This window comes from Trachinotus anak, unplaced genomic scaffold (genome assembly GCF_046630095.1).
Source record: "Trachinotus anak isolate AG129_WGS33_773 ecotype Australia unplaced genomic scaffold, CSIRO_AGI_Tana_v1 ptg000021l, whole genome shotgun sequence".
NCBI lineage: Eukaryota > Metazoa > Chordata > Actinopteri > Carangiformes > Carangidae > Trachinotus > Trachinotus anak.
This window is the reverse complement of record NW_027273872.1, coordinates 10,053,771-10,125,859: the sequence shown is the minus strand read 5'-3', so window position 1 is coordinate 10,125,859 and position 72,089 is coordinate 10,053,771. Positions and strand designations below refer to the sequence as shown.

Here is a 72,089-nt window from a genome sequence, read left to right as displayed (position 1 = left end):
TGAGATCTGTTAAAACACTGAGATTTATTAGTGATTTATTAATATGAATTAATATTTTTATTATTTTACTCTGACGGGTTGCATAATCAAACTGTTTTCCATCTGTAATCTCACTTAACACAACAAATATCTCCATCATTAAAGGACCCCTGTATCAGTAGTGGAGATCGTTCATATCCTTGTCACATGTTCATGCAAGGGTTACAGTAAGGATGTGATCAGGATCTGATCACTATTAAATGAACTTCACCAACAGCACCAGTGTGTAAACACCAAATCCACCCTGGAAAAGGAAAATTAATACCTGTCTCTGTTCACACACGGTGTATTGGCAATGCAAAAAGGTCAAATGTCCTGAGACTTCACTTTTAAACTCAAATCATTCTTTGTAATTGAGCCATGACAACGTATAATAGGCAATGAAAGACATCACAGAAAACAGAAGTGTAGCCATTTGTGCCACTGGGCTCAGTGACAGAAAATAATGACAGGAGAGAAATCGACCTCGGGGCTATTGTTTTCTCGGAGCTCCTGTTTGAAGTTGGCGGGCGCTTCCTGCCCAGAGTCCTGAATGAACCATTTGTTTATGTTCTCCTGGTCTGTAAATCACTTAGCGCATCAAAGAGCTCCATTCTGCCCCCATACAACAATAGGAGGTTATGCCAATGTGCAAACATGACAAGGATACAGAGCAAGAAAATGTTTTTCTTTCCTGAGGTGATGACAATTGTTCCAAGATTTATGCAATGCTGACATTCGTAAGAGAGAGTCTGGAACTCATAAAAGGTAATTTGCAGTTTTGTTTTTTTTTCAGTGAAATGTGAAAGGGAAAAGTCTGTAATTAATATTGATTTTTTTTTTTTTGTTTTGTTTTGTAGAATACTTTTAGTGCTGTCTGCTGTCTGTGAGGAAAGTTTTCTCCATGTGTTGGTTTGAAACAGGTCAATTCATCATCTTGTGACTTCAAGTTCCCTCTCTCTATTGATTCTTCTCATGCAAGCATTGCGTCTTTCTTCTTTATGTAATGTTCGTGCTGTTGTTAAGAATTCATGTCAATAAAAACGAAGGACGTAAATGTTACTAAGTGATTTACATTTCACTTCTGGGCCAATAAAATAAAAGTTATCAGTTTTATTATTGCCATGGCTGTTGCAGGATGGAGCACAGAATTTATTTGGCCTTGTAGTCTTTCAGAAGGAAGCAAATGGCTCATAGTCTCCCTCTGTAAACAGACAGCCCTGAGTCATACTGTCGGAAAAGCAGCCAATTCATTTTCGCCTATTTCTCAGCTCTCAACACGTCACGCGAACCAAACACATCGCTGACGTCAAGAAGGGATTTTCTCGCCTCCTGTGAATATTCTTTCACAGTGGCCAGGTCCCTGGTGTCTTGTAGGTCTAAAAGCCATGCGAACAGGAAACCACAAGAGTAGACTACCAACTACCGCCCCCCTCTTTACTCCAAAAGCCCTGGAAGACTGTAGCGTGGTGAGACCCAAGGCCAACAATGTGCCCACGGCCCATGTTCACATCCTCTCTGGAAGCGCTGCCTTTCCCCAGTCCCTTGCAATATCTCGGGCGGAAAAGGTCTCAGTTATACGAGGACCAGCAGACCATTGTGTGGCTGTGATTCATGTGAAGCTGTATGAACAGTTAAATAGTTATGGCTGCAGACAGAGCCAAGTTATTCCCCATAGGTTCAGATGAATGAGCAGTAGTTGATATTTGGCTTAATTCTGGGGATGGATGCGAGACAAGTATAGACTTTGAAAAGAAAAAGGTACAGCAACAGATTGAAGAACACTGTGAATACTACATAATGAAATTAGAAAAATACATAACATCTAGTCAACATGAATTATTACCTCCTCCATTTACAACATTGTATTGAATTTAAGCACAAAACCACAATAATTACCTTTAACCAAATCTCTTGTTCCACCACATTCTCTTGAGTAATTACATGCACAAATGCAAAAATATTGGAAAGGTCATACTGTACTGTAGCATGCTAAATTAAGGATGAAGCTCTAATGAGTCCTGAAATGCTACCATTGATTGGTGGTGGTGATTAATTTGAGATCAATGATTAGCCTCCAATTACCCTAAAAATAATCATTACATTTTATTCAAAAGCAAAGAAGTGAATAAATAAAAGGTTAAATCTGTCAAAAAATACACGTCCTGCAAATATTTAAACAATGCACAAACATAATAGTATTCTTTAGATGCACTGTTCATACCCAGCTACAGCCACTTTGTACAGGCTAACGTTTTATAGTTGCATTGTGTTTAATGACCAAAGTTATAACTCCTATCTCAAATTGAAAAACAAAGCTGGTGAATACAGAATTCCAGCACTGAAGCTAATTTCATATCCAACACTTGACAGTTTAATCAGCCTTTTAGTTACAACCTCCTCCTACATTTACATAGATCATAAAATGCATGAGGAGATTAGATAATTCCTTACAGAGCCCCCTCCATATTAATAGCAACGTTCACAATGTTATGGCACTTGCATTAATTTGTGTGGGCAATGACATTAGCCTCGATTGCCTTGCATTTCAGGCCAATTCACTTGGGCGGTAGACCGGATCGGCAGCCACCCTCGCCCCCACCCCATCTCTCACCCCCCTCCCCTCGCCAACTAATGAAAAAGACATCAGCAGGCGTTGAGAAGGTCGCCTGTCCCGTTTGCCGTGACCTCGCCGCGTCTCTGTTCTCTCTCTGACAGGTTTTGATGCATCAGGGGTGGCTGGTTTCCCGGCCAGGCGCTGAGGATGGGCAGGACGGACCTTTCTTACAGCATCGCTTCACTTGCAGCCCCAGGCGACAGCCATCTTTTCCTCCACCTACCCCTCACTACGTGCTCCTCATCCTCCCTTCCCTTTCTCTCTACTCAATAATCGCAATAATAACCTTTATCTGTGCAATACTTGGTAAGGATACAGTTTCTAAATGTGGTCAAAGAACTGTCATAAGACAATGAAATACAGACTAAAATGCGATAATCAGTAAAATCCCAGAGATCAGGTAAATAAATACTAAAAGGTGACACAACAGCCTCAGTAAATACAGGGAATAAAACTGATATTCATCAACTGCAGTAACACACCTCTGACTGGGGATGGGCTCCAGCCCCTGAGAGCCTGAACAGAATTAACAGATATTTTCTTTTAACTGTGCACAAACTACAAAATGCAGCTTTTGTTCTGTGACAGTTACCATAAATGAGAATAGCAAGGATTAGACAAACCAGCGTCACCTGCATGTTAACTGAAAACCATGGTAAAGAGAAATTTTACTTTTAATACCAAACTCCTGCCTATTTTGAGTCTTATCTCTCTCACATTGATTTTTAATTAGTTCTTCTGAAAACACTTGATTGATCTTTTAATTGCTTCTTTCACGCAGCATTCATGCTGTAGATGGGACGGTAAAACCATAATAATCAAACACTTTAATGTTGGTTAGTAAATGCTTGAGTTGCTAGCAGTTTTTTTCACAGACTAATATTCCTGAAGCCACCGATCAGGTCTTCACACCCAACACATCAGTTTGTGACTATTGACTATAGCCACAATATTTATTAAAACTCAATACCTGCTTAATATTAATGTGCATTCAGATTGAATTAAACACTTTTTGCTCTGTGTTCTTCATGTAAATTTGAATTTCAAATTTGGCTTTTGTGGTTTTGCAGTCCACGTTTATTCCCCGGAGCAGTTCATGAAGAGGAGTCATGAGGCCAAGTCATGAAAGTATTAAGATGAATTTGAACTTGCTTGGATGCGTCTTTGGCTTCCCAGAGGAAAATTGTACTGCTCAAAGACGGCACTTCTACAGCTCAGGAAACAAAAATGTGATTCTCGTTTCAGCCTAATTTTAGTTGCTATTTTGTCTGATATGTTTCTCATTTTTCTCCTAAAATTCATTAGAAGAAATAGGTGATCTGCATCAGTTCACATTTACATCCATTTACATGTTTGTGAATTAATTTGTTACTTGTCGTGTCACATCTAAAATTTGCCTCATATTCAGTCTTAGTGCACTGTAACAGTTGTCTGAGACCTCAGGAAGACCACAGCTGTTTTCATATATGAACTCATATATGATAATGTCGGAGAATGTCCATGAGAGAGGTGTTCTTACCTACTAGTTTGGCTTAGGTGAGGGGTGACTTCTGGGTTGAGCGTGCAGGAGAAACAATACAAATGTCATCAACATGCCCACTCGCTCGCCGTGAATTCTTCAGATAACGACCTGCTCTATTCACACATGAGCTTAATCACATGTTACACAGACTTTATGCTAGGGAGCTGGCAGGGTCAAGTCCGTCTATTGTCCAGTTCAACTGATTTGGACATTAGTGTTCTCACACACAGCTCCTCTGGGTAATGTCTAGAAAAGTTCAGGGTTGCAGAGAAGTGTGTGAAAGCAGCTTAAGACATTCCTGACCAAGGAGCTCTGTAGATACAGCCCAGCCTGTAAAGTATTAAAAGATTTGAGATGGAGCTCAGAGCTTGACTTGTCACCGTCACATCCAGTGTTGAAGGCCACCACCTTGCTCTCCAAGCAAGGTGATGAAGGCTCCCTGAGCCCTCACCAGGTGTTCCCGTGTCCGATTAATGAAACACAAAGGGCAGTCGGTTGTGACGAAAAGAGCCAAATTGAATCGGGGGCCTCTGCTTTTGTGTGATGCATTAACAACTCAATTAAATGCCAGCAAGCATCTGCCGCTATGCCAGTCTGGCATGAATACCTTGCCGGCTCTATAGTTCTCTCGCTTTTCACACTAAGAGGGGGCAAGACACAAAACATAGAGAGAGAGGAAAGAAGAGAGAGAGGATAATGTGCAGCTACTCTAATCCTTCTCACTGACATACTTATTAATCCTTAAGGTGAGATGTGCTCAGTGAATACAAGAACGCAGAGAGATAGCAAGATATAGCAGATATTGGGCTGTATGAATAAAAATGACTGACAGAATAAAACATAAATAAAAATTGTAGCGTAAGCATGTTTGTGTTTAGCAAATAAAGGATGCAGAAACACAGCATAATGACAGAAAAACACCATTAATCTATAAAAATGTAAAAAATTATTTGTAAAATGCAAATAGTTGATGATGATTAATAATACAGGAACAATAATATATATAAAAGTTCATAAAGGTTACTACAAAGCATCAGGCTCAAAGTTGCACTAATTTAGCTCATCAAGCTCCTAATAAGAACAAAAAATCCTGTTATGTGTTGTCAAGGACCATCTTTCACATCCTCTCACAGCAACATTAAAGGTATTAAAGCTCTGTGTGTAACATTGCTGGAGGTTGCGGTGAAACAGAGAGAGGAGAACACAGGGGAGAAAGGGAGGAGAGAGGAGAGAGAGCGGGAGGAAGGAGAGACTGCTCATCCCAGACAGGGAGTTCATCCATCATTGGAATCAGTGTGTGCTGTAATTACTGTGTCAAATAGATGGGATGATGCCTGGGAGGAAAGAGAGAGTGTGTGTGTGTGTGTGTGTGTGTGTGTGTGTGCGTGCTGTGTGTTTGTACGTATCTAGGTCTGAATGCTGGTATGTCTACGTGTGCTTGAGAGGTTTGCACGAGCTAATGTCTTGGCTGTGGTGATGTGATTGTTTGTGGTGTGTGTGTGTGTGTTTGGAGGAGGGGTGCGGGTGTGTAAAGATCTCCCATGGACACCTTATCTTCATAATCACCACCCTCACCCCCTCCCCACACAAACACACACCAAACCGCTCCCTCCTCCACTGTCATCTGTCATCCATAGCCGGCGCTGTCAACTGGCGCTGTCATGCATTGCCAACATCAGGCCGTCAGGAGAGGAAGCCTTAACTCTTTCAGTGGCGGAGCCCTTTGAGGGTTCGGGAGGATGCAGCTATTTAAGGAATGCGTGGCTTAAAGGATGGATGAAGCAACTGAAACATGGGAAGCGTTGATAATGTGAAGTATTGGCAGTGCTCACGGTTTTTGCTATGGTTGTTTTTTTTGTTGTTTTTTTTTTTTCAGTGAATGTGCTCTACAGCATACAATATCATAAAACAGAGAATAATAGTGTGACCGATGGGTTTTTTTTGAAAAGCTGATTAAGAAACTATTTATATATTAAATACAATTAAATATTTTACAGAGAAAAATTTGGATACAGCTTCTGGGTATGCAAAAATTTTGAATGCACAAAAATGCGCTACGGTAAAGGTTTGTCAGCTTTATTTTAGCTTTAAATGTGAGTATGTTCAGCTAGCAAGCTAGCAGAGAAGTTGAAAAGGCTAAAAGTTATGGAAAATAGTTTAAATAAATCATAATGTTGATGGAGTACTTGGGTTAATCTGAAATGGCAGTCATACAAAAAGGTTGGAAACCCCCGCACTCAATCTAATCCTCATACAGGAAATTACCATGAGGAAAAGCCATTAAAAGCTATATTTACTCATTTTATTGTTTTTCTGTCAATGAAGCCTGAAGCATTTTGAAAAATGCTGCAGTGAAAGTTTACTCAACTGAGTGAAATTTTGTGTGATTAAAAACTAAATTCCCATCAGTTTTGCTTTCAACCTTCATTTCACTTAAAAAATCAGCTCAAAAGAAGCTAAGCTAATAACAACTGCTCCTCCAAACCATGCACATGGGGGAGTGGAGTGGGTGGATGAGAGTGAGAGTGGGCCGGGTGTGCATCTTTCTAGTGTTTGTGTCCTGTTCTCTCGCTTGAGAAGTTATCTGAAAAATGGGGAGCGCGTCCGTGAGCCATATGGCTCGGCGAGAGCGGCGACGAGGAGAGCAGCGGAGCACATAAAGAGGTGGAAATGGCGTTAGCCGCTTGGCTGCTCATTGTTGGCAATCAAAGTCCTGGTGAACCGGTGAAAGATGAAAGCGGCAGAGGGGTTCATGAGTCTGGTCACTCTATTTGGAGACGTGACAGATCTGCCCTGATGGTGGAACCGTTTGATCTGTTGAGCGTGCAGACTTTTCAATGGATTTCCAATAAGGGGAGTCAGTTGACCAGGAGAAGAATAACCCTCTTAACAAGTCGTTTACACTTGTAGTGTCTCTTTCTGTTGAAACAAATGTTAATATTTGTCAGTAATGTTAATAACTGTCCTTGTTTAAGATATATTTTAATTTAGAAACAGACAAAATATCTTGAAATCAAGTGTCAGCATCCAGAAATGGTAATATCATTCAAATATAGAAGGAAATTTATGAATATGCAGATTTGTATCACTGAATAACATGAAATTAACACATCATTTTGTTACATTTTTTCAACATAAGAAGAAAAAAAACAACTTTCTACTCAATTTGAACGTGAGTGATTGGGTTTCTCATCGTAAATACAAAAAACATACATTCATTAGATTATTAATTTACTTAAACTTGACTATAATTATATAATGGTTTCACCAAAACAGCAGGTCTGTACACCTGATCAACACACAAAGAATTCTCATGACAGGTCAACAAACATGCTCTGCATAAGCCAGTAGCAGATGCCACACACTGCTGCCATGTCCTTGAGCAAGGCAGCGCTCCACCACGGTGGAGTCTACTCTTGTGCTGCCGGTGAGAAAGATTATAATTAATTATACAGAGAAGTGTGACTTCACTTCCTCACTTGTCTCTAATTTGTGAAAACAGCTCCAAGCTCTGCAGAAACTCATATGAGCTCATGATGTCGGCATAATGAAGTGACAGCTCTCAGCTCGACTGTTGAGCCTTCGATATCACCACTGTCTCAATGCAACCTTCCCCTCTTTCTTTTTAATGGCAGCGCTGCTACTCTCAGGGGCTATTAGGGAAATGTAACATTTGGTGCCATATGCTAGCAGGTTGTTTGGGAATAGTGATGTGGCCATATCATGACACGCTGTAGCTTACATTTTGCCAGTTAATTACCATCATGACATCAGAACTGGAAGCAAACTGCAGATGCCGTGTTGGTAAAAAGCTCTCAGGGAGGGAGGGAGAGGAGAGAAGGCTTCAGGGCAAGATCATTAAAAAATAGTCTTCATTATCAATGGTGAGGTAACTTGTTCAAAGTTGTTAAACATCATATTAATTGTAGTCAACTTGATAAATTAAACTAAAATCAAATGGTGTGCTATAATTAGCAGCGAATGTCTCTCTGATCTTCTAAAAATTCAAAAAATATACATATTTCATGTAATTGAATATATAAAAAATTCTGTAGTCCTTCATTGTTGTCATTAGTTAGCCAAATTTCTGACATCTGGACCAAGCTAGCTGCTTAAAAGGTTCAACCATGTTTAATTTGTTAGCATTCAAGCATACTGTGGCTCCAGTTACATTTTTGTAGCATTTTCCTGCAGTGTTGTTATGCCCTCATCAAGTATACACACCCACACTCTCAGACAACTTTTCAGTTGAAATCTCTGCTGTCTAAAAACATTTACACCATTCACTCCTCCCTGTTCATTCTCAGAGTTAGCCACTGGATCAGCCTCAGTCTTTCAAGATGATGATGTTTGGGCTTGTGGGTAATGGTGGTCAAATTATATAGCTTTTTCATTATGATTTCTAAATAGGCAAATGTGTCAAATGTAATGGACCAGCCCAGAAATTACATGCATATTGGACGATTCTGCACCACAATAGTTACATCCACTGCCAGCGTCGAGCGCCAGTGCAGGACCTACATGTATATGTAGCCAGGTGGAAAATAAAGGTGTGGATGTAGTAGCTGCACATCTGACCAAGACTGGAGTTGCCATGCACAGATACAAGGTGCGGATTTTAAGATTTATACAATGTTGTGGTCAGGCAGCTGGGTTGAATGAATTGTGTTACAAACAATGCTGGTAATGTTAAAAGTGAGTCAAAAATGAGTACAGAGCTCTACTTGTTATATATGGAGCTCATTACATGTGTGCACACAGGAAAACGTATGTGTACATATACATATGTGTGTGTGTGCAAATGTGTGTGCAAATGTGTGTGTGTGTATGCATTTAATATCCCCTTGTGATGAAGAAAGCAAACCTTGGTCCAGAAAGCCCAGGGGCTATTTATAGTGGGCAGCAGGCTGAGTGGCAGACTTCTCTTAATCAGCATGCTACTACGAGAGGTAATTTAAAGACGCCTTGCCGCTGACAAGAATTAAATTGTGTTTTGATTTTCTCATTAGCCTAATCTCTAGTGAGCCTCGTTATTGTGTAATTTTCCTGCCTTGACACGACATCTTGTTTTGGGCGATGACAGCCGTATGCCGCTGTTTTGGGGACAGGGGCAAGGGTGGCAGTGGTGGGGGTTATTCCGTGGTGACAGCTCGAAGTTATTTGGTTGGCTGTTCCTTCTAGTGCACCTCCCACCCCCCTCCCAACACTCGCACACATAAACGCACACATACACATACAGCCACCACTTCCCACCACGACTGATGGGAGGATAGTTGACGTAAGATAGCTGCAGGGAGTGTTGAGGAGGTCCATGTGTGTGTCTGTGTGTGTGCGTTCAGTTAGCACACAGTGTGCAAATGAATCTTTCAATGTCACTTTGTGGTTGAAGACAATTCTGTATCAGTCTGTAATCTGCTTCATGAGATTCATTAGTGCTCATTATTATTCATAACGGTTAAAGGCAGTTTTCTTGGAGTTTACTGTGTGCGCTGGGGTAACAGTGCACTTTAATCTGAGAAATCAAATTAGGACTTTCATTATTTTCAGTATTAAAGGGAAGACCTTTATCCCTGGTCAGCTTGGATGTCTGTCAGATGTCACACCACTTCTTGTCCTCGTCTTCAGTGTCCACATTTTTACATTTCACACCTTTCTGTACCTTTTTTTCCCACCACCCCATTGTAAAACTCTGTTAGAAAGGTGAATAAGTTAATTTACTAATAATGTTAATCTTTATTTATTGTAACTGAAGGTGTCAGATAAGTTCCACGTTAACAAAGTCACATTTTTTCTTTCAAATCTGTAATGAAAGTGTTCTATTCAGTAAATGGTAAAACTGGATATTTATGGCTTTTGTTGGCATTTGTGAGTGTCTGTGTAATAAAGTATGAAAAAGCTCAGTACAGCCTGACACTCCGTGGACACACTGGGATTAAAATACTGACAACAGACTGTGTTTTCTAACCCCACTGGCTGTTTTTCATACAGTCGTGGCAGAATTCTGGCAGAGGGGATAAATCACATCCTTTAGTATCCTGGATTCTTTTCTTGCTGCAGGTTTCTTGTCGCCAGTCTTTAGCAAGCCAAATGTGAAAGCTATGACCCCGCCGCTGCTCCCTACACCTGTTGTGGTGAATCTCGCCACAAGTCAAAGTGTTAGGCAAAGAGAGGGCACAAAGACGACACTGACGGAAAGATAGTGGGTTTATTATGCTTAGGAAGTGAAGCAGTGATTCTTGTATTGTATCAGCAATAAGCCTAAAATGCTGCCTGCAATTTTTTTTGATCCATTTATTGTTCATGTAAAAAAAAAAAGGAAGTGTTTATATAATGGATAAAAGATGTTCCTTGTTTTGACCACTGTGCTTAAAGTTCATTCAATATGTAATAAGCTAAATTTGTCCTTCACTCCTGTTGTTGCTTTGATTATAGTATAATATAAGGACAAATCAGTGGAAAACATGCTAATGAGCCACAGTTCTCAACTGTAAGCTGAAGATCGATCCATCAATATAGTTTACATCCGTAGTTGTATTTTCAAATTCAGTTTTCAGCGTCTGACAAGGAAGCCATCAAGAGAAAACAGTAAAATATCCCCAGTTTGTTTTCACACTTTCATACATCAAAGTCACAAAAGGAAGCCAAAGTCCGAAGAGGTCACAACCACCTGAACGATTTATCAAAGTGAACAATGGTGTGACTTCATCGAACCGTCCGATGCCACATTTTCTGTCATCGCCGCAGCCTTGGTTCCCACACCTCCCTGAAGAGGCAGAGAAGAAAAATGAGTCCTTTGACACATTTTACAGAAAGAGTGGGCCAACTTTACAGAAGTCCTCATCCTTCTTTAAGCATATCCTGTTTGGGTGAGGGGGGTCGAGCGCACTTTGACCCTTTTTGAGCTCTCGGGGTTCCTGTCAAGGCTCCTGTCAGGAACTGAGCAGCGACAGGAGGCATCCCTGTCTTGTGCCTCATTTTAAACCCATGCCTGCTTTGGATTACAGCATCGCTCGTCTTATTTTAGTTTGTATGGGGAAGGGACGCCTCTAAAGCACTCCAATTAGTCCCCACATGCAGCGAGGATAAAACACAACATTATAACCCCATTTATCACAGAAAGCTCTTCTTTAACATTTCTCCTCTAATTAAGACGAAAGAATTATCAACTCTAGTTTACCAGACCTTAAATTACGAGCATTTAATTTGCAGAACACGCAACGTAAAGCGAAACTATGATACTGTAAATTACCTGCAAGCTTCTGTGGGCATCATCTCGTCCATTTCACAGTTTCCAAGTATCCCTCGCTCGGCTGCAATTTGCATAAAAATGAGCCTGCCTCCTGCAAGAGTGATACAACATCTGTGCTGATCAGAATTAATTGAAATCTGTAATGTTGTGCAGCAGTGCTAATTCGCCGTGTTACTTGCAGCATATAAAGAAGCATTGTGCTATTTAGGGACGTCTATTCACTACCCCTGATTGAGACATGAGCTAAACACTTAACTGTGCTGCAGCAGTGAAGGTAGCATCCTTTGTAGGGTTTATAGTGTCAGATACCAATAGTGAATATATATTTAAGGCATTTAGACAAAGCAGTTGTCTGCTAGATCACCCTGTAAAGTAATCTGATTACTCTTAGTAATTTAGTCAGTTACCTAAAGCAATGCAAAATAATTGAGGTAAACAAACAATTTATCCTTATTCACAGATTGTAATTTTGTTGCTGAAGTTACTTCACCTATAATCAATATAAGCAAAATGCTTTCACCTTTCATTTTAACAGTATGAATGCCTATTTTTAGGTATATATAGAGTGTTTTTACTCTTCCCTATTTGTCATTATGTATATAATAGACAATATGCATGTTATCTAACACTGCCTACTCTGCTGTATACGGTCTTTGATAACAGATTAACACTGGTGTAAATAATAGTTTACTTGCATAAAACAGTCAGACAGGCACTCATGTATAATGTATAATGAAAATAAACCTGTCTATCTTTCTCCCTGGGTCATGTGAGAGTTAGGGTAAGTGTGTGTGTGTGTGTGTGTGTTGTCGTCACAGGTTCAGAGTTTTTTCATTAGTCTGTCTGCTACGAGTGTATTAAGTATTCCACTCTCACTAACACGAAGTGGTGTCTCTCACAACAACACCACCTTTACCTGAGTGTAACGTGTACATTACAGACACTGGCTTGCAGAGCCTGGCTGGATGAAGCTCCTGCCTTGTAGTGTGTCAGTGCGTCTGGGCTAAATTAACTGGAGATTTATGTCAGAATATGCAGCATTAAATCACAGCATCAACTACTTTCAAACACTGAGGTCCTGTCTTACCACAAAGCAAATGGTAGAGAGTATGTTCACCAGACAACAGCTGGGGCAAGAGTTTCTTTTTCACTTTGGTGAACCAACACAATTAATGTTAATTAGAAACAAAAACTTTCGCTAAAAACTGGAAGCCTCTGACGTTAATCTCCTCTAAATTGTTCCTTACAAATAAAATATAGAACAATTTTAAGAGGCTCTCATAGCTTAATTAATCTTTTTAAAGATTTTTTTAAAGTTTAACTAACTTGGAATCAGACCCAAAGAGGAAGTGGCCTTACCTGTGTTTTAAAGGCTTTTCTTCACTGACAACAGAAATTTTCACAATTAACATTTCACTTTTTAGACATAAAGCAAAACTAATCTTCAAAATCATCAGCTATCAACCTTAGTTCATGAAGACAAGACTGCTGGTAACTGCTGGTGTTTCAAGCAGCACACTGAGGGACGCACACCACAGCAGCCGTACCTGTGACACCGTAACACAGTGGGGTCAACGGGACAATTGCAGCCATTTATTCCGGCTTAATCGGGAAGAAAAGCAAGTGAGAGATGAAGGGAGGTAGGGGGGGAGCTGGGGAAGGTTTGGTTCCCGTGCAACTAACGGGATTTGACTCTTAACCCACGCGTGCATTAGGTGGGCGATGATCTGTAAAGCCGTGCTCCACTGGGGTACGCTAGCGAGTCTCTTTTACGCCGTGATCTATTGCCCCGCTTTAGCTCCGACGATCTATCACACGGAACTGGCAGTAACGGATGAGAATGATCTGCTGGAAAAACTCTCTCATTTGTCTCTGTCGCAGCCAGTGAACTAGAGGAGACGCTAATACAGGGAGACGGCCCGGGGAGGGGATATAATTATGTCTCGGCACTCTTCTGCTCGCTGGCTGAGTATGGAAGGCATATTAGGATATAATAAAGCCAGGCCTCGCTTCCCTTCTCTCTGCTTTTTTTCTCCCCCCTCCTTGATTTCTTTTTTTTTTCCCCCCACTATACTTTCTCTTGCACTCGCTATCTCTCAGCCTCTGTCTCTTTATGTGTCTCTTGTCATCCACCTCTTATTGTGACTGGTTCTCCTTTCCTGTAATCTCTCCTTCTGCCACGAGCACCACCCCCACCTCTTACCCCTTGCGCCAGCATAAATGGTTTGCCAGTTTTGCTTTTTTTAGTTTCTGTCAACAGGAAACCTTCACTCTACCCACTGGTAATATACAGAAAAACAAAAGCTGCAGTGATTCAGGTTATCTTATTTGGCCATAACAGTTTTTTTTTTTGTTTGATAGCAGAACAAGATGTGTTCACATTTGTATGCTTGTATATTCTCAACCTCACCTATGTAAAAATGGGACCTCTTACAGAATACGAACGTGGACCTCTTGAATTGTCCAGTTTGCTTACAGACTAAAATCATGATAAATAATCCTTTTTTTCGACAGATGTTTGGCAGACAGAATCATTTTTTGATAATTTCAGGATTAAAAAAAGCCTGAAACAAATGCAGCACTGACGCAGGAAGCTTGAAAATACACAGAAATACACACTTCAAGCAGGAATTTCAATGAATTCTTGGCTCACAACTCAAAACCTGGAGCACTAAGGCAGCTTAGATAAAGATAACCTCAGACCTTGGTAACATAAAATTGTCTAAACTGTGTGCAGTCATTGAATCTTATGTCAGGAAAGTCATGCAAATGTAATTCTCCTCAAATATGACTGAACAGCATTATCTTTTGATAATCACAGTGATAAATTATCTATAGTATTAACCATTTGCGTGTGATTTTACTGATGGACTGATGCAACACATATACACTATGTGCATGAATGAAAGCACTTTCCTATGATTTATATATTCAAGGCCTTCATTATTCCAATTCTGCAACTGCATGAATTTCTTTTATTGGAAGATATGAATAGATAAAGAAGAAAAAGAAATAAAGGTCAAAAAGGAAACTGCAGCTGAGAGTCTGAGCTCTGCTCAGATCAGGATTATGACTGAAGGTCTGTTATCACTTAAACACAGGATGTAATTTACAATGGAATTTTTATTTTACAAATTCCAGACATGACAGTTTCACACATGTAATAAATAGATGACAATCATGAGGCATTTATTTGCGAATCACTGAGCGTCTCCAGGTGATCTCGCTGCATTGCAAGCGAGGTTTGAGTCAAAAGGCTTTTTTTTTTTTTTTTTGGAGGGAGGAACAAACACACAGGACTTGCAGCCAGCTCTCCTCTGTGTCTGGCCATCTAGCATGAATTGCATTTCTCTCTGGGTTCCAGTTTGGATTTGGTGATAACTGCTGAGGCCAGGCAGCACTTGGACTCGGACTGCAGGCTGAGGACTGAGCCAGAACTGTTGCCTCCCATCTGGGTTGGGGTAGACAAGGTTACAGGCGTCTCCTCAAACCCATAGACCAGGCAGAGGCCAAACACAGGGTTCTTTTTTTATAATCTAAACAAATTGAAATGATATGTGAAATATTTTTAAAATTCATAATTTTAGTGGGAAACTGACCTAACATTTTTCCAGGAAGGTTTTTAAATGTGGTGTTCTGGGGAGATTTTGTCAGGCTGGTCTTCCTCAGGTCCAGGAAGTGATGCATTTCAAAGAAGAACGAGGTGGTTTGTGTGAGATCAAAGAGCTCCTGTGTCAACACAGACAAAGACAGGACATAAAAATCCCAATAAAGTGATGATCACTAAGAAGCGCAGAAGCTCTACAGGAAAGACCATCAAAGATACCGCCACAAGAAAAGTTTGCAGGTATGGGTAGAAAAACACTAATGAGTGGTTGGAGTTTTTGATGCAATTTATTCAGTGTGGTTATTGCCGCTGTATGTGATATCACCACATTACATACTGTGAGAGAACTTATTGAGGACTTGCATTTTTCATGGATACAGAGAAAAACATGCAGTCATAAGAAACATAATCTGATAAATATCCTTTTTTTACCAACGCACAGTCACAGCAAGAGCTGCCTCTTAACCTTCAAACAGACTAAGTGCCTATTGTAAGTGTCATGTTGGAGGGAAGACATCCGCAGCCTGCCTGGTGAGTCAGCTGCCCTGTCGCCTATTAAAGCTCCTGTAGGCAGGAAACAACCACTGTGTTATGGGTATAGTTCCTTCCTAAAGCATGGCACAGAGGCACACAGGAGATCTGCAGGATGTGTGTGTGCGAGTATGAAAGTGTGCATGCATTTGTGCCTCGACCATTTGCACTCATATCTATCTATGTATGTGTGTGTGTGTGTGTGTGTGTGTGTGTGTGTGTGTGTGTTTCCATGCATGTGTGTGTTTGTATTTATGTTTACTTCTTTAGCTTCATAGTCACGTACTTATTTAAAAATGATTGTTTTAGGATTTAATGTGCGTTTGCTTGTATTTACTCTGTTGGTCTTTGTGTGGGTGTTTTTGCAACCTTTCTAAAAACTGTGTATGTGCTTCTGCAGCATTTTATTTCAATGCTGTTTTAGCAAATCGGTCACTCTTTTTGACTCAGGAGTTGAAGATGAGACCACCAGCGGTGAAGACAAACATTTAGCTGTATCACTCATGTGACAGTCTGGTGACTTCCATGTTTGGCTCTGATTTGGAAATTAGTTTCCTGTAAACCTTCTTGGGCAGCTCTTCTTCCAAATCCTAATTGTTATAGAAACAAGAAACAAACCCACAGCTCATCTGTGCGAGCAGCTTACTATGACCCATCGTCACATTTCAGGGTTGGGTGACCTCTAACAGCCACAGCAAAGGAAGAAGTCACATTCTGCAGGGGCACCACACTATAAGTTAGCTTACTTGTCAATTATTAAGCTAATTTCCTGTACAATAGTTTCCACATGCAGCGGCTACATAACAACATACAGAAAGGATGAATTAGGGAAACATCAGGTAATATATTTGGCACAAAAGTAAAAGTGTCAAAAAGAGAAAGACGTAACATGATATTTGAGGCAGGAAAACAACAAAAGGATCCATTTATTGAGAGTAAAAGTGAGATGAAATGAAAAACAGCATAAAGAGAGATGAGGTTAGAGTGTGGAGGATCAACCACAGGATTTTTTTCGTGAGCAGCAGTATTGTGTGACAGTTGGTCTGTGGAGTTATAAACATGCTGTGGTGGCGATGATGATGGCAGTGGCGTGCTGGTGGTTTAGAGTGGAGGCTGGACCGCAGAGTGACCGTCCTGCCTGGAGGCACACAATCAAGCACACCATCCACTGGTTTTTACCGTCTTGTTGTGCGTCATGTTCCATCATTTATCCACGTCTCACTTCTTCCACACACCCCACTTCCTGGGCACGCCAGCAGATTGACCTGGTTCATTTATCTGAGAAGCTCTGTATGATTCAGTTTTCATAAAGGTCTTCAGGATGTTTTCAAAGTTACTCAATGCTGGGAATGTCAGTACCGAGGACGTTCGAGGAAGTTGCTAATCAAACTTTTTGCATGTGTTTGATCAAAGATTAAACCCAGCAGACCAGTGATAGAGAAACACAGAGGTCCTGCAAGGTTTTTATAACAACAAACAGATTTGTATGAAGTGTTAAGTAGAGGTCTCTGGCAGCCGATGCCTGAGAGTCAGAGAGCTATGCTTATTACTTGAAGGTTGCCGGCTCAAACGCTGGACACTCATCCTATTTTCAGCAAGGCGCTTGAATGTTGAGATCTTGTACTGCTGTATTTATCTACATTCCTTAAAAAAAAGAAAAAAAGGTTTGAAGAGGCAAGAAGCAGTCAGATGATCGTGTGGGTTGTAAACAAACCAGGTTAGTCATAAACAAGAGAAAGTTAAGAGGAATTGTAAAATTATTACTCCCTGTTACTATTAATTTTACTAGTAATGTTTCACATGGACTCACTTTCATTTTTACTGTTGGCTTGTTCACAACTGTGTGACCATCTGACTTCTTGTATTCCCTGCCCTGCTGGATCTATTTTTAGTGATGTTGCTATGTTTCGAGAGCTCAGCTATTACTTTGGGGTGTACAATGTTATCATAACCGACAGAAGCAAGGGTCAGAGCTACAAAACTAACAAAAAACAATGTGTGTTGTTATAACCCTTGTATCTTTAAGGGCACAAACAAAATGTGATAGATGAAATTGTTTTTTGTAAAATATCTTCATTAGAGATGCAGCGCAGTTGTTCAGTCATTCCCAGGATCAGGGCAGTGGATTGGTTGTATTCTCATATCTGTGTGTTTCCTCCTTTACACTCCAGTTTCCTTCGGAGGCTGCATTTGAAGACTACGTCACAGCGGCGTGACTTTACTGTCCATTCCAAAGGCTCCTTCAAATGAGCCCAAGAAAATCATCCTTCTTTTCCTGGGCAATGAAGGCTCCAACGGGTGGAAACTTTGTGGCCCAACCTATCCCAAGATTCATTGCGCGCCGCTAACGAAGATAATATGGCAGCAAACAACACCAACAGAAAGACAGAGGATTATACTTTTAAATGTAAGTATTGGGTTTCAGATCAGTTCAAACCACAGATTAAAACCACAAGCCTTAAATCCTCAAGTTTTTGTGGTAAAAAAGTAACACGTTGTCAAGGTTGCTAGTCGACAGGATCTGCACTTTGTGAAGTCTTGGTTCGGCCTTTACAGTCTATGATTGCTACATCAACAAGGACACAGTTAATGCGTTAACCCTGAGCTTGACTGGGAAACCTGTGTGTATCCTGCCTCTTGTCCACACTGGGCTTAAGCTCCCGTCACCTGCACCCTGCACAAGATAAGCAAGTAGAAATAATGAATGGATGGATGTGACAATTTTTTAGATTTTGTAAGTAACCAGAAAAAAAAATCAGATTTCTATAACAAGATCACTTGGCAGTTTAAATTTACAGGTCATACAGAAAATGTTATCACATTAAAGATCAGAAACTAGTTGAGTTCAGCTTTAACAGTGTCTGTATTTCTGTTTATTGACTGAACTCTGCCAGACTCTCACTTAGATGGCTGCAGGTTACAGGGGAGCTTTCATTTAAGGAGATCAGTTTTCCTCTGGGTCTACATTTCCACCCCAGTTTCAGTTCAACATTGTTGCTGAAGTGGCATCAATTCTGAGGTAACACTGATCCCCAAACCCCATCTCCACGCCTTGCACTTGACCTGAATGTGTCCTCAGAGATCAACAGTCAATTAAGTGCCCCCTTCAAATTTTTTTTTTTTCTTTCAGTTGTTTCACCCTCAGAGTAGAGAGGAGCTCAGTTTAGCCTTCTGCACTGCTACTCCGCTAATTGGAACCAGGATCTGTAAAAATGGGAACTTAAGTAAAACATGCCATAAAATTCTGAAGGCTAACCATAAACTAACCAATTTCTTTCATTCTTTTAAAGGGAACTCTAACTGAAACCTCCACGTAAACTTTTACGAGGATCCCTGGGGTCACCCGTAAACCCGTTAATAGAGATGAGATATGAGCGGGGCGCTTGGGCCTCCCATTTCGTTTGCATTTCTTTCTCTCTCTTTTTTTTTTTTTTCATCCTCCTGTTCCATTGCATTCTTGGAAGAGGTCAAATGCTGTTCGGAGGCAAACACTGCCAAGACTCAGCTGTCGTTTTTATCAAAGAGCAAAATGAAAATTCGATCCACGTGGACAGATTGGAGCGCATAAGTGTCGGCACGTTCGAGCTCTTGGTCCATTTTGCGCTGCTTGTGCTCTTTGCACCCCTGCTCACTTTGACTGAGGCGAGATTGGTGGGGAGGTGTGAAAAGGTGAAGCTCACACTGTTTTAGTGGCCGTCGTGCAGTGAGGTTCCTCTTTCATGTTCAGCTTGAGACAATTCATTAGCTTCACTTGCCACATGATTGAATGTGCTCAGATACTTATTTAAATGGAAAAAATTCTCATCCTCAGTCTGCGAACGCTGAAACTCTACTTGCAAATATAAGAAGAAAAAGCTGAAATGCAGAACAGACGGGCTGGTTCTCAAATTAAAATTTGCTCAAAAGCTCAAATGGTGGTTTGATTTTTAACCAGCTCTCATTCACCAAAATGAGACCCTGAGACAGTAATAAAAAAAAAAGGAAAAAAATGATCTGTCTGAGGCTTCTGGTCAGTCTGTAATCCTGCTAAAATACTCCCAGTGTTTCTAGACTGTCTTCTAGCTTTTGTTGAGTTCATGCTGTAATATCAAACCTGTGGTAATACAGTGGTTTGTAGTATTGTTATTAAACACTGCAACTGTTAATTACCTTGACATTTAATTTCCTGATTAGTACTCCATTAAAGATAATAAACTCATTACCTTGTGGTCTTACTGACCTTACAAAATCTCTATCCAAGTAAAACATATAAGAGGAAAAAAAAGAAGGAAAATAAAAGAGGTCTGGACCGGTCTTAGTGCAGTGGTGGGAATCATCATCTGTTTAAACGCCGCAGCCTCGGCCTCTTTGTTGCTCTACTCAAAGCATGAGCTGTGTTTCATATCCCGTTGAGACTAATGAGAACAGTCTTGGGATCTGTTGCGGTTATTTTGACAAATTGAGCCTGTAGTTGTTTTTCCTCTTACGCCCCCATATATTGCAATCTAAATCACTACTCTTACTGTAACAGAGATGATTTGGATCTTTAGTTTTGTGCTTTCTGGGACCGACTTATAATACAGAGAATTGTAACCACATATCCTGGGAGTGAAGTAAGTGGTTACTTACTCACAGCAAATCTATTAGCACAGGAATGATGGCGCTGCTGAAAAATCTGACAAAACAATTGGTTAATTTTACAAATGATAATGATTTTTTTAGAGTCAGATGGCCCCTCCGGGCAACCAAAATATAGGCCTTGGTAAAACGTCATGTCACAAGAGTTCATAAGTCTGTGATGCCTTTGGTCGACAGGACAGCCGCCCACATTTTTTAGAGCGACGCTAATGTCTCAGGTTACGCTGTAGCCCGAGCCAAGCAACGGCCTGAGACCACCCTTCAATTAATCTTACCCTTGTAGCGGCTTATAATTTGCCATTACAAAAGCCATTAAACCTGGGGGCCTGATTCTGAGCTCTGAGGACTGCTTTGGGAGGGGAGGGGGAACGGGGATCGGACAGACCTCCAGTTGGCCCCTTGGACCCTGGACGAGCCCCCTTCTAGAAAAGAGACAGGTACTTAAAAACAGGGTGAAAAGATCACCTTAAAGAAAACAAGGATGATTAATGGGGAAAAATGAGGGCCCTTTAGGTTGCTTTCATCTGGGTCTGATTCAGACCTTCAGTGAGCCATTAACCCAAAGGACGACTGTCCACCACCAGCGTGAGAAATGAAGTCCACCTACGTCCGCTCAGACAAATGTTGAACCGGCGCAAAAGTTGAGTCACTGCTGAAAATATGGAGTCGGGGGTGGTGGGGGGGTGAGTGAGTGAACGTGGTTATGTTTCCTTTGAAATTCACTGATCAACTGTGATTCAGTAAACAGATGCTGATAACGCTTAACAAAGATGACGTTCCCATCCTGTATGAGAACACATCCTGCATAAATCTGATGACTAATACAGAGATTTTATATACAGTAAATAATGGAACTCATTTTCATGGAACCATAGCAAAAGAAAAGGTCAAGTAGGATAGAGTCAAAATTAATCTGAGTCAAGGCATAGCTCAGAGTGTGTGATGTCTTCAAATGATGCAAAATTTGACTTAAAAAAAGGTAAACATTTCGAGGATAACCGGCCGCCTGGGAATTGAGCCGGTAGTCCCCATGGTTGGTCCACCTGCGCTCTGGTCTCATCTCTTTATTTGTTTGAGGCCTTTTTTAGACCAAAATGTGGTGTCTTCAGTGGAGGATACAGCATACTGCACTGTGCCATCTCACCTGTGGGCGGTCCCTGTGAGTTAATAAATGTGGGGAGGGCAAACAGTTTGACAAGAGGGATTCACATGCACTAATATGCACTAAGTTCATGCACTAACCCACAAGTGCTACCAGACCTTACAACACAGACAGAGGAGGTGTGACTTCATTCTCTGCTAAGGACACCATTACTCCACTACATCTTCACATAGAAAATAGCTGTTTGCTGTCATTTTATGTTTTAAAAATCTTTAAAAATCTTGTTTATAGAATCACTTACTGTATCTGACACAACATGGTTTCATGTTGTGTCAGTCATCAATAAATACTATTTTACCTAAATGGAAGTGGCAGGTATGCATTGTTAAAAAAAAAAAAAAAAGAGAGAGAGAGAGATAAAGTTCTAAGGAAGTTCAACAGTGACAAAACTAGAGCGAGCACAAAAGAGATTTGAAGGGCTTCATTTGCTGGTTTGTAATCTACAGATGAGAAACTGAGAGCAGTGGCACAAACAACAGATTTGACCTCACAGTATCATCCTGAATGATCATCCTGTTAGACCTGCATAATATCAGGCTACTACTTCATACTGCATGTCCACAGACTTCACTGTGGAATAAATTTAGTTAGCATGTGTCTCTCATGTTCTGAAGTGCTTACAATCTGCCAAGACAGCTGGACAAACTGATGAAAAAAACAGATTTCAACATGAGTGAATCCAAAAACAGCCTTGAAATGTGTTTTTATACTTACAAAATTGTAAGACAAAATTGTGACTGTATACGCTCAACGCTTGACATAAAGAATTTTTTTTTTTTTTGTTCTGCTAGCTCATTAATTTTTTCAATATGAGTCAAAGGAATGCCTGAATTATCTGTGGCATGAAGACAAACGCCTAGATACCGTTGCTATTCAGGCATCAAGTTTTGCAGGAAGTGGTGTGGTGGACATCTCTACCTGTCCACTTCTGATTTAGGTGTTAGCAATTACGTCGTCACCTGGCCCTCGAAGGTGGGTATAAATAATACGCCGCTGGATGGGAAGGCCGGTGCGCCTGTACGGTTCGTGGCAAGTACAAAGCCCACACCTGGCCCAGGAATGAAATCAAATCTATCCTGAACTCTGTCTCTCCTCTCATTTCGCTTCGCCAGTTTTCCGTGAGCGCGGTTCTGGGTCAGGAGTCAGGAGGAGAGATTTGAGTTCAGGTCACACACACAGACAGTTTCATACAATAATGTGTTTCAAAGCTGTTGCATCACTGGGATAAAAATGAACCATACTGAAATGTTTAAAATTTTTTTTTTTTTTTTTTGACAGTTTTAAACAAATAAATAAAATGTCCTGTTAATCCGCCATTTTTTTCCATGCAGGGCATCTTATAAGTCATTTACAGTTACACAGGCTGGACCTTCACTGATAATATGCAGTAATTACTGACCATTAAACCACTTTCTATGGATTAACACCCACTGAATCCTCTAAAAGTCAGTGTGTTTTTTTTAAGGGGATCAATAAACCAATTCCTCTTGGTTATGTTTTCCTTGTCTGCCGCAATCAGTTCACTGTTGATTAAATCACAGCAAATTATCTCCTTGGGATTTATCTTGCCTAAATTGAGTTTCTTTCACCCTCCTGGCCACGGGAGAGCGGGCAAAGCCTGCTGGGAGAGAGAAATAATCATTCATTAACCTCTGACCTGGAAGGAGTGTCAACTGAGTCACCCAACTGTGCTTCCCCCACCACCACCCCCCTACACCCCCTTGAGTGCCCAGCCAAGGCAAATTGACAATTTTACGCGCTCCAGCCCAAACTTTATTAACCTGCGCCGCGGTTTGATGCAGTCACTTGATCAGCTGGTAAAGCAAGGCGCAGAGATCACCTCGGACCTGGATTATATTTGTTAAAGGAGGGAATTGATTGTGCATGTTTTCTCCTTTTTGATTTTTCAGGGTGATCTGGGAACAGACCGAAGGGAAACAGTGGGTGAGAGGAGGGATCGCATGTGAAAACATAATTTGAGTTTAATTTATGGGGTGTGACGATCTCAAAGGAATGAACATGTACATCATTCCATCTGTCATCGTGGTTCCTTGCTGTCTTTTCTCTCTTTTTGAACATCACATAGCTGCTGACCCAGTGTGGAGTTTGATGTCTTCACATGCTCACAGTAGGAGTGATAAATTGCACAAGACCTTTTAGTTCTCTGTTCACCACATGGATGTCTTCATGTGAAGGCGTGCGTCTGATTTTTAAACATGTTCCTGGCTTCAAAAGTGTCCAAACACAAATCACTCGGAATCAATTTTGTCACAGCAAGAGGCACAATAATAAGCTAGTGTTGTGCAGAACCAACTTTTCAACACCTTCTGTTTCTACTCTTTGCAAAACAAGAGAAAAGCAGAGCAGACCACCAAATAGCTGGAATGCTTAAATACATACGGTTTTGAATAAGACTGCAGAGCTTTAATGCCAATTTATATGCACTGAGCGACACAGGAACACCACATATTTCATCGCCAGCGCAGCAATCATCATGCACGAGACAGAAAAGCAGAAATCTAACCCAGGAAAGGTATTTTCTCCGACTTTAAAAGCGTTACCTTGGCTATCGATTGTGTTGTCGATGGTAGTCTTGTGATATGAGTCATAACGCTGTTTCTGTCCCTGCACGGTAGCAATAAACACAACCAAGCTGCCCCGAGATCTTTCCCTCTGACATTATTAGGAGCTACAACTGTGTGAGACTCAACACGGTGTAAAAACAAACCAAATGTCAGCGCTGCTGCCCAAGTGCCTCTGCTATAGCCAACAGCAAATGTAATGAAAGCTTGGAAGGGTCTGTTAGTACGCCGCTGACCTTTTATATATTTATTGTTCTCCTGACATTTCTCCAAGATGGACGAGGTGAAAAACAGAATGAGGTGCTAAAGCAGAAATCAGGATTTTCAACTTCCACCCGCCCCTCCCCTCCCTCCACGTTAGGGAATGACTTTCATCGATCCAAACTCTTGGACTTTACTGAGGGTCGATGCTCTGTGATTGCCGACACTAACTAACTTGCTGCTGCTCTCTCTGTAGACATGATACAGTTTTATTAGCTTTCGTGTCACTTTAGTGTTACAGGAAAGTGAAAAGGGGAGAATACGGTTCTGCCCACTGGCCTCTTTCACTTTTTCCTCTCGAAACAAAACAGTGAACAATAAATTGGTTGGTGGTTTTCTAGAGTTTACATTCCACTGACAACCACTTTGTGTAAAATGCCTGGTGACAGAAGCTATGAAGTGAAGATTTGTGAAATTCTGCATTCTCAGTTTGCTTAGCCTATTCTTTCGTTAGAGTTTAAATTAAAATACATTTTTAGAGTTCGAGCTCTGGAGACTGATATCCCTCTTGCTTACTGAAAGAATATATGTAGGTTTTTGGGCTGACCTTTTCCATAAAAAAACTGACATGTATTAGCAAGTGCTACAGGGTAGGGATGACTATGTTCTTTTCTCATTCTCACATCAACATTTATGCTATTGTGCATCCATTATGCTCCACATGAAGAACCTTTAGCTCCAGTATTTAGTGGTTTTAATTTACCACAGCTATCTGTTATCTTTTAGTCCTGCACCCTGCATATCACTGACAACCTCTACCCCAGGACAACAGATGAAAATGAGCTTTTAGCTGTATCTGGTCCAATAAATGTGAAGTGTATTGTTTCTGTTAAATAAACAATTACGCTCCCATGTCCTGACTGACATTAAGCCTCAGTATAGAGGTGAGCTAGCTGTCTTACGTTGGAGACACACTGGATGCATGGCGTGTCGCTGCTGCTGTTTCTGCAGAAAAACATGCGTGTGTGTTCACACCGGCTGCATGTCTGCTCCGTCACTGCTACTGCAGCTGTTTCTGTTTACATGGAGTTTGCAGGATACTTGAATGTTGGATTTCTCTTCATTTTAAAAAAAATTAATTTCTGATTTATTTTTGACATAAAATGCCTCTTTCTCAGTTGCCTATAACAGCCTGTGGACTGAATTCTATGGAAAGGACCCAGGATGAATTTTCTGGGAAAATCAAAAGCATGTGATGTTTATACTTGCAAGTGCCTTTGCCACGATGTCTCTCTTCAGCTGCCATACAGCACCAACAGTGTGCAACATTAGCTAACGTTAGCTTAGAAATGGAGTCCGCTAAAAACAAAACTACCAGTACAACACAGACTCCAACACAAAAGCAGAAAAACAAAGAAGAAAAAAAGTCTTATCCAGTGAAGCCTGTCTAGCCAAAAAGGATAGTGAATGATGTCGGAGGAAAACTAGGCTCAACATCAGCTGATAACAATGTTATTCTTTGTAGTTATTAAAAAAAAAAAACAATAGTCAAATTATAGTCTTGCCTAGCCAGACTTATCTCCATGCTTTGTTTTAGCACTGTGTCAGCGCTGCAGAGTTAAATATATTCTAAAATATAGTTAATATTGAAACTATAATAAAAGTGTAACTTTAATTACTTCATCTGTCAACATGATGCAAGTCAATCACATTCAATCTTGTGTAGTCATCTGGCACGTCACTGTTTTGGCCGATGACCAGGATGCTGACTGCAGTTCACATAACAGCCACCAGTGTCGTTAATAACAAGGGTTCACTGAATGTTACGTATCGACCATATGTAATGTTACCTCTTTGGCTCTGTCAGCTGATCTTTAGATGCCTAAAGCAGTGTTATGTATTTGCCCACAAACCCATTTTTTAAACCAATTTTATGAATTTATGATTCACAAATGTGTGAAAATGGGCATATGAAAAAAATAAAATTTGATGTGTGAAACACTGGTTAGAATCACCATTTTTTTTCACAATAAAAGTAAATGAAGAAATAAAAGGTGATCAAATTTTTGCAATTAGTCCATCTATTAGAAATGACAAAAAATGTGCAATTAAAATGATAATATTAGAATGTATGGTGCTGTCTCTGAATTTCTGCCACATCGGTAACCCACTTGTGTAATTTTCAAGCATACATGCAGAAGAGTCACAGTATGTTTGAAAAAACCTTATGCCTGTCTGCCAGTGCTGGGCAGTCGGGCTCTGAGAGGAAGTGATCTAGAAAGAAGGGGGAAACAGCTGCTTAATAATTCAGGATGCTGAGATTAAAAAGTGAATTTTCCGGGCGCGTTATTAAAAGGCGGCGTAATTACTTCAGAACTCCATGTCACCGCTTCAATAAGAGGAGCCTAATTTGGTTACTGCCACCTCACGTGTAATTGCTGAAGATGAACAATGCCCTGCACACAAAAACAGGCCCAACTGCATGAAGGCCCCCCCCCCACACCAGACTCAATAAGAAGAAACCTCAGATAATGATAACTGGGATTCGTTCGAGACAATAGTCTAATTGTGGACGCGCTGTGCAGATTGAAGTGTTTGTGAGCATTTATCTGTACATGCCTCTCTTATCGAAGGGGATGCATATCAAAGGGAGCTTCTTGCGCTGATATCTTTCTTAAGGAAGTGGTGACCTCATTCTGGTGATGTATAAGTCTCTTATAGGAAAAATGCACTCTGGCAAAAAGCACAAAATGAAAACAAAACACAGTTGTTAAAGGATAAGGTTCACAGGACAAGTCATAATTCAAGGACACCACAGGATTAATTTAATTTTCAGGGCAATTAAGGTAATTTTTAACAAACTGGTGTATAATATTTTGGAAATGAGCTCATCAGAAGTGCATCGCTCAGTTCGGCTGCTTTCCTTTTGCTTTACCCTGTCAAATCAACAGTGTACGTGTGTATGTATGCATCCATATTGGGACTGGACTCCTTCCCTCCGCAGGCACTCCATCACAAAACAGAGGGAGTTGCTACCAGATGGTTAAACAAACACATCACCCAACTGCCCATAACTCAAATCCACTTAGCACCCTCTTGTCAACATGTCTCTCACTCGTTCACTACCTCTCTCGTCTTCAGCGTATGCAGAGGAGAGGCGAGAGAGAGGAAGGAAGGAGGGGGGGGGGGGGGGGAGAAAATAATGCGGAAATAATGAGAATCGGCAAGAAATTCCTGGGGGGTGTGTTTAATTTTAATCACCAAGACTATCCATCCTCAGTAGCTCTCATCTCTCCTCCTCTTCCCCTCCTCTCCCCTACGGTGCATTGAAATGAAGGGGAACAGCGAGAACCTGGAGTGACAGCACGTGTAAAGGTCACAGAGACAAAGTCCAAATGTGATGTTTGACTCAGGCTTTTTTGAGAGCTCTCGGGGAGGCGCCCAGGACTTAGGCCAGGGGTTAAGAGTTTGTAGGTCGTCGGGTCACACGATTTTCCCTTTTCCCTTGGCCTCATCGCTGTGCTTAAAACCTCAACGGTGTACTTGAGAGGGTAATTTATTATCCTGAGTGCTGTCCAGCTTGGACAAGGAGTCTGGGCGCAGAGAATTAGGCTTCCCACTTCTGAGGACATATCGTCTTCTCTCTCCTTTTTCATGAGACGTAACCATTACATTTTTGTCTAGCCTAGATTTTTGGCTATGTGCACGTAGCCTGACTTAGAGTATACTGTTCACAAATTCATTTAGTTGTTTTCTCTTGTCAAACACTGGACTGTAAATGTATTACCTTACGCCGTCCCTGTTGGTCAAGGATTTATCTTTGCTTGATTATTTTCCTTGATTTCAGGATTCTTCGTAATGTTTTGTTTGACACGTTTATCGTGAAGGCTTTCTGCCAGAATGCATTACTCTGCTCCATTAACAGTGTATTTTTAGAGCCAAAGAGATTAGCTGAATTTCTTACTTCTCTATGCCGTTTTAATGCAGCAAAGATTTGTTTTTGTTAATGATTTATCTCGTGAGTGCCTTTCCAACGTCCTGTATGGTATCTTTATGTCAATAGTGCGGGTCTTGCAGTGTTTCAGCGCAGGTGAAAAGGTGAAAAGATAAGCATTATCTCGGACACATAATTGTCAAAGGCATGGATAATTGACATGCATGCCACCGATGTCCAAAAGTAGGCCTGCTGATGACAGCCAAACTGCATTTGGCCCCTGGAATGCACAGAGGCTGTTCTCAGACATCTGAACATCAAACGGCGCTCAGCTCTGTCAATCTAATAGCCCTGGATATGGGATTTATTGGCTCTCACAGGCCAAAAGAGAGACGAGGGGCGAAAGCAAAACCAGATTTTCTCTCCCATATCAGTTTCTCCTCTGTCAGTCATGCTCTTATAAGAGTGCTCAGGAGAAGAGGTGTGTTATGTTGTTACTTCGGGATTAGCGAGATTAAAATGCGTTTGTGTACAGTACATGTTACTGTGCTCAACCGCAGAGAGTCTGGAGAGTGTGCGACATAAATTAACATATGCACATAACTAATTAGCTGGTAGATCATAGCCAGCAATTAATTAAGACTCCTGCACATTTCAGTGTGTATGTTTACTGCAACCATTCACTGAAAACCATGCGGCCCAATAACAAATGTTTTCACGTTCACATCAACAACATTCCAGCTGGTTTGTGATACAAACTGGCAAACGTCTACATTTCTCTACCCTCAGCTGCAAACACTGCACTCGCTATCCTTACTCTTCCTCAATAAATCAAGAGGCTTCTAAGTGAACTGTAATGTCGAGCATTTAACGAGAAGTGTGCGTTGATGATGGGTAAAATTCGCAAACTATTTCGAGGAGGGATTTATTGATCATCTTGGTGGGTCTCCCGAGCTCGTGTTGCACATAGCAGAAATCAGCTGCACTCTCGCGCCATTAAACTTTATTCCCTGAGACACAAACATGAGCTGCAGGGCAAGCGGGGCAACAAAGTTTGTTACTGATGAAAACGAATGACAGGCGGCCGAAAATGGGGGAAGAAAAGTGGAGAGCGGGGCCAAAAGCCGAGGACACGAGTCAGGCTCGCCGTCCTCAAGCCTTGATAAAGACGAGGTTCTCATGGAGAGGGATGAAACCAAGAGGAGTTCTATTTATCTCTGTTAGCCCTCTGAAAAACTCCCTGTCCCTGCTTAGATAGCCCTGCCAATGCGCCATGATGTCATCCCCCTGGCGTGCAGTGATTGATGCATCCTGGCTGCCAGCTCCGCGCTAGCAGGAGGCGGGGGAGTGGGGATAGGAGGCCGAGGCGGGGAAGGGGTGAATTTTCCACAGATAGAGACATCCAAATGTGAACAGAGCACAGCGTGGGGTCAGTTCAGAGCTCAGGCCAGAACGCTGCATACCTGCAGCACTGTGCTGTTTTTAGCGTCCTGGCTCCCCACGGTCGGTCAGTTTTGATGTTTCAAAAGCGTTCACGAGCAAGGAATGATGGCGACGGTTTTGCTAGCAATGGTTTGATGGAGAAGCAATGGGGGGGAAAGGCCCGGCTCTGATTATGTACGTCAACTCCATCTTCCCTCTGAGTTCTGTTACATATCATGGCCCAGGGAAGAAGGGAGGGAGTGGAGAGATGGAAGGGGTTATTGTGAGTGGAAGAGTGAGTGTTTCACAGATAGTCGTGGAGACGTGCTGAGATGAACTCAACAGGGAGCACCCTTCCTCTTGTCAGCTGGCCAAGTTAGTTCTGGTGCTTTAACGGCTCTATCATACGCTGTTTCATAATGTTTCACAGTTATTCGTGTCCAGAGGGAGACACAGCAGAGACACAGTCTTCTCCAGGCTTGAAAATGTTAGTTTCCACGTGGGTCTAGTTATTTTTTGTGATATCGAGGAATACAATTTCTCAATTCTTTCTCAGTGCTTTTAACTTATATTTTTTTCAGTCGTGCGTGTAAATATGGAAAGGGAAGGTAGCAGGAAGTGCTGCACATAAACATAAACCACTGCACATGCAGCAAAAACCAGCTGCTCAGCCCAGATCTGAATGTATGACCAAGAAAAATACAAAGCACAAAACCTCAGTGGTGAATCATGCATCGAGCTGCAGTCATCCTGTCTGCCTGAGTTTTGTCTGAAATTCCCCAAAAAACTAATCTCAGCAAAATACATTATCATTTAAAGTGTTATTCTTAATTCTATATTTGTGTTTATTGTCATAATATACCAAAAAAACTAAATAAAAATCAAGAAAACAACAGCTCAACTCCTCATCAATGGGACTTTTTAATGGCATGTTTCCCAGAGGTGGTCATTATTACCTCTGGATCAATATCATTTAAAAATAAACATCCACACTGACATGAAGTCAATGATCCTTCACTGAACGTGTAAATGAGTAAACACAACCTCGCGCTTTCCCACTCTGTATTGACAGATTCACAATTAATTAGGGCCCGTTTTCTTCACTCTTCATTAAAGGAGTACAGAGAGTTTAAAGCTTTTTATTTATTTATTTATTTATTTATTTAAAACTCAAAATGTGGCTCTAGTTTAATTACAACTGATTATCACATTTGGTCTAGTGAACACATTGCACATTTTTGTTCTCCAGCTACTCCCAAACAGCCAGCGTCAGCCTGGAAGCAGAAGTGTTGAGTTTGCATCAACATATAAGATGGATATCAACAACAACAGTTAGTAATAGTTTTTTTCAAAGTAAATGTAAGAATAGGGTTTTTGCTTTTTAAACACGGCATCACTATATTCTGGTAAATGCATCAATTTTAATTCTTTTAAAATGCAATAAAACAGTGTCCAGTCAGATAAGCAGCATGTTGTTGACTTGAGATACTGAGGTTTTTACTTTTCTATTTCTTTAAACCACTGGTCTTCTGCTTCTTCAGTCTTATCAAACGTTTGATTTCAACGTCGTCACCTAAGTTGTGATTTTAGTAGAAGATATCAAGTTTTCTGTTTGAGTGAAAAAAAATCCTCTCATGAATTAGATGAGACTGAGGATGGTTGTAATACTTCTTATCTCAGCACATGTGCACTTCACCATCTTCCTGTGATTCACCAAGGCCTTGAAAAGCTCACTACTGACTTTTAAGCTCTTTAAGAATGACTGACTGTTACACTGTTACAACCATCCCCAGACTCCCCTATGTACTTGCCATCAAAAAAAAGCAACATTTTCATATTTGTCTTCTTGTTATTTCTGCCTTTAACCGAACCAGAATAAAAGTATTTACTTAAGCAGAGTTTGACTTCAGATTATGTTTTAATTATACTGCTGCAAAGTGCATCTGTCTCTGTGCCTCTGCAGGTATTTAATACGTTTTAAGTGTGGGTGTTTGCGTGTGTACGTCTCGACTTAGCCGTGTATACGCTCACGTGCTTGTCCGTCTGTTGACATGCAGAGCACCGCACACGTGTCAGAGGGAAGGTGTCCACTGCTGCACAATCAGTATCGGCCCCTGCTCCTTTTCACTGTGGTCCGGCAGCTGAGACTGAACATGAGGCGCAGGGAATTGAGGTGCATTGATCTGTCCTCTGCAGCGTCTCCCTGGACTGGTGAAATCATTAACCTCGCTGGCACAGACACAGGAAGCAACAACAGAGTATCTTTGAGAGGTTAATTAAAAATAAAAGCACAAGGGGGGGGGAGGGCATGGATGTATTCACCAGGGAAAAGTGCACTGACTTCCAAATGAGCTTACTCCAATAGCTCAGTGGAAATGTTTGTGGTCAGAGTACAATGAAGTGCTTTATAAGGAGTTCCTCTTCTGTATTTCTTGTTGAAACAGACCAACCAGGTGAGCCCAGGTTGAAGCCGCAAAACTTTATTGATATTTCCTTGTAGTCATGAACAACAGATGGAAATGATACAGAGGCGACGTGAAAGTACAGCATGTTTAAAACGTAAAACAGTTGCTAATCAAAATGTTAATGGATACAAAGGGGTTACATCCAAACATATTATTTTCAGTGAACATCTGATATGTAGAATATGGCATTTATTCTGTTGTTTTGCATTTTTATGGCTGAACAGGAACATCTTCTTTTGGCAGATCTGCAGACTGCACAGGTCAGACAGGTGACAGGTGTGAGGTCTAATAACACTCACTAACTTCATTCAGCCTTGTGTTTTTTAATGAACTATGAACTTGGAGAGGTGATTAGGATGTTCTACAGAACACCAAAAAATGAATTTCAAGGTACTGAAAAGTGATCAAATGTATTATGTTACATTATTTTAATGACGCAATTAAAACATTGCTCATTACATTTTAGTAAGTGATCTGTAACCTATTACATGATTTCAAAAGACACTTTCTCAACTCTGGTGTTATTTTGGCCTATAACTTGCTTGGGTCTTTTCTTAAACACATATAATGTCCTAGTCTTATTTTAATTACTTATTATAACAGTGAATCTATCAAAGTAATTGCCAAGAGCAGACAGCATGTAAATAAGCCAACAGTTTATCCAGTCAGTGGAAACCAAGTCATTTGGTGGTAAAGCTGAAAGTGAGTGATCCTGAAATGTTTTCTTATTGTACCAAAAAACTGGGGAGGAGGAGGAGGGTGAGGAGAGCTCACCTTTGTTTCATTCTGAATAGGTTTGGCTGAACTAATGGTTTGTTTCAAACCTGCCTGATCATCTGACTGCTTTCTTACCCTGTGTCTAACAACGTTTCCCAGAAGTTAGCAATTAATATGATAAGGGCAAAAATTGTTTTTAATGATATTAATGATGGCCAAGACTCAGAAAGGAACGCAGTGGTTGTAATTAAAAAGAATTACCCATGAAAATAAATGGGCAAAAATTCATCATTAATTTTCAACTATTCTCAACTACTGTATTTCAGTGATGTCTTAAACTTTCTTAATGAAATAAACCAGCGAGGTGAGTCCAGGTGGGAGCTGTTAAATATATTAATTTGCTGTTTTTGTCGTGTGTGAGAGATGAAGGTAACAGAGAATAAACACGTCAAATAGGCAAGTTTAACATGTTAAATTACGAAGGGAAAAACCGTGCAGAATAATCCAGTGCTTGTGGTTTACTGAAGATAATGTTTGTCCAAATTCTGACCAAAATCCACAGTCCTCCTCCTCATGTTTGATGAGTTTCTGTAAATGGTGCTTAGATTATAAACCCTGACGTTCCACAGAGCAGATGAAAACAAGATTATCTTAATATCTACACATACAATAACTTCAAAACACAAGCAATAACAGTCCAGGGCCAGACATTATCCAATCAAATGTCATTCAGCTGAGAGACCTTCAGTGTCTGTCAGTTCCCAGTGGGTGTGACAGCCTCAAGACAAACAACAGCTGATGTTTAAACGTCAATAAGACGTCAGATCAGCCTGTGTGATGAGGTTTGGAAGTCACTGTTGATGAGAGCGGTGCTGAGAGATTTTGGACCATTTCAGCTTCATGGGACAGTGACACAAAGTGAACCCAACATTTTGGCAGACCTCGTCGACAGCGACGGCCCGAGCTCTGCCTGAATTCATACATTCTTTATGAGCGGGTTATTGAAAAAGTCTCATTATGTTCATCAAAGAACTATTGGGACCAGTGTTTCTTTGCCCAATATTGTGTACAGTACAAGAGACATTATTTAAGAAGGCACTTCATTGGATTACATCCACACACAGCAATGAGTTGTTTTATTAGCTCGCCGCTATTGTTTACAGCATAAACAGGTTAGGCGTTTGCAATTGTGTGAAAATGTGATGTGGATCAAGTTGATGGGCCTGTTGAGTGGTGTTATTGCGGTCTGCGGTCCCTGGGAACGCTCGGGAAATGATGCTCCCCCTGTCAGCGCTGCAAAGCCCCTCTGCCTCTGGATCTATGGGTAATTACTGAGACTCTGCTGACTCAGGACACACACACACACACACAAACCCATATAAACACCCAAACCCCTGCACACAGGCAAACAGCTTGGAACACAGACACATGGACAAGTCTATTCCAAGTCTCACACACATGCTATAGACCTACATTGCTCCCGGGACAGATTACACCGCACTGGCACCGACTGCAGATGGGACAAGGAGACCGGCTTTGGAGGAAGAAGTCGTCTTCTTGGTTAGGTTAAGCCACAATGGACAGGGCAATAACAACAAGATATGTAAATGTCAAAAAAAAAAAAAAAAAACTGGCAATGACACAATTAACAGCCAATAACTTAACAAGACAGCTGAAATATCTGCACAGGTTGAAGAGGGTGAGACCACCACTCCTTTTAGTCTTTGGCCTTATTGCCCTTATTTTACCCTCAGAACTCAACTGATGCATTTTGAGCCAGAAACTGCACATCACACTGGACCACATACTGAAGGAATAAGCAGAACTTATGCTCTTTCTGGTGATAGATGTTTAACATAAATATCCACAAAGCAGTTGAGAAATCATGTAAAACAGGGTTGTTCATTGTCTATTCATCCAACAGGAGTTGCTAGTAACTAATCCGAAATCGCTTTCCAGAGTTTAGGACATGAATAGAAACTGAAATGAGCATAAAATAAAAAATATGAAAAAACTTTCTAGTGTTGCATCAGCGTGGTTATCATATCCTCGTCTTTATTCTGTGCTCCATATCCTGCTTGTGGGGGGAGCTGGGAGAGCTCAATATTTTAGCATACTACTTACTTACTTGATTACTTGATGTAGAATACTTTACTCCACATATGTTTTGTCCCTCCTGTTTAATGCATTTTGCATTTCATTATTTATACAATCAGTAATTGATTGAAAATGATTATTATATTCCTGCAACACAGACATTCCCTCCTGTTCTTTCATGTACAGATATTTTCTGGGTGCTGAAAAGCATTTGGGCGTACAGGGAAAGAAACTAAGTCTTTAGAGAAACAGAGAAACCGACTCTCTAGAAAATAAGTCTTGAAAATAACACTATGTCTATGACATGCCTAGAAAAGTCTAGTTACAACACTGAACACCTGAAAAGAAAGAGTGTGGAAATCCATGGTTCAAGGATTCATCTGGACATGTTTGCCCTCTTATGTGGCATTTTCCTGAATGATTTTTTAACCAAGATGCCCTTCCAATTGACCCTGGGCCACACTGTTGTGACCTCAAGGGTAAAATGCACATAATCAAAATATAAGCCCAACCCTGGAATTAACCCGCTCATGGTAAATGTTACACTTCCTGTTTTTTCACCCATGCCTGTCAGATGGACACCCCTGAAAATATAAGGTCAACTAAACAACTTAGAGACTCCATAACTGGATTCACCGTTCTTCTGTTTTAGGTTGACATTATAATCCCCTCCTATTACCCCACCTATTAACATGTATCTCAGATCATATCATTACTTTCTCTGCCGGTGAGGATTTTTCTTGTGTTAAACTTACTCTGGTCTTAATCCTCCTGATCTGAAATAACAGATTCACCAACCTCCATGGCAACCACCCACGAGACCTCGTGATGTTTCACTGAGACAAAGCCCATCCCTTGTCTGAGACGAAATAATTCCCAGGTTTATTAGCTTCTGGAAATTGGCTTCATTGGAAGGGCAGAAAAACAAATCATTTGAATACATACCCGGGTGTCCTAATGTTCATTTCAGTGCTGTCACTTAGAAGAGGGGGAGGGAGGAGGGACAGATAGAGCGCATTGTGCTGTTGACAGGATTGGCTTTGTGTGTGATGAATGGGGCTGTCACAGACGGTGACAGGTTTGTGTTCAATACATGTGGATGTACAATACGCTCTGCATCCCGTGACAAGCTGGGAGGCTTTTTGTCCTGATAATCTCCATATCGTTTCATCTCTGGCTGCTTATGGCGGATGTGGTCACTGAGGGCTGTGCCACGGCCGCCGCACACCGACTGTCGATCCAGTGGAAGCAAAAAAATGGGACACAGAGTTGAATGATGTGTTCAAGTGTCTTTTTTTTTTTCTTGTTTTCAAAGTCATTGAGAGTCTTTGGGAAATGCAGATTGCAGTTTCCTGTTCTACAAACAATTCTGATGCCCTGTTCACGCTTGACACTAAAATGTATCAGAGGTGATGGGATCACAAGAGAACAGCACCTGAATACAGGTTTGAATGCACCTGGAATACTAAAGCCACCTTTGAAGGTTGGTCCAATGTGTATTAGATCTAAACATTAAAATAAAAAATAAAAAATCCTTACATACAATGAAGAGGGGCTTCACCAAATATTTGCATAATACATTTTTGGGGAAACATAATCCTTCAGGTTCAGGTTTTCTTCAGTTTATCAGATATGGGACATTTATATTGAGAGTACATACCTGTAAATATCCAGGCCATACTAACCTAACCCATAGAAACCATACCCTAACTATCTATAGTTAGGAAATGGTTGGGGTGGGGGTAAGTCTTCCATAACTTCATCGTCCTTAAATTTTGCAGTTGCATGTTCGTAATGCAGATTAAAGCAGCATATAAACAGAATTTGTTGTTTAAAATCACAATGAGTTACATGGTAAAAGTAAAGAGTTAAACACAACTTACATCATTTTTGAGGTAAAATATGAAGTATGTAGTTTTTTGTTGTTTTTTTTTTTTTTGTTTCTAGGTGTGAGGCTGCGTGTGGCGGCCACAGTGTCTCACAGATAAAATCAAACATAAAAAGCAGAGGCCTGAATGGTTACAAGTGTTCACTTGAGACACATGCATCCACATCTGGACACATGTTGGTATAAAACATAAAACTACACTGCAGGTAGAACTAACCTCAGCGTTTTCTTCTGTTGTTTTTAACACCAAACTGGCACATTAACACTAAGTCATACACATGAAAACTGAAGTGGGAATAGAGTCGTGAATAGATAGTAAAAAATGCCAAGGAGAGTAAGTTAACTGAACCTTATTATTATATTATTTAGAGTTATTCACTGTGTTAGAAGGTCAGCAGTCTGGCAGGCTGGTGTGGTTAGTTTGAACATGAAAACAAGCTGAGTCAGTTTTTAACAAGAGCATAAGGACTCTTAATCTCTTAATATTACTGGAGCTTCCTCTTCTCTCCCTGCTCCTCTTCCACTGGGCTTCAAGTCCAACATCAAAACTGTGGTTGTACCAATTTATGTTTCTTTATCTGCTTCTGGAGCAGCTCGCCCGAATGTGAATTTAAGGTCCTTTACATTTTAGTAATTAGGACAAACTTCAGTTTTATTTAGTTAAATACAGTTTAGTTTGCTTTCATTAGGTTAGTTCCATATAAATATCTTTAAAGTGTCTCACAGATAAACAGTAATAATAAAAAGCCATCTTCATCAAGTGATTTAAAAAACAAACATATATCTAATAATAATAATAATAATAATAATAATAACAATAATAATAACAAAGCTAATGTGTTTCCACAACTGGGCTGCACATAAGAATCCAGGTGATGACAGCAACAACATGGAAAATATGGTAAGAATATAATAACATATGTAAAATGAAACAGAGGAAATGGATACATTTATTAAAGCAGCTCTGCTGCAGGAAATAAAATAATAGAGGAAGTGACTGGGAGGGTGAATGCATGCACGTCTGTCTCCCTACAGTTGGTATTTCTGCAGACAGAGCGAGTGTTAGAGGGAACAGGGAGGAGAGAGAAAGTCCAAGTCACAGTGGAAAAAGGGCAGTTCGTCATATCCTTTCAAAATGTTTGTAATGTTTGGAAATTGACAGTGAACAGTTAAAAATATGATGTTTATCAGTGTAACTGTGCATGAACCGCTCAGTGACAGAGGATAAAAAATTCCCTCTCAGTTTCTAAAATACAAAAGGAAAATTTCAGAGTTTAAGAGTCAAAATCTGTCTTGATGCTGATTTGGAAAAGAAAAATAAAACACAGACACAAAAGGTTTGACAGTCAGAGGACGCAGGAGTTTTCCTCCATGGATTCATTGCTCATGGTTGCGATGGAGTGTGAGCCTATTCTTAATATTTATGAACTACTCTGACAGACTAAGTTATGGACACAGATCGGGCCAAGACCTTGCTTAGTGTTTTCACTCCCTCAATATTTATGCTTCCTGACATTTTTTTCCTATTTCTATTTTTCCTGTTTTCCTCTCCATTAAAATACCTCAACCTGAGAAATGAAGGATGACAGGAGAACTTCTTCTAAGAGTGTTGCCTTGTGGGAAAAGTATGAAAGTTTGTAAAACAAAAGAAAGTTTATGAAAACTGAATAGCTCATTAAACATTAATGCTTTTTTCGGTGGCTTGACAATGTAAAGGTCGTTCAAACGTTTGGTTTTGAAGGTTTTCATGCGTGATTCATAGTGAAGCTCAGATTTATGTAAATCAATCAAAAAGACGCATTTGGTGAGATGAGATTCTTGAACGATAACAAAGAGCAATTCACAGCTATTATTCTTGGTCTGAAAATAATCCTGCATTTGTCTGGTTTCATAAGAAATTCAGGAGCTCCAGCATCTCGAGGTGAGGGTTCCCCCCAAAGCATCTGACGTCAGTAAAGCTCTAACAAAAGACAAGTTTTAGTATCTGGCTAATGGTTTGAACTTCCTGAACATTATCATGATTTGAATACCTCAGGAAAAAAAAGCAACGTCTTCCAAGAGAAGCAACTTCAATTTAAATCTTGTGTGAAAAATAGAAGGCAATAATAATGATTTAACAGCTGGCTACAAACATCCACACAGGTTCCAGTTAAGTGCTGTGCTGCACCTCTGCTGCAATGCACTGTGTTTTAACAGCTTATATTTCACCTTTGCGGACATGACATCATCATTCATGACATCATTTCATGAAACAATTAACAGCAACGAATTTGCCAATAATTCTCAGTGTTTGTTTTATCCTGCTGAGGTGTGAAGAGGTTTCTGCATCCTGACAATTCATATTTCACATTTGAGATGTGTCATAAATATAGTTACTCTGGTTCTCACAGAAGGGTCTTACTTTTCACCTCAGTGTCTATTAATAGCAACATATATACTGCACTGTACATACATTGACATGTTGTGTTCAAAAGAAAAGGGCGTTGCCTGAATTCAGATATGCTTGTACATCAAAGTGCCAGTGCCTGTTTAAGAAAACAGGAAGAAGATGATGCTTTATTTTAAACCTCCCTGCCTAACGTTTATAACCAGTAAAGTAATAAACACTTCATAAATTATTCATAACACACTACAGTTTAGTTGTAAGGAGATTTGAAGACATTTATAATTAATTGTCTTTTAATGTATTTGTCAAAGACTATGACTGATGAACAAACAGTTCATTAATATTGACAAAATAAGATAAAAAAAACAAGGATATAAAATTTGAAGCACATTATATTTGAAATTGAGAATGTATTTACTTATAAATTAACTCCACACTCAGGACAACTGACTAGACACCATCCGCTGAGGTCACAAGATGTGGTTGAAAGCTCCAGAGGAAATCTAGCAGGTGACATTATTATTATTATTATTATTATTATTATTATTATTGTCAAGTTCAACATGTCTTTATTGAAATTTTCTTCATCTTGCCAGTGCGTTAACACCTACTTAAAATCAGATAATAAATGGTGAGAATGCATTCATGTGTGTGATAATACATCTTTGCATATGATTATATGAGCAAAGTAAAGCAGAGAACAATGTGAAAACACAGTGGCTACGTGACCTTGATTAAAGCAGTTAGATCATGAGAGAGTGTCTCTGTTTCACATACTGAGACACTGACAAATAGCAAGAGCATTTATATAATATGAACTGGGACAGAATGATGTGTAGATAAAATGTCAATTATAAGACGTCAAACAGAGTTTGAAAAAGTGCCACTAACAAAGGCCTATAGGCCTATAGGTAGGCTGCTTGGACTTAGAATTAAATAAATCTAATGTGTTTTGTTAAAAACTGTGAAAAAGCTCCACCTCCCAGCAAACCAACACGTCCACAACCAGACCAAGATGAACTCTCATCATCTGATCTTTAAATTCTGGCGGTTTCCCACCACGGTCCTCTAACAGAGCGCAGGTAAATTATACTCAGTGCTTTCACCTTTAGCCTCAACTTTAAATAGATGATAATACAAACTCAATCAGCTCATCCCCATGGGGATGATTCAACTTTCATCAGGGAAAACAAATGAGGAGGCAATGACCACATTCACATCTATAATGTTCTTTGGCAGTTACCTCATATCCTGATTAAAGGCCAAAATAAGATTATATGCGTCTTAATATCCGCAAACGGATACACCAGAGGCTTCAGCAGTAGACACTACACAGTGAGGTTTTGTAGGCCAATACTAGTGATAGTTTTGTATTTAAAGCTGCCCTTGGCCAATGATTTGTGCCTTTAGTGTCTTTAAATCAGACAAAGATAAGATATTCATTTGCATCGGGGTTCAGCCTGATAATGGATTTTCAGCGAGCATGTTCAAGTTTCTTCTGACACTTTGTTGTGGTAGGAACAGTCAAAAACAGAACCTCTGCTCCGAATGACATCAGAATATTAATGGGATTTTAAGTAAAAGCACTCCTTGTGTTCTTCGTTTGACCCAATTAAGCATCATAAGTCTTAACTGTGTGTGTGTTGTTGTAGGCCTACGTGTTGTGTGTGTGTGTGTTCACCTTTCTTGGATTTGCTGAACTTGCCAAACCATGACGTACAGCAACACGAGACAAAAACGTACGCCTCTGCAGAGTTCTGCCTCTCAGCCCTGGATATGTACTTATCCTAAATATTGTTTGACCTTCCCAGTGCCCGGCTATTACTCTCCTGTGAGCCCCCGTCACCCCTCCTGAACCCCCGCCCACTCCTCCTCCTCCTCCTCTCCTTCTTTTTCCACAGATGGATTTTTTGTTGCATTAATCCCACAGATCAGGTGGGTTTTGTCAACGTGTTAAACTTTAATACTTTGGGTCATTTATCTTTACGGCCAAACCCGGGGTCTGTCAGCGACCAGACGAGCTATTTCCTCATTTGGTTTGGGAGCAAAGTGGCGCAGGAGAGAGCAAAGGAGGAGGAAGGGGTGGTGATGGAGTGGAGTGCATTGGGGGGGGTGGGGGGGGGGTCTCTGCTCACCACATAATGAAATCCTGATGTGAGGAGGGAGAGGAAGACTTGGTGGGGGGGGGGGGGGGCTGATCTTGGAGGTCAAGGCGCCACACCATCCCCAGAAAAGGAGGGCCCTCCAGAGATGTGGCTTCATTTACTCTTTTTTTTTTTTCACTTGTTTCAAGGAGCAACTCGGGCTTGTAAAGAGCAGCCGACGATGTGCCCCTCATTACCCCTCGGACGCTGCATCAGGGTCTCACCGGGCGCCCAAGTGGACAAGGATAGAATTGCAAGTGATTAATTTGTCGAAAGCTCCCCTGGAACGTGGTGTGCTCACACAAGCATTTGTCTTCATTTGCCAAGATATGTACAGTGACATGAAAAGATAGGCCCTGGGAGGCCTGAATGGAGTCCATGTTTTTTTTTTTTTTTTTTTTTTTTTTTTCATCTAATCTTGGAAAAAGCTTTTGTAAAAAGAAAAAAAAAATCCTACATGTTGGCTGAGTCTTACAGTCAGTTGTGTTCGCATGTTACTGAAAAACACATTTTCCTGGTTCATTTAACAGTTAAATCTGTGGAACTAATGCACAGATAATGAGTGTCATGATGCTGCTACATTTGCTTTCGTTGCCTGTGCAGAGGCAAGTGAAAAGTCAGAGCTATAATTCACTGGTGTAACTGCAACATATAAATACAAGTCTAGACAATTAAACATGCAGAGTGTGTTTAATGTGGCCATTAATGAACTGTATGTACAGGTGTGTCTCTTAAGTGAGACAGTGAGAATATGCAACAAAACACAAATTTAACATGAGTTGATGATAAAAATGAGATTTGTCTGCATATTGTGACCCTGGTTTGGACGTTTTTAGGTAAGAGAAGTGTGAGTTTACCCATACGACAACCGTTGTAGGTTTGCAGCAGTTTTGGAGGCCAAATGAAAACTGCAAACATCTGATTTGTGCCGATATTCATGACTGTGTGAAAGGTGCGATGTGGAATATTGCAGCATCAGGCTCAGGTCTAATGAGGTGAAGAAAGGATGTAATGTAATAAAGGATGAGTCTGCAGAATAGAAAAGTGAAACATCTGGAGGAGAATCTACACCAACAAATGCAACACACAGGAAGGTTTTAATGACAACACAACTAAAGTAGGTGACGCAATTCTGAACTGATTTTTGTTGAGAGCATCAGTGTTTTGTTCTGTTTTGTTTTGTTTTTTTTGATAATGACCAACTGCAAACTGCAGTTTGTATTTGTGTCTGCATCAAACCCCGCTTTCCGCTCCGGCCTGTTGAGTCTTCATGTTGTGGTCATTCCTGATCACAGAGCAGCTCAGCAGCACACTCCTTCATCACCTATAAATAGATCCAGCCACCACTGTGTGTATGTGTGTTGACAATATGCTGAATTGATGAATGCTGAAAAAGGGCTGGTCAGCGACTTTAATCTCATAGCGAATGCAATTTTGAATTTCAAATACCTCTAAAAATAGATGGTGGAAATGGTGAAAAGCAACAAATTTAGTCGTTGACCACCAAAACTCAGTCACTGATCTCTTCTGGTTGTGTAAAATTCCATTTCTGTAATATTTGTTAAAATTGAGTTTTAAAAAAATTACTTGTTTGAATTGTTGACAATAACAAAATGTTGATTTTTCAATTTTACCTGAACCTCTTTACTAATGTTTGCAGGTATAACTCAAAGTTGTGTTTCACCTTTAATATACACACATAAAAACACAAGCAATACATCACACAAGGTTATTAGAAAATCTACAAATGTAGTATTATTTTTACTACCACTAATAATAATAATAATATAATTAGTGTGGTGTCATTGGTCATTTTAATTGCTTTTTTGGGGGGTAAGTTGGCTTTGTGCCACACACACACACACACACACACACACACACACACACACACACACAGTATAAATCTACTGTCTGGTATCAGATTCCATGCTGTGCACCTCCAGTCAGTGGACTAATTACATAGTAATGAGGCTAATCAAGAGTCAAACAGGAGAAACATTCAGCCTTAATGCTGTAATTCTGCTTTAAGCCTCCACGTATCCTTCTTTATGGTCTTAAATGGGCCCCAGTGGACCATTAGAGAGGATCGAGGACGACCACAGTGCACTCTCAGGAGAGGGGGTGGAGGGTGGAGTGTCTGTGATCTCAGGCCATGAAACAAAATGAAGCCGCAGAGGTCTGCAGTAGTTCTGTGTTAAGATGTTTTAGGGCTTGGAAGCTCTTAGCCTTTTATTTATTTAGTGGGAATCTGTGCAGATCTGCTGGGAGTCTTCATGGTTTGGTTTTTGTCGGACAGAGGAGACATATCCAATGGGTGGTGGTAGATCAACACTATGGAGTCAGTGCACAGCAGACACTCAGTTCGTTCACTTCATCCATTTACGAGGGGAACAGTTGTGAAGTTCATGTTGAAGGGACTCAGCTCTAACAGCATCCCTGTGTTCACGGGGTCTGTGGTACAGTTATTTGCACACTATGGGATACAAGAAATGAGTGTTCACTATGTTGTAGTAACAGGAATGAGGTGCTTGCTGACAGATGTCAGTCAATTTCTTCCTTTTTTTTTATTTCTTACTTTATTTGTTAATTTTCATTTTTTTGTACAGTATTTCTGTTGCGTGTTGCACTGTAGAACACGAGTGTCCATGAACACTAAACTTAAATAACAAGTGGGCAGTATGCATGCTTACAATATTTATGTTGAAGTGCCAGTCTTATATATTAAAGATCTAAAGGCAGTCAGAATTGTAAGTGGTGTCAGTTAGAACAGGAAACTCAACAGAAAATCATTTAGCCTATTGACTATTTAAATTTTCAAATAATGGTTTCTAGCAGCAAAAAACAAAAAAAAACAAAACAAAACAAAACATTGGTCCAATAAAAAACAAACAATTTAAATTCAAATGCTTCACCTTCCAGGAAATTGGAAATTGACCCAGTGAAGTGATGAATGATTAGTGAAGAAAATAAAAGGCAGATTGGTCTATAATGAAAACAACAGTTGCAGCCTTGGTGTCAGGTTGTTGCTTTAATTGGATGCTGTATAGAATTTATAGAAGAAACGCAAATATAAAGCAGGAAGAGCAGACGTCGTTCTATCGGCTGCAGCAGGTACAACATTAACTCCAAGGCGTCAGGCTGATGGATTTCATGCCTGACACTAATCACAGAGTAACATCTTCATCTCCTCAGAAATCCAGTCGACACCAGCTGATGGCCACTGAAACCAGAGCACACTGGGGTGGGGGGGGGGGGTGATGTCATGGAATGCCTCGGCCAATGAGAGCTCGCTGCGTGGACGACGCATCACCTCCAAACAGAGAGAAGCTGCTGTGAGGATGAACACCTGTGCGTCTCGGCCGATGGAGCGCCAAACTGTAACGGTGCGTTCGAGGACAGCTTGGAAAGAACACACTCCGCGGGTGTCAAGAGTGTCAACACCGGCGCTCTAGTCATTTGATATCGACCTGATAATACACACGGTCACACGCACAGGGCAGGTGGTATGAGCCGGATGAAGGAGGTTGTGAAGGATGCCATGCCCTCATCATTACGCATGAAAAAAAACAAAAAAACCCAAAAAGAAACAGAAAAAAAAAGATATCAAATGTGTATATCTACTCTAATCTTTTTTTATTTTTATTTCTTTGGTATAATAAATGGCATTTCTCTAAATAATTCTACATATCTTTGTGTGTTTGTGTGTGTGTGTTGTTGTTGTTTAAAGGCATCTTCTCATTTGAAATGACATTATTTTAGATTACTTTCTCTATTAATCCATACGTATTTATTTTATGTTTCAAAAGCTGTTGGTGCTGAAAAAAAAAAGAATTTAAAAGAGGTCGGCCTACACACCGTCCAGCACGGGGCCCAGGTAATTTGGGCTCAGACGTGCTGGGGAGCCTCATCAACACGCACACCTTCAGAAAGCCTTTCAGTCAGCCGCGCAGTGTGTTTTACAGTGGAAACAGGCCGGTTAAGAATGGAAACAAACACACCCACAGCGCCCTGAGCAGCCTTCTCCTGTATCATGTTATACTGAGAGGCGTTTACAGCTGTTTTGTTTCATAATACAGGACGACACGCTGCGCTGTGAGAGCTGCCACTTTACAACAGCAGTGGAGACAAAAAAACGCAGCCTGTTCGGCCTTAACAGATGAGCCGAAATGGTATTTAATAAATCATTTATTTTGAAGGGATAAAATCATCCTATTATTCCAAAAACAATCACACAAGTATCTGAAGGGCTGAAAATACCTGTGGTGGGCCTACTCTATAAATCGAAGTTCATAATACAGTTATTTCTACTATATTTATTCTTTAGTCTCTAATGGGAGGTAATGGTGACCTCATGAGGTTATTTTATCTCCTTATAATTTGCTTTTATATATTTCTGAGATGAACTGTGGTGGAACGTTTGTAGTAAAATACTACTTTAACCCAGCTTTTTGCTTGTGAGGGAACTTTTATTTTAGACACAAATAATCAATGAAACAATGTGCAACTTTGAAGTATGTGTGCTTTACTCCATGACCCTATCGAAATCGAAAAAAACAAAAAACAAAATGTGCATCAGAAACAATCTTCTCTCCGCTCCACAGACATTATTTCTTTTCTGTATGAAGCTGCACGTCTCTGCATGCAGGGCAGAGGCGGGCGGTAACGCGTTACAGCACTGTAACCGATTACATTTTCAGGATTATTGTTGCAGTTGTTGCATTTGTCGTCACCTTCTGTGACTCTGCGGTGTGGAGCTGAGCTGGAGACTTCAAACATTCCCTGATATTCGCTCCGGAACGCTGTGAATTAATTTGGTGATTAATGACATAAAGACTGACCTTTACCGGGTGGGCGTTTTCACATTGCTTTGATTTTATCGAGCTAAAGGAAAGACACGAACAGCGCTCGCCTGCCTGCCCCCACCCCCACCCACCCCCACCCCCTGATTATTTATAGGAGAGGAGAGCAGTGAAATTTAAATGTGAGAGAGACTGAAGTGGAGAAGATGCGCTTGGTCCTCACAAAGGAAAAAAAAAAAAAAACAACCTTATAATATTCCCTTAAAGTGACTCAGTGAGAGTCTCTGCTTTTTGGAGTCAGGAACCGGGTGCTGATAGGAGGTAAAATCATCCAATTAAATCCCCCAAGAACTGATGATTGATGATGTCAGCTGCTCTGCTTCTAATTAAGGTTTAAATTAAGAAAGAAAGAAAAAAAAAAAACCTTTCGGACCAGCTTCACTTCAGACCTTAAAGCCCACCGGGCCGTTGTTTGAGGAGGTCTAAGGCCTTATTCTGGCTTAAACCACATTTGAGGGTTAATAATCTACGGCAGCGCGGGTCCTGGTGGTCTGCAGAGTTCTGTGCAGGTTTATCCTCCGGATCAAATCTATACAATTACCAGTGAAATAAAAATCAGCAGAAGGGTTTCTCTTTCTCATAACTTCCTCACAGAAGTAGAAAATGGTCTGTTATCTGTCTAAACTCATCTCTGCTATTTCTGTCAAATAAATATTTCATAGAAATATTTATTTATTTTTCTTAAATGTTGATTCGTTTCTCTGTGGCAAATATGCACAATAATAGTAATAGCAATAAAATCATACATTGCTACAGTCTGCTTACACCCTTTCAATTCTGAACTCATTTCAAGTCTTTAAACGTCAAAGTAAATCAGAATCACTGTGATATTAATAACTACTCAGACCAGCCTGGATTCTCGGCTACCTGCACTTTGTTTCTGTCCAAATCCCCAAACTGAATTTACTCCAACAAACTCCTGCTTGTTATGGAGAAATATATATTCAAAGCAGCCACAAACGGTGGACCTCCAAGGCATCTAATAGAATTTCCTGCTGTTTTATAACTCTGTCCCTAAACCAATGTCACCATATGCTCCTGTTGGCACAAGAATCTCTGCAGTGGCTTCCTGGGCGGCAGCCTTCATCCAAATGGGTCAGAATAATCTGATTGTATTTTTTTTCCTTTTTTTTTTAATAGTGCATTTTTTCCAGGGTTTGTTTTATTTCACCTCTGGATTGTGACATGAGCTGGCAGGTAGATAATAATTCAGGTGCTGAAATATGTATTTTAGTGAATTTATCACGAGAAGCTTTTGATCCATTTTGTGTGAAGAAATGTCGATCTGTTGTTGTTTTTTGAGTGAAAGTTGAAATATTTTAATCCCGGGTATTTTACACATTGTTGTCATACACCAGATGTTTCACACCTTTATTTTTTTCTATAAATACAAACTGCATATTTCGTTCTGTCTACAGGTCATTTCTAATCTCTAAAAAGAAAATAAAACGAATAAAGTGCCAAAGTGGCGACATCAGCCAAACGTGTTAAATTCCACAAGTTTGAAATAAAACAAGTTGTGTTTGCTCTAAACAAACGTACCTGCTGCTCTCCTCGGTGTCCAGCTCGCTCCCGTTTTCTCCCTCTACATCCTACACCTCCTTCAGTAAGATTCGCCCTCTCCGTCCTCAGACTCTGAGCCACAGCTCGGCGTCACCTTTGTTAGACGCCTGTTTCACGCTCCCGCATTATATTACACTGTAACTCTGGCTTTCACCTGCAGGGTCACACTGACGGACGGATGATTTACCAAGCGAAGGGAGAGGAACATATGACATCAAACGACACGAACAAAATTAACAAACATTATTCAGTTTTGCAAATGAGGGATTTTTCTTTCTGGATCTTCTGGATTTCTGCCTTTAAAAGCTTAAAAAAATATATATTGTTTTAATGTTTTTTTTCCAAGCCTTTTCTCTATGCAAATAAACATGTATGTGTATATATGGTCAAAAATCCATCACCTGTCACGTCTGTTTATTTGTGGACAAATATTTCTCATACACTTCAGAATCAGGTCCGCCCATGTGCTCATTGTGGCTATTTTTAAGATTCTAGTCTAACACAGTGTCTAATGCGCACACTACGCGTAACGCGCAGTGCGTAATTACGCACCAAAGCGGGTATCACGGCTGGAGACCATTGTTGGCGTGGTGTTCCTCTGAAAGTTCCCATAATGCAAAGATTCTGGTGGCAGTATTTTAATGGCCATCAACTCTCCCTTTCTAGAAGAGCAGACCAGCAGAGGGAAACAGATGCATAAACATTTCGGGGCATCTTTCTCCTCGGCAGCAACAGACTCCTCCTATTCCCCACGTCCAATTAGTTATTATGGTCCGGCCCTTTAAGACGCAGCAGCGGGTCAGCAAGTAGTGTAGTGTTTCTCTAATTGAACTTCGCCCAATCAACAATAACTCGTTAGCAGTCGCTTTCTTTTTCTTGCTGCTTGAGACAGCTTTTTTTCCCCTTGCAGGGATTCACCCCCCTCCAGTCTGTTACTTCCTAAAGATCTACATGGAGCTTGGCAGAGGAACTGCGAATCTCTGAGGGGAATACAGTCCGGCTGCCTCTGCAACTACGCCCGAAGCATGGTTATTTTGGAGGAAAGCTCTCAGGCGAACTAAGTTGAGACATTCGGCTTTTAAGTGTCAAAATATAGAGGAGGACTCCGCGCACCAGAGGAAACACTTGTGGACGCTTAAAACGACCATTTGAATGAAATAATCAACTTTTGGGGAAGCGGCGATTCTTCGGGACTGCGATGACCTCCAGTAAAGACATGAAGGCAGGTTCTGTGTTGCAGTCCGGCGGCGAGGAGAGGAGACGGGCTCCCTTGGACCAGCTGCCGCCGCCGGCCAACTCCAACAAGCCTTTAACGCCGTTCAGCATTGAGGATATCCTTAACAAACCCTCGGTGAAGAAGACGGTCGCCAGTATCTGTCCGCCGAGAGTGCTGGAGAAAGTCACGGGCTCCAACTCGGCGAGGAACGGGATCACCACTCCCTCCTCGCCGCTGTGCGCGCTGGAGGAGTTGGCCAGCAAAACGTTTAAGGGTCTGGAAGTCAGCGTTATCCAGGCAGCGGAAGGTACAGACTGGCATTTTTTTTTTTTTAAGCTTAAATCTAAATTTTCTGCTTCACAGAAGAACTTCATAGCAGTGCAGCAGTGATCAGACTCTCAGCTGAAATCACTGATCGCTGGGTTTGTTTTGACTGCTAGTGTGGACATGCGAGGACAGCTCTGTAGGAATGTGTGGACAACACAGAGTAAGACGATGGAAACACAACATTTACGCACTGAAATGTTCATGCATTTGATCTCCAAACTGCTAACGCTGCCTACTATGGCAGCTCATGTGCTGTCAAAAAGTCAATCAGCCATTATGGCTAACTGCATGCAGTGTCATGAGTGTGAGTGTCTGAATAAAAAACGGACAGATCACCTTAAATGACACATTGATATCGTGTATTTCTGATCCACTGCAAAAATAATTAACCTGAAAATCAAAATATCTGGTTAATTTCTTGTCTAATAAATAATATGGTAAGATATATATGATAAATGGGATGAATTATTAGCTCAGTCGTGTCCAACAGGGGCTCCTGATTCAGCCAAGTTCTTAAAAGTTGCTGTTTAATTCAAGAGAAATCAATATGATATAAAAACAAAAACCAAGCCAGTGAACCGAGGACAGGCCTGTTCTGCAGTGCCCTCTGTTGCTGCTGTAGTTTGTGTGGAGGGGGAGGGGGGAGTGGCCCTTGCGGCTGTTTCATGTGTTTTCTTCTTCCACCTTCCACCAAGGTCGTGAGCATCTAAACGCCTTCGGACAGAGGCAGACGTCGAAAAAGAGGAGAAAGTCGCGGACGGCCTTCACGAACCACCAGATCTACGAGCTGGAGAAGAGGTTTCTGTACCAGAAGTACCTTTCTCCGGCCGACAGAGACCAGATCGCGCAGCAGCTGGGGCTCTCCAACGCGCAGGTCATCACCTGGTTCCAGAACCGCAGGGCCAAGCTCAAGCGGGACCTGGAGGAGATGAAAGCGGACGTGGAGTCGCTAAAGAAAATCACCCCACAGACCCTGCAGAAGCTCGTCAGCATGGAAAACATTGAGGATGCCCAGGGTGGGGGGCCCGAGGCCAGATCGCCCAGTATCTCCCCGACCTCGCAAGGACACCGGGCTTTCCCACAGTCCCCCTCCTCATCCAGAGACCAAACCACGGATGAGTTCTCGGAGGACGACGAGGAAATCGAGGTGGACGATTGACAGTCAGGGGGCCTGTGATTTTCATAAGCAGCGACAGAAAAGAATATTAAAAAAAAAAAAAGGGGGCATTTTTTTCTTCCCAAACTTTTGCACGGATATTGACAAAAAGGAGAGTACACACATATATAAACATTTCAGGAAAGTTTTTTTTTTTCTTCTCCTCTACTTTTTTTTTTTTTTCATTTTAATTTATTAATCGGACTTGTAAAGCCTTCCAAGTCTGTCTTTAGGTCTCATCACAATATCTGGGGAATATCTGCTTTCCTTTCAGACAGAACTACCTAACTGTTATGGTACAGGAAGACTGAAAATTGTGTAAACATTTTAATATTTCACGTTCGGTTTTTTTTTGTTTTTGTTTTTTTTTTTGTGGGGAGTGTGTGGATAGTTGTGCAATTATTATTATTATTTTTGTTTGCAATTAATTCGCATTCTTCTGTTTAAGGAATCGGATCTGCCAAATATTTAAATTAACCCCTCCACACCTTGTAATTTTTCCATGCACAGTCCATCCCACCTTAAGTTGTATTACTATTTTTTTTTTTTTTTTTTGGTCCTGAGCGAAACGTCTTCCTGTCCGCAGCGCAAAGGAGGCATCACGATTAGTACCGACTGCAAACTTTTACACGCTCTGAGTTCTGTATATAGATCAAACATCCTATGCGATAATTTTATTGTAACATTCTATTTAATCAGCATCTATGTAAATAAAGGTTATATGATATTTCAAGAAGCTTTCTGCGCGGTTGGATTTGTGATTTTTCATAGAAATGATCAGAGTTTAGAAATTTAAAATGTAAGGGATGACACAGAAATGTGTCCTTACAGGAACATTATGATGGATTATGATTTTCAAGGGCATTTAATATATTTTAAAGTTACAAAAAATACTACATATGCTATTAAATCCCTAAAGGAATATTATAAGAGTTGACCTGTAAACTCAATACTGAGCACCAAAGGCACTCTATAGGAATGCTGGATGATAAAATCACATAAATAATCTATATGATTATGATAAGGATATAATGAGATATGGATTTGTCCACAGAGATTAAGGAAATACATTAAATATTCAGCCTAAAAATCTGGCCTGCTTGGTAAAAATGGTCTCCTTTGAATAATTGACCTCTGCTTTCAGCCCTCAAGTGCCATGACTTCAATTAGCAGCCGTCCACCGCCTTTATTCCCATTCTTTCGCCCGGCCTTGAATACATCTTGTCACAAGAAGGTCCCGGTCTGGCCGCTGTGTTAAGAGAAGCTTGCCTCCACCCCTGCGCCATATGTTTTCTTGCTCCTTTCTCTGAATCGTCTTTAACACAACTAGTCGACATGATTGATTGGGTTAACCCGCCTTTGCCTCGCATTAAACAGCTTCCACCGAGCCGTGGGCAATAATGGCACGCATCTGCCACTGCTGACTGGGGTTTGTTTGGAAAGAGTCAGAGAGAGAGAGAGAGAGAAAAAAAAAATCTGCCATGAATAGCAAATGGGTTCGTGTGAGGAGCCTAATGAATAAACCTCAATGGGAGGCAGTGGAAATGCGACGTGCTGCTGCTGCTGGCTGACCATTTGCAACAGTTTTGTAACGGGATCAAGAGCTTGGTTGGTGTGTGTTGGTGTGTGTGTGTGTGTAAAAGTGTGTGTGTATATGAGGGAGGAGAGGATGGTGTTATTGTAGTTATTTAATGATAAAATACTAATTATTATGAAACAATTAGGACTGTTCACTGGTGGTTAATATAAACCGGTTTGTAGTTTAGGTTTTGTTTTAAATTTTGCTCTTTTTTTTTTTGCCCAAATATAAAAAAATGTACCTCGTCAAATTTGTCCTGCTGCTCACTGAGGGCATTTTATTCTGTGTTTAGAGACATAAACAGACAGCAGCCTCGTCTATTTATTACTTCAGAATTGTTAAATATTCATTAACCAAGTGATGAAAATAAATCAAGTAATTTACATAAAAAAACAACTAATAATAATAATTATTATTATTATAACAATAATAATGATAATAGGAAGGCAGATCTATCCAGTAATAAAATCATTTTCTTGACACGAGTTGCTTTAACAAAACGCAACAGAAATAAATGAATTTACGCTTGAATTTTTTTTTTTTTTTTTTTTTAAAGATCAGATTGAATATGAGAATGTGAGAGTGTGGACTAATGAGCTTGTTAGGCCTGTTCTTTTTTCCTTGTTTCTTTTTTTTTTTTTTTTTTTTTCCTGTGTGGGTATAGCAGCAGAGCAGGCTGGCGCTCACAATAGAAGTAATCGCCTGGAATGGTGAGGGTTGAAAAGTCAAGCAGGCCTTTTATTATGGAGCCACTGTGAAGTGGCAGCGGGAACAACATAGTGGAAGGGGCTTTAAATGAAAGTCAGTGGACAGACGGGTTAAGTCCTGAACTTTAAACCCCCTGATTAAACTATAACCACTCATTCATAAAAAAAAAAAAAAAAAAAAAAAAAAAGCATTACATCATAACCCTAACCCTATATACTGAGTTTACAACAAAAGACTTGTGCTTAATATTCTTATGTGGTGCCACAATAATACTTATATATATAATACTTATATATACTTATATCTCAACAGCATTCATATAATGTTCTTTTTTCTTTTATTTTGAAATTTTAAATTGAATGATATACGCATATCAGTTACTATAAGCTATTAGTATCACTATTAGTAGAGAAATCAATTTTGGATTTTCCACATGAAATTACTGGATCAATAACTGATCAATTTGCAGAGCAATATCCCTGTCTTCATTGGATTTAAAACACAACCTAAAAGCTTAGATCTTATATGTGAATTATAATATTATAATGAGAAAAATAAAAGCCCAGAAGTGGTGAGAGAGATAAAATGCAATCTGACCGAACGCTCCATCAGGAGCCCAAAAACATTCATTCTGGCCTAAAGGTCGCAGCTTTAGGTGATCTTTTCTTTTCAACATGAAAGTGCCCCGGAGGGACATGCTCAGGCTTTATCAGGGTGACTGGGGAATATGCATGTATGTGTGTCTGTGTGTATTTGCAGCTTGTCATGGAGGTTATTTGATTCTTCATTACAAACACTGGCCACCGGGGCCTGATTTCAAACAGCCAAAGGTTCATATTAACTTCTAGATATTATCGAGGTTATTGGGAAAATTAGACTTTAAAATGATCAACAAACACCCTCCTTTTTGTTTATAGCATCTTACCCTCGCTCAGGAGAAGATCTGGTCAGTCTTTACTCTACAGTTGCCTTATTCCATGTTGTTCTGACTTTGATGAAGATGAGAAACCCAAAGTCTATTTATAACCTTTGACCTTTAAGATCCAAAAAACGCCAAACGCTGATGTTTGTCTTCATATAGCAGTGAGATAAAATACAAACTAGATGTTACCTACGTGATGTTATCCAAATTCACTGTGTTATTTTTGGCGAACGAGTTGTTTCTTAATATGATACTGTAGAGGTAACTCAGTAAAGTGTTGCTGAAATGTTCTGGCTCCTGCAGCACAGTCCACTTAGAGGGAGCACAGACAGAATAAGATACAAGGCTTGTATACATTATCAGCTCCTGTCAGGTTATCAGAGTCTTTCCTTACACTCTGGACAAGATCACACACATCAAAGCTTTGCCTCCAGTCCCTGATGTCTGAAGAGCACCAAGTCTGCCACCTAGTGCTGAGGAGGGGGGGGTGTCTCTGTGGTCAGTGCAAAGCAGAGTTTGGCACAGACAGACTGTGTTGCCAGTGAAGTTGTGCAAATATAAAGAGGTTTTAGGATTTGATGAACTCAAGATTTAGTTTTGTATTAAATGTTGAGTGAAAAACAAGAATCCGTGCTCAGCCTTTCACAGTGCAGTGAAGTGCAGTTGTCCACCAACAACAGTTTTCTCTGCAAGCCCCTAAAAACGCGCAATAAAATATCAGCACAGTTAGTGTGTCACATAAACATTTAAAAGATGAGGTGGAATGCCAGTTGGCTTAGCTGCTTTTTTATTTTGTAATGGCAACTATGCTGCTTAAAGGGGCCGAGGACTCCAGTGATTTAACACACGAAGCTCTGTTTACACGTCATGAGCAGTAGCCGGCTACACAGCCTGTGAGAGGAGTTGTATGTTGTCTTGGCTCTGGAGGGAGATCTCTAAAGTCTAAAGAAAACACAAAGACGACGGTTATCTCCAGCTGGGCTTGCAGGCCATAAATCTATAACAGAAATCCTGCCTGACAAACTGGGAGTATGGAGTTTGAAGGATGTGGGCATTTATCTGGCAGGCGGGGTCCGATGAAAGATGCTATTGAGTTGCATGATTGGAAATGTAGGTTGCAGCATTTTTGGAGCTTGGCTCATACTTGGGACTTAAAGTCAGAATTCTCAGCCTGTGCTACAACGATTTCAGACCATTCTTATAAAAATATGTCTCTTGTCAGTCTCTCAACTTTATGGAAATGCACAAACAGATCACTTAAGTTCCCCTAAAATCAACAAAAAGAAAAGAAATGGTCATTTGTCCTTCAGAGTTTTTTTAATGCAGGCTGTCATAGTGTTTTAATTAATCTAAATATAACTATCACAAGCCTTTGAGCAGGAGTTTATTACCTACTGTCCATATACTATGTAGGTCAAGACAGATCAAGTGATACATAAGCGCCTATAAAAAGTTGAGACAGCTATTGATAGACCTCGTGGTCAAATTGTTCAAATTGCTACCTATGAAAAGTATTCACCCTCCATGGAGGTTTTTCTTATATATTATTTTACGACAATGAATCAGATTAAATTGATTTTTTTTGGCTCTGTTGGAACAAAACAATGGTTAATATCTAAGCTAAAAGAATAGATTTAAATAAGAATAATTAAACGCAAACTATATTTGAAGGGCACTCAGAGAACACAGAGCTCCACTAAGGCCAATGTCAAACATAAACCAGACTTCAATCTAACCCATAGTAAATGATCTGGATCTGCCCCAAAATTTAACGGATTCTTCCCTGACCCATGATCCACCTCTCCACTGAGCTCAGTGAAAATGGGTTCAGTACATTTGTAATCCCGCTGATAAATATACTGACACAGGTGAAAACATAACCTCCTTGGTTGAGGTAATGATTACATCATTGCCCACTCTCCTTTGACGTTTACTTAAATCACTAAGTCTTAAGAGGTTATTCTATCATAAACCGTGACAAGTAATGTTAAACCTGCATCTACGATGGTTAATCATGAACACAACACAACACAACACAACATTACAAGCAAGTCTGTGATGCATCCACTGAAAACTACAGTTCAAGGGAGCCATACGACATTTCCAAGGCACTGATTATCGCTCAGATTACAGTCAGGTCAGTAACAGAGATAGAAAGGATGTGGCACAGCTGTAAATCTGCCCAGAGCATCAGTCAGAGAAGAGCTCAGGTGAGGGAGGCCACCAAGAGCTCTGCATGGACACTGAAGGAGCTACATGGCTGAGATGGGAGACACACGCTGCTGCTGCCTGGTGAAGAAAGGCTTGTCATCTGAAGCTAGTGTTTGCCACAGGTCCTGTGGGAGACTCAAATTAAGTAGAAGATGATTTGATGGTCTGATGAGATGACACGTTTTTTGGACTATGTTTACTGTAATCACCAACGCAACACAGAGAAACACACCATAAAGACCGTGGTGGTGGTGGTGGTGGTGGTGGCGGCAGCATCTTTCTGTGGCAAAGTTTCCTCTCAGCAGAGCCCAAAACAGCCTGAGGACAGTGAAAATGAAATCAGTGCAGAAAAATCCAACAGGAAAACCTGCTGCAGTCTGCAACAGCACTGCAACATGGGACAAGATTTATTCCAAAAAGACAACAACCCCGAACATAAAGCCAAAGCTGGACAGCAACACCTCAGAACAACAATGACTGGCCAAGAGTCCAGACTTCAAAATGACTGTTCACTCACAGTCCCCATGCAACCTGACTGAGGCTGAGCAGTTTCGTAAAGAGGAACGGGGAAAAAAAATAGTGTCCAGATGCGTAGAGCTGAAACTGACACATCCACACAGACTCAGGACTGTAACCCCTGCCAGAGGAGCTTCTACTTCATATTGACTTCATGCAATAATATGTTAGTGCTTCACATTTGTACTTCATTCACATCAATTTTTAGTGATTTGTTTCCCTTTAACATTACGTTTTTCTTTGGTAATTGGCAGGAAAATGTTGCTACATCTGAGATTTAAATGGTAAAACAACATATGAAAAAGTTTAAGTCTGACAAAAATCAGGAAGTGTCACCGCACTGAAGTACTTTTATAAACTATAAATTACTGCCTTGCAGTTGTATGCCTCCGCCACTCAGACAAGTTTCAGATTACATGCGTATCCAGAGTCATATAAACTTGACCTTTGGCCACCAAAATCTAATCAGTTCATCCTTGAGTCCAAGTGAACGATTGTACCAAATTAGAAGACGTCCCATCAAGGCGTTATTGAGATATCGTGTCCATGAGAATGGGACAAATGGACAGCCCGAAAACAATATGCCTCCAGCTCCGGCCAGCTCGCCAGTGCAGAGACAAAAAACTATCAAATATCAAGGTATTTTACTCCAGAGTGAATCTGGATTTTTAACTTTTAAGGGCAAAATTCAAGACCATGACATGTTGGAGCACATTGTGTTAACTGCTCAATTTTAATTTTCCTTATCGCATGTTTGACACTGTAGCGGCCATGAGCATGTTTCCAACCCAGATAACTACTGCACAGTCTTTATGCTGGTGGTTGATACTTTCCACACACAACTGGTATCTGCTGTTGCTAATAACTAACTATAGGTCAGCTGTGCAGAAAAAAGTTGCTGCATTATTAATAAAACTTTGTGGCTTAATGACTCCAAAACAGATTATTACCAAAATATTGCTTTGTAAAACTCATGTAAGATGCAAAGTAGGAAACTGCTGTGGTATTAAAAACTGCAAAATGTAAAAACCTATTACAGTTTTGTCAGTGTTAAAGGGACGATCACTTCACCATCCCTCATGACACACCCACACACAAAGTGTTGTTTCATGTCTCTGTAGATACTTTATGTGGATAAAAAAAACCAAAAAAAAAAACATGTTGTATCTTAAGTAAGTGATACAAACTCAGCTTTTTCCCATTTAAATTTATTTTCAAAAATACAAAACAAGGAAAATAAGTATATGTACACAAACACTAATAAAATAGAATATGTATTGTACAAAATATGTACAGCTATGGTCAAACTGAAAACAAATCCTATCTGGTCCTTTTGTCCTTGATGGTGTAGTGAAGGACTAATGGTTGAGCCTGCGAGAGAAAAATTGTAAAAAGAAAAAAATATTATTTTTTGCATCTGACACACGTAAATTTAGACAATTCACTTGTCATGCTCAAATGTTAATTTAGAAATAATGTAAATTTAAATATGACTATTGGGTTTAACAACTGAACATTTCCCAATACACTGCATCAGTGAACTTTCTCCTGATTTTCAAAATGAACTAGTAAAAAGAAAATCTGTTCAAGTGTGAAGGAATGTATGACATTTGTTGGCACTAGCGGACACTGGCTGTACTGTACCTTGCCAAACCAGTGTGAGAGCCATAGTCGTTTCATGGTCATGTGATCAGGCAGAGACTCGTTATTGAACAACATCTGGACCTATAGGGAGACCACACAAACAGATGTGAAGGGGGATCTGAAAGGAACAGCTGGGCTTATTTTTATATGTGAAACGTTAGTAAAAGATGTTAGGAAGAAGCAGCAATACATTTAACAAATAAAACACACTTAGGCAAGTCTGTCTTGATGATATTGTTACCATCATGAACTCGTATTTGTTAGATGAGGCTTTATCACAGTAATGAAAACACACATGCCCTTTAATTGAAGATTTAACTCAAACTGTATTCAGCAAGTTGCAGGAAATCTACTGATTCCCCAGAGCTGAGGGAAACACGGCTGATACCAACAAGTTTGTAAACTAAGAGGATCTGGACAGGGTTCCAGATTCTCTCCTGTGTCTTTGCTGTTGTGATTTTGTTAAATTGAAGACGTTTTTAAGACAAGGCTGACACAATGGTTTTATTTATCATTCGCTTATCCAGCTCTATGCCAGCAACAACACAATACTGCCTCAGAGTGTACGATCGGCTCTTTAACCACAGCCTGAAGCCCCGGCCCACGGCTCTCAAACCCCCTTTTTAAAAAAAGGGGGCTTCAGATCGTTGGCTGTTTTTAAAACAGTTTTTATGTTTTATGTACGTAATTTCACTAATAAGTAGTCATGTAGCATAAAGCAGTGGTTCTCAAAGGGGGGTCCGGGGACCTCAATGGGTACTTTAGGAGCTTCCCAGAGGAAAAGGGGAATAATTTATTTTCACTGTATTTCCATTCATAGGTAACATAATGACAGAGTGTATGACTATTTTGGTCGAGGGTTTCAAACACATTCTGTAATAAAACATCTAAAAAGCAAAAGTCTGTGGTTTAATTTGTGTCAGTTTAGGGTCCTTGATGTGAAAAAGCTTGAGAACCACTGGCAAAGAGCATATGTAATGTCGCTATGGTTACTTGCAGGTCACCCACTGTTAATCGTGGCACTGATGTGAGAGCATGTCCCAATATATTATTTTCACACATGAATCTCATTAGTAAACTCTCAGCCAACGGGTTCTTGATAAATGTTGAATTCCTGACAAAGGAGTCTTTAATATCACCAGTGGTTCTTAGTTGGATGGTGCAGAAATTGCTAACAACGATGAACTGCTCACGAAGCCAAACGGCGATTTAGCAATGATTTAGAGTGTGTTTACTTGCATGTTGGCAAATGTAAAATTATCCAAGTATTATATTATTGAGGGATGTAATCTGTTTTTTCTGTAACACAGCAGATGCAGTCTGTTTTTGCAGAGAGCATGGGCCAAGTAATCTTTACTGTAATGTCACGTGTACCAAACGTCTTCTTTTATCGCATCACTGGCGACTGACCTGGTGTTTTTCCACGTTTAGCCGATGACAGAGCACTTTCCGTAGGTGTCTCACCTCTGCCCGGACAGAACAGCGAACAAACTTCTGCTGCAGAGACAAGGTCAAGCATGTAAATCTTTGAGCGAGCAATACGATCAGTCAATGACACGTTTTTTAAAAAAAAAAAAAAAAAAAAAAAAAAAAAAGGTGTAATTCAATCAAGTCTTTACTGCTCCAACACTTGTGGTCACCAGGGAGCTCATTAGGCAGATGTCTTGTTTTCTTGTTTCGTTGACTTCTTGTTTACACTGCAGGTTAAGATGCCTGATTCCTGACCCATGGAAAATATCACTCATTTATCTTGCTCTGTGTAAACAGTATCAACTGGCATAGAATTCACTTTTTGCTCAGTGTTGACTTACGTTTCTGCTTTTGCTGTTCAGTTAAAGTCAAAAGCCTAACAGTCATAAATGTCTCTTCAGATTTGCTTGTAACACTAGAAGCACTGGCTGCCGTCTATAAACTGCTGTTTTAAATTCTAGCATTTTTAAAAATGTTTTTAAAATGTCTGTCCAACACTAAACACGTTTCCAAGCGTATAAGAAAAGCAAACTAATAATGAGGAAACAGCGTATTGACAGGGTGTGGGCACACTCCTGTTACAATTCAGATTTACAGCTAACGAAATCCCAGGTTACTGCTGGACATTCTCCAGTCTCAGATGACTTATTACACGCTCTTAAGCCAAAGAGCTAAATTTCCTTTCCCCCTGCACGCAGTACAAGACGGTATTTCTTTAAAAGCAGAGGCAGAAATGTCATTTCCCAAATTTCCGCCTCTGTAAAAACAGATGAGGATGAATGGATGTGCTGCATGTCCAATCAGTGTCAGTAACAAAGGTTAAGTCCAAATTCAAATCCAGAGCACAACAAAGACACAGTTTTCCTTTTAAAACTGATCCAACATTAAACTCCAGAGTGTGTTTATGCCTTTGTTTACATATTTTAATAAGGAGGATCCTCCTTGCTTGCTTATCTATTTCCACACAGAGGTTAGAGTGAAGGAAAACTGCGTTGCACGAGTCAGGAATGAACTCCTGAAGCTGCACGGTCCCATTACCTATGGTAATGTAACATTAGATACAACAATAAGCACATTTTAACTATACACAGTGGTCAAAGAGGACAAGGGTGTGTAATGATGACCTAACGCTCGCAGCAGTCACCAGATCTCATCTGTTTGAATCTAACATCAAGACCACAACGTCTGTCATTCAAGCTGCTCTATAAACACAGGAAAACCACTGATGGCTCAGTGTGTAGAAAATCTTTCAAATCTACCAGTGAAAAAATATATATATTTTGTTAAATTCTGAAATCTTGATGAGCCCAAAACTGGATGAGAGACAAGCAGCAGCACACGGGCATTTGTAAAACAAGGCTGCCCTCTGCTGGCTGTCCAGAGTGTTTGCAGTCACAATTGAAGAATTTCACACAAGCCTTGTGTTTTACTTAAACTGCTCCCCCAATAATCATTATTCAAGGCTTGTTTCAGTGCAATCTGGGCATTTACATTTTACAATCTCACTTCCCTTGATACACACATCCCACGACAAATGGGCCTGTCAGGAGAGATATTGCCACACAGTAAAAACTCCTCTATCATCTGACAAGGTCGGCATTTTTTTCCACTATAGTTGGTTTAAATTTATTTAGCAGGCAGTGTTTCAAACACCTGTACTCTTAAATTGCCAGGACGTATAGTCATGAGAAACAATATGATAACATAATGTATAACATTCATGCAGCCATACAGTAATCAACATACAGTCAGCCATTGCTGAAGAAACTACTGGGATCGCTGCCATAATAATCACTTTTTTCACATGACGTTCTTATCAAACTTTTTTGTCTGCCAAGTAATATCTAACAGTTTTACGTAGCATCTTTCTTTACGCGTTCTATATTTTAGATTTGTGAAATCTGTCATACAGGACAGACTTGAAAATGTTTAGATATTCATAGGACGTTGTCAGACTGAAAATGTATCTAACAGTCTGTTTTAAATTACTGAGGGCACCAAACACTAGAAATTATCTGTTACCACTATTAATTCCAGGCAAAGGCACAGGCTTGGTTTTATCTTTGGTGATTTTTTTTTTTTAAACTCTCTTCTCTCATTCATACACTTCACTCATTCTCACACACACACACACACACACACACACACACACACACACACACACACACACACACACACACACACACACAAAGTGCCTGACTGCAGAAAGGTTAATTGTATTAAATATGTGTTTGCTGATAGAACTTGGAACAGGATTTATTTCTCTGATTTTAAACAGATATTTTTTTTTTAAATTAACAGAAATCTTGACATAATAGATTTTAAAGAAAATGTTAATAAAATCTGTAGGTGGTGAGCTCAACAGTGATGCTCAGTCTCATCTTTGAATTATAAAACACACAAATCTGGATAAAATGGAAAGATGACTTTGAGATGGGGAAATATGTCGGTGGAGACATTTCAGCAACACCTTCACAATGGTAAGGACATATTCCTACTGTCTATACCCTTATCTGCACCCATGATTCCAGGTCTGCTTTGGATATAAATACAGTAATTACTGTGTGATATTTGGGCTGACTGAGTTTTTGTTTTTTTTTAATCTCACCTCCTACAAGTCAACCCTAATCACTACAAACATTCCTTGACATCTTGGCCCTCCAGCTTCAAGATGTAGGTCGAAAACACCACAACACTTTCTCAAACAATTCTAAAATCCGTAATTATTGAGATTAGTGGTCTGGGTGGGAAATAAAGAATGATTACAGTATGCTTCAGTGGCGTACTTGCCCCACTTATCCATGTCTCTCTGTTAGCATGAGGCTTCATCTGCGACCACACTAACCAGCTCTGAGTGCTGATTTGTGCTATTGCTGCAGATGTCATTGTGCCATGTATTTGCTTAGCAGCTAAAGGCAGAAAATGACTTGTTAAGGTTTAAAAAATTAGCCCCTGGAGACATGTGCTGTGCAAACCCCTGAGCCTAGTCACTCTGAAAGCATTCAGAACCAGCTCAACAATTTCTCCAAGTACGCAGACTTTTACTGAAATATGATGCTAAATACATCTAGGGTAGTTCACTGGTATAAATGACTTACCTGAAGAGTAAGTTTTGTCTTATCTTTTCCAGCAAGCGATGAACTATAAAAATAAAACAGAGAGCACTGAAAAATACTTGTTATGCTGCACAACAAGACACATTCTCACACAGTCACCTTCATATTTATATTATCAGACTTGTGTCAAACTGATTGTATTATATAAAAACACACACAGATCATTTTAAGATGAATCCATCAAAGCTTACCTTAGCCTCTCTAAACACAGTGAAACCTGCTCATCGTATCTGTAGAAGTGAGCTTTCGAATGGTCAAAGCTTGTGTACGGTAAACCTGTAGCATCGGGTACTGCATCTAGTGAGGAGAGAAATAAAGTTTAACTTTACAAACCAAAGAGCACATTAATCACCATGTTGTTGACTGTCCAGGTTAATGCAATGTGGTCAACCAAACAATACATCTCATCATCCATATAATTCAGGGTAGGTGCTGTTCATTGTCAGGATGTTTGGATTAAAGAAGAAGAAAAAAAAAGGTAGAATCAATGTGCTTTCATCTTGATTTAACATTCTGGGCAATCATGTAATTCAGTAGTTTCACCGCAAACAATGAGTTTCACAAAGCCCTGATCTTTTCAGCTACACTGAGATCTTCTAAATGTTCAAAAAGTGTTAGTGTATATCTAATGACCACCAACAGAAAACCATTCAACTTCAACAGAAAATCAAAAGGTGGCAGATCACAGAACTGCTACTACGTTGAACTGTCACATGACCCATGGGAAGTGCAGCATGGTGCTGAGTTTTACACCAACAATGACAGACAACTAGGATTAAAAAAAAAAAAAAACTGAATCCCCAATCTGATCTAAAGCACAGTCACAGACTGAGACAAGTGAAGACCTACCGTCCCCAGCAGGTTGGATGACTCTCTCCAACCCACGTGACTGATAAAATTCCTTTATTCGCTTGTCTTCACCTGTTAAAACATCACAGGTAGATTGACAAATTAAAATTTAATTATGGTAAAACATTTTTTGTTTAGCTATTATTTTAGATTTCACAAGGACCAAACACTATATTGGCTGTTGGTTGTAAAAGTGTCCCAAACACTGGCACAACAGAGAGGAGACTTTTTTTTTTTACACACATACTTTCTTGAAGTCCAGGCACCAGTTTGTAGACAATGTCTTGCATCACTCGATCCAATTTAAGGTTGAGTAAAGGCTGCGTCTCGTGGATTTTGATGTTGCACATTGGACAGTACTTGCTTGTTTGCAGGTATTTCACAATACAACTTTTACAGACTGTAGAGCAAAAAGAAAAGAAAGAGACATTTCATTTCAATTAGCCTGACATCCTGCTGAAAATTATTCTTGAGAAATGGCAGAAAAACTTCTGCAAATAAACAACATGAGAACAGATTATTATTTCTGTCCAAATGGATGTGTTTTTAAACTTACAGGTGTGCAAACACTCTGTAATTGTTGTGGCATCTATGAAGTAACCCGCACAAAGATAGCAGACGATGTGTTCGTTCAGGTCCTTGATCTTCAACTTGACCTCCTCCTGTTAAGAAGAACACATTTTACAAGTTTAAAAGTTTGGAGTAAACGTTAAATTATCCCCCAAAGTTTAACAAGCACAATTCCTCTGCACAGCTTTAAACTCAGGACAAACTTCTCATCTGAAAGCAAAAGATATACATAATTAGTTTATGTTCTGAGGAATCAAGACATCTCAAAAGACAGGTTCATAGTTTTTCTAATCTGTCCTAAAACAACAGTCGGATGCCAATATGAACATTGCAAGTGTTTGTGCTTGCTTTCATCATTCCCCCTGTCCACGCCAGCCTTTGAGAGATCCCTTTCCAACGTGTTTCAAATGGAAGAGATAAGAGTCTTCATGACATGTATTCAAAAGTTATCTTAGGCTAATATATAGTTTCAGTGGTAGGTATCAGACAAATCAAATGGACATATTCCAAAGTTACAGCCTTGTTAGTGTGAAATTCTCTCTGTTTTTCCTAGTTGAATTTTGTTCTAAAAATGAGGACTGGATTTTGTTGCCCATCACTTCCACTGTAACTGTATTATGAAGGGATCTACCTCAAAACCTGCTTGGATGTACACTTGGAAATGCGAGTGCTCTTTTAAAACAAACTTGAAAAATTGTGAACTTATCCTTTATAAAACAATTGAACCAGAATCTGTAACTCTGCACATATTCATGCAATTTTTCAATGGTCTCCTATTTGCTCCAGGAAAAAAAATGCTTTAATTTGTGACAACTTTTTAAGGCAAAGTAAATGAGCAGCAACTCTGTGGTAGTACAAAAACTTCTGACTGATTCTATAATATATGGCACTGTGAGTTTAACCAAAAAACCAATGCTAGATAATGAGTGTCAAACTGCACTTAAGATTTCCATTATAATGTTAATGCCCGGGATGTCCAGTCGCTTTCACCTTTCTTTCCACAACCCAGTGAGTTTAATGCAGAATATACACTCAGTGGCCACTTTATTAGGTACATACACACAATCTAGATTCTAATGATTAAACTTTGTTGCCATTGCCAGAGGTATGTAAATTCAATTATATGTTTATTATTGAGGTCATAGTCAAAGATGGTTGAGTATAGAACAGCATTATTTATTTACATGGGGACAGTAAAATATTAAAAACACCTGTGAATATAATGCAGTCTTACACAACACCACAACTAACAATGACATCAATACTAAAACAAAAACCTATTTGAACATTATAGGCATTTTTAAACCAATCATTTAAATAAAGCTGTGTGTGGCCTTCGCAGGGGTCGTGCGGAAGCAAAGTTATGAGGACGACTTCCTCTGTAATGCCGTACTGTAATTCTCTGTCATTAACCTGTGTTTCTGCTGATATTGTTAGAAAACACTCCGCGCAAAAGCGGATGACTCGGTCTGCTGGACTGTCTGACTCACTCCTTAACAAATGTTAGCTGCGCTGCGCAGCTCCTGTATCTGCAACTGCTTTTGACCCTGACCTTTGACCTCCGTGTGTAACTAAGAAAGTCAACCCGAAGGGCCGATGAACTATCAGAATAAATCTAAGCTAAATGTAAGCGGGAAAGGGCGTTTTAGCAAAAAGTGGGTCGGAGGTCAGATCTGGTTTAAGGACTGGTGGGGTCAGTTTAGAGCAGCGTCAGACAGTAACTCAACGACACCGAGCAAACAGATGTAACTACCGCAAACAGCGTGGGGTCGTTGTTCCCGTTAAACACATACACCGTTACTTCGTTATAAAACAAGCCGAGAGAGAACCCACGGAGTCAGTAGCCGTTACCTTACCTGGTCGCTCATTTATTGCTTGTACTAATAATAAACTCCCAGTTGAACTGGTGAGCACAGGCCGAGTTTATGCGGTAAAACGACCGAAAAAACAAGTTAGTTAATAGAATTTCGGCACGTTGAGGTAGAACAACACGGGTAGACTCCCCCCTCGCCCCCCGGTCTACGCATGCTCACACACGGCTCTCTTCAGCATCGCTCTCCCTGTCTCCATCAGCGCCGCGGAGACGACAACGATCTCCTGTTAATGCGCGGGTTTAACTCGTCTCTGCCGGAGTCTGAGTCCCTGCAGGTTTCTGCCTCGGTGCGAATGAGCTCCAGCAACACGGCCACTCACCTCGTTCCTCAGCGGGTCCAGTTTGTAGACGGACTGTAGCTGATTTCGTAGCCGCATCGCTATAGCCATCGGACCTTGCTCCGCCATCTTTGGGAATTATGCTTACTTCCGGGTAAACCGGATGTGGTATTTTCAGCAAGCTGGAGAGGGCGGGTAACTATGAAATATAAACAAATTTTAAAAAATCAATTAAAAAAATTATATGAACACAAAAATAATAAGATGCCTCTTCACCACCCAAAAATTAAACAATAATAATAAAAATATATGAAATTGAGTTGTTGAAATTGATTTTTTTATCATTTATATTTTCGAGCTTATTGTACACAGACCTACACATTTTGTTAACTTTATTACATAAAATAAATGAATAAATAAATAAATAAAAAATAATAATGCAACACTTTCGACACCAATGTAGGAGAAAACTGAGCCAAGTGCTTCCCTGTTGATGGGCCTACCCTTCAACCCCTACCAAGACATGCCATGTATACCCAGTGGTGTATGACAAAAAACTAAACTGTATAAACATGTAAACTGGCACATTAATTAATTGTAGATTAACTACCTTCTAACCTGAATTAAAAAAGGAAAACTATGATCAGGTCAATCCTGCAAACTGAAATATAATAATTTAAATGTTTGAAATCGTTTCAATCAAAAATAGATTACTTTTATTAGTGGGTGTTAAACCGCTGGATTATTAGGCAAAGATGTGGTTAATTATGGTGTATAATGGGTGTCAATATTGGCCTAACAGTAAAATTTTGTTCTAGGGCCTCCTAGAAGATTAATTCATCCATGGTAAAACAAAATAGCAAGCCTCACTACAATCGAACATTCTCCAAGTAGCTCAAATCTTTTTCAAAAGAGGCCTCACGAATGTATCTTATTCTGTTTCTGGTTATATTCTTGTGTATGTTTTTGATGTATATCTTAATCAGGTGATTCACAGCACTCTCAAGCTTATTGGTATTGTGCATTTTCATGCAGTTCAGTGTGTTTTACATGAGAAAAGACAGCAGAGAAAAAATACATAGCATAACAAGAGCATAAAATACAAAACAATTATTCTGAGAATACTAAACTGAATCAAATAAATGAAGCCTGTCTCTAAAAAAAAACATTGTGGATGCAAGTCTTAGATCAGGTAAGCTATAACATACTTCTGGTGCATAATTAGGCCTACTACCTGCAGTCTCATCAGATTTAAGGACATGAAGGAGTTGGTGTCTCATGACTTAAGAGGTCTGCTGGGTTTGTAAATTGAAATCACATTTGATATATACTGCTGAGCCAGGCCATTAAAAGCTTTAGATACCAGGAGCAAGATGAGCATTCTGAACGTGACACCATATAATGGCCTGTATTGATTATTTCAACATCCGTACCCTTTAAATTGATATCTTAAGCAACTCGCTCTTAATGTTTTTATTTAGTTTGGTCCCCCACAATATTTCATTTTTCAATTAGGGATGCCTGTGTTTATCCATTTGTTATTCACTATTTTGGGCAATAGAGGGCACTGCAGGCATATGCTTCAGTCAATCGTTTACAGCCTTTGACATCTGCTGATACCTATTTAAGATCACAGAAAGAAATGTCATTCAGTCATTCATGTTCTCAGGAGTTTAAACAAGTGGTTGAGAAGTAGATGCCATTAAAACCTTATGAATTCCCTACACCTACCTCTTGCTCAGGCCAGGCCTTTGAGTTGTGTTTAGAAATATGTACACACAAATCCAGTTTAATGACAAATGCAAACCTACTTATGATAGAATCATGTATAGGCTATACAGTTGTATACAGAATGTTAGACGCATGCTGATAAGACCCACGCATGTTTTTGGCACTGGCCCAGATTAACATGGGGGAAAAGATAGTGCCTTACCCATAGGTGTTCCAGGATGAAGGGTGAAGTGTGGGAAAAACACTTAACAACAGTCCTCAGCAACACAGAGAATGTGGTGGGTCTTGTAACCTGAGTCCTCTGACATCCTGAGACCTACAGTACTCAGCCAGGCAAGCTGCATGCAATCCCATTAGATCTGGTAAATAATGTTTGACACCTCAATGTGAATCTCATTAATATCTAATCAGCAACATAGGATCAAAAGGTAAATCAAAAGGTGCTGACACAGTAACTCTGTCATCATCACACAAAACTGCAATAAATTAATCTTTGTAAAAAATATGTAATGTTAGTGTGATGTAATTCAGCAATGCACACTGAGAACATCAGTGTGCATTAAGTTTTACATTTTACATTAAGTTTAAAGTCTTTATGTAATGACTTTAAAAATCAGCTAAACTGAGTTTAATTGGCTTTACAGGTCTAATCTTTGCAGCGGTAACCCTTTTCATTTAGAGGAGCGCTTGTGCTGTGTTTGAACCCCCAGACTGTTTGGGGGGTTGAAGGAGTACTTCTCCTCCGTCCCTCAACAACAACCATCAAGAGGCTCTTGAGAAAAGCGCTGAACCGTTGGCTCAGTGGCCAGCAGTGGGGGAGTGTGGTTGTCCTGGGCAGCTCCCAGACCTAAATATGTTTAAATATGTGTGAATATGAAGGAGAGTGTTGAAATAAAAGAGTGTGGACTCAGCAAACATTTCTTTAGATAATCATGTGGCTTGTGTATTTGGGGCAATATTATTTAAATCAACAGTTTGTATTGTGTTGTGATGTGTTTTTGGTATTTATTTAGGCTTCTGCAGCAGTTAGATGTCTTGTGCTTTTTCTCCATATAATATATGTGGGTTTTTTTACTCAGACATGGGCAAAAACCAGTTTGTTTTTCCAAAACGTACTTATAATTATTTAATTATGTGAAGAATGAAAAGTAATAGCTTTGCGGAAAAATTAATTTCCAAATGGGGGGAGAAAACGTATTTTTGGTTGTGGCTGACTTGCATCTGAATTAACGTCGCCTACCCTGTTACAACAGGTCGTCGTATTGGTATTATATGTGGAGGTCTCCTTGATCCCTCCCAGAGGGCTTCCAACCTGCAGACCACCCAAAAGCTGCCATACTAAACAAAGACTCGCCCTTCATTCATCCTTTTGTAATTCCCCAGTGTAACGGAATGACTGGCAAGTTTGTCTTATTCCTACCACCTCAGTGAGTCTGTAGCAGCAGAATATGCAAGCCCTTTATTGAGACTGTTAAATCTGGCATGAATGCTTTGTTTATGGGTGTCTATCAGTGATAATTAAAAACTCATAATTGATGCAGTTTTTTGTTGGATCTTGATATTTCTCAGAAATATTACTTAAAAAAATGACTCAGAACTTTACCCATTGCCTAACAGGCTAACACTGGCTTTCCAGGCATATGTACAATGCAAAATTCAACAAAGCGTTATTCATTCTTGTTCCTTTTCCCATTCATACTTTTGAGAGAAAACTTGTAACACCTTGCACGCAGGGTTTTTTTTTTCTTCAGATGAAAGACAACCGCTTGCCAGTGAGGTCTAAATAGGACTCTGTCAATAGAAATTGGGAGATAGAGAAAGCACAAGCAATATATTTTCATTCTTGGCAGCCTTTTTTAGTTTGAAGAGCCGTTGTGATCAGTCTCGCTTCAACGAACCTTCATAGTCGGGCCTTGTGTCCCCTGCTGTCTGCCATTTCCTCTTGCCATGTAACGTCTTATCTGCTGGGTCTGCGAGGTCACTGCTTATCTGATTGACAGGGCTTTGACTCCACGCAATATCCAAATAACCTGAGGGCCTGGAGGCGCAGGAGGACCACAGCATGGCAAAATCCACCGGTTGGGAGAGCAAGAGAGAGAGAGAGAGAGTGACGAGGCAGAGGAGCTGGTGAGGTGGGAGAGGATCGAGACAGATCCAAGCCTTTCATTTATTGTGATTGCTTCGCGTCAAAATTATGGACAACAGATCTCCTATTTTCTTGGAGTGTCTGCAGATCTGCCAGTTATTTCTCCCGTCCTTCACTTTGATTGGAAATGATTCGTTTATCTGATGGATCAAACACCTGCCAGGAGTACAAAGGCAGCTCTATTATGAAGAATCTGAGGATTATTTTTCATTCAGATAAGTGACAGCAATTTAAAAAAAGGAATGGATTACAAACATACTTGTGTCTGTCTTTAGGTTGGATGTTAACTATTACTCCACCTAATTAAATCATGCATGAGGAAACTCCTTCAAACTGCTGGGCCATGAATCATCTGGAAACGCACAGAACTGATAGAGACCCCATTTACCTCTGTCCTGCACATCCTGTGCCAAAACAACCAAACAACCACCCTGCTACTAGAATCCATGTTCCGCCATGCCAAAAGGAGGCCCCCATCCTCTCTCTCTCATTCTCTCTCTCACTCCCTCACTCACTCTCTCTCCCTCTCAGAGCAATCAGAGCATGCAGGGGTGGACTGCAGCTTTTGTCTCCTTTGCTCCAGCAATTGGCCGCCAAGTGGCAAGCTAATGACGAGAGCCCTCTTGGAATGACTCCAGAGCAGTACAGCTTGTGCTATTTGATGGGCAAGGGCATAATGAATGATGTAGGGCAAGCCCTTAGGCCTCCCCCTGGCACAAAACCCAAACTCCCAATATCACAATCTGAATCACTTCAAGTGCTGCAAAAAACACATGCATAGGAATTTGCTTCGGTGAGAAAACAGTGCCAAGATGTGGTGACAGTCACAGAGCTGCATAGCATGCACTGACTCAAAAAATGAGTCAAATACAGCGTGAAAGAACAACAGTGCTGCACATGGAGTTTTTTTTCATTTGGTCATCACATTAGCACAAAACAGAGCAGAATTTCATTAATCTGTTTATTTGACAGGAACAATGTCCAGAGCTCAACTATCAAACTTTAAATGACATAGACTTAGTCTAGTATGCCCATCATCATTTGTTTCCTTGACTCAATGTTAAAAAGGAACTGGAATCTTGTTTACATTTGCTATCCATACTTAACATGTATAAAGCAGCATAGAGTATAAATGCACCAGTAGCAGAATATTGCCACACAAACAGAAACAATGGAATGGACAATAGAAAAATAGGGAGATAAATTAATCATGCAATTTTAACTATTGTCAACCTAATAACAATAATAATAATAATGATAAAAGAGTAAATGTACGAGAATTGAAAATACTCACTGCAGTCCATTAAACAAGGAAAACTTAATGAACATGGAAGAAAAGCAGGAAGAAGAGAAGAAAGAAGAGCAGAGACAGTGTAAAGACAATCAACTCAAGACAATGGCAAAATGTCAGCAGTGAGGATGACAAACATAGTGATACATGTTTGATTACACCAGTGTACAATCCAGTGACACATTGTAAGAGGTGCAAGTTCAGCTCTCCTCATCTGTCCAGCACCACCCAGCATTGTGAGACAAAGCAATGCAAGAAAATGTTCAGATCCATCATCAGTGCGATAAAGTCCAACAGGTTCTACCCAAGCCAACTTAATTTAGTTGGTCTTTGTACAACAATATAACAAAATGAGAAGGGTTCTTCAGTTGGTGCATGTGTGTGTATGTGTATGTTATCTATGCTACTTGTTAGCGCAGTCTAAGAAAATTCAGAAATTCTATGAGATAATATGATCGTCATCAAGTCCTTAACATCAGCAGTTATTGCATTTTATTTATTGCACTGGAGTAAACAAGCAAATAATGGAAAGAGTTCATGCATACTGAGCCACTTTTTTACCAAATTTTTTTTAGTAGTTGGAATAAAATCTCTTACAAACCAAATGCATTTCATTTTACACTTGCAATAGAACCGTAGCTTTCATATTTTCTTACCTGTGGGAGTGAGGATGGCTTAACAACTGAAGTCCTCAGTTTAGATAAGCTACAGGCCAAATAATGAATGACACTGTTGGAAGATGCTGAGATAAGACCAGTTTGCCAATAAGAACAAGTTGGCCTGCCAGTGTCAGAGAAAAAGAAATCTCCGTATTAAATCTTATTAATGTGGCACAATAGAGCTTTGTCTGTCATCTATTGAATTTTCATCGCTCACGTGTGTGTGTGTGTGTGTGTGTGTGTGTG

At 40.1% G+C, this 72,089-nt stretch overlaps 2 protein-coding genes across 4 annotated transcripts; one reads left to right on the top strand and one right to left on the bottom strand.

The window, feature by feature from the left end:
• Positions 1-48,145: 48,145 nt before the first annotated feature.
• On the top strand, positions 48,146-51,121 carry lbx2 (ladybird homeobox 2). The gene is made up of 2 exons (XM_071458345.1): positions 48,146-49,104; positions 49,820-51,121. The coding sequence occupies exons 1-2, from the start codon at positions 48,780-48,782 to the stop codon at positions 50,281-50,283; spliced, it is 789 nt and encodes a 262-aa protein (XP_071314446.1). The 5' UTR covers positions 48,146-48,779; the 3' UTR covers positions 50,284-51,121.
• Positions 51,122-57,408: 6,287 nt separating this feature from the next.
• On the bottom strand, positions 57,409-66,209 carry pcgf1 (polycomb group ring finger 1). Of its 3 annotated transcripts, none has more exons than XM_071458099.1 (9): positions 66,059-66,209; positions 63,852-63,957; positions 63,543-63,695; positions 63,296-63,367; positions 62,638-62,743; positions 62,429-62,471; positions 59,271-59,357; positions 57,861-57,941; positions 57,409-57,587 (listed from the first exon to the last, which is right to left on the bottom strand). In XM_071458099.1, exons 1-9 carry the CDS (start codon positions 66,143-66,145, stop codon positions 57,537-57,539), a joined length of 786 nt encoding a protein of 261 aa, XP_071314200.1. In that variant the 5' UTR covers positions 66,146-66,209; the 3' UTR covers positions 57,409-57,536. The 3 variants fall into 3 exon arrangements, with proteins under 3 accessions (XP_071314200.1, XP_071314201.1, XP_071314202.1); XM_071458100.1 differs by having other exon boundaries at positions 59,271-59,354; XM_071458101.1 differs by lacking the exon at positions 66,059-66,209 and adding an exon at positions 65,722-65,873.
• Positions 66,210-72,089: the final 5,880 nt, after the last annotated feature.

Coding starts and splice junctions, on each gene's coding strand:
- lbx2 (XM_071458345.1), top strand. CDS start 48,780: ATGACCTCCAGTAAAGACATGAAGGCAGGTTCTGTGTTGCAGTCCGGC. Junction 49,105..49,819: donor CGTTATCCAGGCAGCGGAAG/GTACAGACTGGC, acceptor CCTTCCACCAAG/GTCGTGAGCATCTAAACGCC.
- pcgf1 (XM_071458099.1), bottom strand. CDS start 66,145: ATGGCGGAGCAAGGTCCGATGGCTATAGCGATGCGGCTACGAAATCAG. Junction 63,958..66,058: donor TGGACCCGCTGAGGAACGAG/GTGAGTGGCCGT, acceptor TCTTCTTAACAG/GAGGAGGTCAAGTTGAAGAT. Junction 59,358..62,428: donor AGACAAAACTTACTCTTCAG/GTAAGTCATTTA, acceptor TTGTCTCTGCAG/CAGAAGTTTGTTCGCTGTTC.